Source organism: Callospermophilus lateralis, unplaced genomic scaffold, assembly GCF_048772815.1.
Source record: "Callospermophilus lateralis isolate mCalLat2 unplaced genomic scaffold, mCalLat2.hap1 Scaffold_94, whole genome shotgun sequence".
NCBI lineage: Eukaryota > Metazoa > Chordata > Mammalia > Rodentia > Sciuridae > Callospermophilus > Callospermophilus lateralis.
The window spans coordinates 2,047,525-2,119,613 of NW_027517559.1; positions in this window are offsets into that span (position 1 = coordinate 2,047,525).

The window sequence follows — 72,089 nt, forward strand, 5'->3', positions numbered from 1 at the left end:
CATCCAGGGGCTGGGGTTAGAGTTCAGTGGCGGAGCACTTGTCTAGATTTCCAACATCCCCTTCAGCAATACAGAAGAAGAGGATGCTTCCCACAGATGGAATATACAATTACAAGAAATAACTCTGATTGCTAGGATTATAGCTCAGTGGTAGAGTGCTTGCCTGGCATGTGTGAGGCACTGGGATCCATCCTCAGTACCACATAAAAATAAATAAATAAAATAAAAGTATTTAAAAAATAATGACTCTGATTAACTTTGGATCCCATGTCCCACCTTAGATCAATATATACAGGGAATTATGGATATGGTCAAACAGAGGTTTTATTCCTATGTCCAGGAGTCAGTGCACTGTGATTTTCTGCTCTCTTAGTATCAACTCATTGGGGTGGGAGAGGATCCATCCCTAAAGGAAGGAGTAATAATAATAGCTAGAGAGAGAGGGAGAGAAACATAAGGAGACATACATAATTGCTATGTAAATAAACTCAGTAGATAATCATTAGAAAAAAAAAAGGGCTTAGCTCTGGAGTGGGATAAATCTTTGAAAATTTACAATTCCCCCTGTGGTCATTGGTCTATTCAGGTTTTGCAACTCTGGGTTGATTTTTACAATTTATATTTTTTAAGAAAAGTCCATTCTCTCTAGATTTTCAAATTTATTGGCAAAAGGTTGAACAGATTTTTCATCATAGAGTCCATCAAAATGAAAGCCAATGGGATAATGTTGAGGGAAATCCTGTTTAAAAAGTTCTTAAGGAAGCAAGACAAAAATAACTCAGGTTACAACTCTCTCCCTTGGTCAGCTTAATTCAGGAATAAAACTGAGTGTATCCAGAGAAAGGATGGACTGCATATCTTTCAGGCTAGTTTCCACATATAATATTTTCCACAATTGAGCTTTTGATGGGTTCTAGGTAGCAGATATTTCTAGGTTATAACCTCTGACAAGAAGTTGGAGTACAAATTATTTTACAATGCTCAATTCTGTGTTTCAATGGCCAGTCAAAATGGAGAGAGTTAACAAAAATTTATCAAGAAATTTGAGACACATACATAGGATATATTTCTGAAGAGAAGTTTCTACTGCCTCAAGACCATACAAAGGTACTTCTTGGAATAAGTTCTCATGGACAGGGCCAAACCTTTCCCAGAACAACTAGCTGAACAAACACAAGAGAAGACAGAGTGAGAAATAGCTTTCTATAACAATGCAGAAGAGAGTCAATTTAGCAGGAAGAAAATTAAAATGTCACACAGCTCTCATCCAGAAAGTGATAGTGGAAATGGGCATTATAAGATGAGATTTTTATAAAATTTTGATGGGTAGAAGGTAAGGGAGGGAAAGAGAGAGCTTTATGAGCATGTCTTATGAAACATCTCGTTAGTGTTTAAGGAATGGAGTGGAGGACTAATGCACAGGTTGGAAGAAAAGATGAAACAAGCTCTGTCTGGTCACTGGGATGAAGGAAGCAAGTCCAGGCTAAATGCTGAATGTTTTAGAAATTAACCCTCAGAGACAAAAAGATTTATATATTACAGCCTCAGCTGAGCTTTCAGTTGAATTTGCCACACAAATAACCTCAGATGCGATTATATGAAACAGTAGAAAAACATAGCTTTAACCTGCTGGAACCAACAATGAGAAATAACAGACTGTTGTGGGTTGAAGGTACAACCTTTGGGTGTAGTTTGGGTGTAGCTTGCTCTCTTAGGTACATTCTCAGGTCCAGAAGAGTTGTCCCAGTCATGTGTTACCCTTATTCCAATGTGAATAATGTAGTGCTGAATATTCTGAATCTTAGTCATCCCTCATAAAGGAACCATGAACTTTTTATGTAGGAAGGAAGCACCCAGAGGTGGGGTATTGAAGGAAAAAACTAAATACAAAATCAGTGCTGCAATTATTGTGCCTATTAACATTTACCTTGTGGGAATTTCCTTCAGTTTCTCCACATTATAAAATATTTACGTGTATTATTATTTTAATGATGTTTTTAATTAACATCTGCTTATTCTAAACCCAAGGCTCCACATTTTCCCCAAAGGTGCACATGAAGATGGACATTTGCACGAGCAATGCATTCACGTAGGCTTCCCTCAGGGGCTCCAAAGTACAGTGCACTAACTATACAATCCTCTTGCCTACATGCTTTACTGTTGTCCAGTTGGAAGTGTTGATTTTGCAAATACTTGCAAAATTCTAGACTACAATTTGAAAATACCATGGAAAGTTTGTTGGAATATCTTGCCCTTGCCTCAACCTCCCCAGGCGTGAGGAGCCCCCTGACTCTTTGCTTCAGACATTCCCTTCTACATTAGCTATCTTTCCTACTCTTTCACCTTTACATAATTCAAGTTTCATTGGTTATTCTAGTTCTATATTAAAATGCAGAATCAATTTTTCTTTCAACTGGGTCTCATAGCCTTTTATACACACCTGTATGGTGGGGGATGGCATGCCTGTTAGGAACAGGAGTTCATGGGGGAGGCACAGTTGTTCATCTTTATACTCTTCCAGTTCCAGTGTCAGTATACAGCAAATGGCAAATATTTAGTAACATATGGTAGACTAGAAATTAAATGGGATAGCAAATATATTACCTGTTCAACAAAATGTAAACAAACTGAAATGCATGAAAATGTGCCATGATTAATTTTGGAAAGTCCTTTTAGAAAGAGATGATTTCTGAATATTAGAACTAGTTATGAATTAATTTTAAAAATAACAGTGGAGAATAAAAATCAGATATATCTATATCCATTTGTTTAGATCATCTTTAATTTTCTTCAACAATGTTTGATAATGTTCTATTACATATATTTTGTTAAATTTGTTTTTTAGCATTTTGTTTTATGACATGTAATAATACTTTGGTTTTTAAAATTTGATTTAAATATAGTTAAACTTAAATAAATATTATTTTAAAATTCATTTTCCAAGGACTTATTGATAGTCTTAAAAATTGAATAGAGTGTTATATAGTGAACTTGTATTATACTCTGTGGCCAAATTCACCAATTACTTCTAGCAGCTGTTTTTGCAGATTCACTGGGACTTTTTATACATAATGTCAGAAAACTTTACCTCTTCCTTTCCCATCTACACACGTTATTTCTTTTTCTTGACTGCTACATGGCTAGTGTCTCCACAAAAATGTTGAATCAGAGGGGTGAAAATATACACCCTTGTTTGTTGCTTGCTCCTAGTCGTTACAAGAAGATATTTGGTTCTTCACTATGAAATATGATGTTAGTTGAGGGTTCTTCAGGATTCCCGTTACCAGTTTAAAGTTTTCTATTTCTATATCCCAGGATTTGAAAAAAAAATAATTTATCATTAATGGTGGTTGAATTTTTTTAAATGCTTTATTACAAATATTTGATTACTGATATCCAAAGGTCTTGCAGGTTCGCTCTAGTCTGAGTGGGCCCAGAAGTGTTATTTCTCCAGCTGTAATAGACATAAGTGGTGTCTAGGAATGCCTTGATGGTCTTGACAACTGGTATTTGTGGAAGTAGGGGTACAACTTCACAGTGGAGGGGGGCTACTAGAGTTGCAGGACCCAAGGTCACATAGAAACAAGTGGTTATGGCAGCAGCCAAGAATGTACTTTGGAAAAAGGACAGTCTCTTCAATACATGATGCTGGGGAAACTGGATATGCATATCAGAAGAACAAAACTTGACCCCTTCCTCTCATCATATAAAAACAAACTCAAAATGATCAAAGTCCTAAATTTCAGACCATAAACCATGAATCCATTAGAAGAAAACAAGGGAAACACTTTGAGACGTTGGTATAGGCAAAGATCTTTTGGATAAGATCCCAAAAGTACAGACAACAACAAAAAATAAATAAATGGCAAATGGAATTATATCAAACTAAAAAACTTCTGTATCACAAAGGCAGCAATCAACAAAGTAAAGTGCCGGGTTTCTGTTCTCGTGACTAAAAGGCTCAGGGGTCACTCTAGTTAAACTGGGCTAACTGGGCTGCATGAAATAACCACACAAGAGACACAATACCTTTTTCTTTGGGGTTGCTGTGACGGCTCCTCTGACCTTAAGGGTCCGCAGAAAGAGAGAGAGCGAGAGCACGCGCTGACCCCTTTTATTGAGGAGAAGCTATTCAAATGAGGCAGGGGGTCAGGTTTCAGGGGCTGAGTCTATCTTCATGATGTCCACTGTCAGCAGGTTGACTGACACCTGGGTAGGCCACACCCAAGGGCACAGTAAGAGGAGGGTACACACACAAGGCACTTCCATGGAAGATTCTATCCTAAACAGGGCAAGGGGTTCTATTACAAAGGAACAGGTGAGCATAGCTTCACCCATGGGGCTGTAGCAAGACACACCTATTTCTGTGACTGAGCTCCTCAGCACCCAGCTGGGGAGTGTAACTCAGTCACCCGTAAGGTTGGCCTCCCACAGTAAAGAGACACCTACAGCATGAGATAAAATATTTTCAAACTATTTCTTCAACAACAGATTAATTTCCAGAATGTATAAGGAGCTTATAGGACTCACCTTTATGTCACTCCGACAAAACACCTGAAATAACTAACCTTAAGTAGGAGAGGTTTATTTCTGATCACAGTTTCAGCACTTCCAGTCTCTGGTCAGTTGCTCTGTTGCCTTTTTGGCTCGTGGTGAGGCAGTTCATCATAACTGGGAAAACCATTCGCCTGCTGTGAAGTGGAAGGGAGAGGAAGGTGCTGGGGTACTAATATCCCCTTTGAGGGCACACCCCAAAGACCTAACTTCCTTCCACTACACCCCAACTCCTAGAGCTTCTACCATCTCCTAGTGGCACCACAGGCTATTGTCCAAGACTTGACACATGGACTTTGGGGAGACACTTCCAAACCTAGCAGAATTCAAAACAACTCAACAGTGAGAAAAATGATAATCTGATTGAATAATGAGCAAATTATCTGAAGACATGTTTTTTTTTAAAAAAGTATAAATTGCCAAAAGTATATGGAAAAAATGCCAAAAAAGACATCAAACCACAATGAAATATAACCTCCACCTGGTTAGAATGGCTATTATCAGAAAGACAAAAAAAAAAAAGAAAAGCAAAAAGAAGACAACAAATGTTGGAGAGGATGTGGAGAAAGGAAAATTTTCATTCACCTCTGGTTAAAATGCAAATTAATAGAACCATTATGGGAAGTGGTATAGAGGTTCTTCAAAAACTGAAATTAGAATAGCCATGTGACCTAATACAGAATATATAGCAATAGGAAATTAAATCGTATGGAAGAGATACCTGCATTCTAATGTTTATTGTAGCACTATTCACAATGACTAAGATAAAAATTAACTTTGGTGTTCGTAGATGGATGAATGCATAAAGAAAATGTGGTGTATAATACTCAGTGGACTACTACTCAGCTCAGCTATAAAATATAACAAAATTCTGTTATTTGTAGCAACATGGGACGTAACTGGAGGATGTTATGTGAAGTGAAACAAATCAGGCACAGAAAGACAACTGCGACATATTCTCACTCATTTGTGAAAGCTAAATAATCTGATCTTATAAAAGAAGAGAACAGAATAATGATCACTAGAACTTGAAAGTGTACAGGGAAGGGGAGAGAAAGTTTGGATAACAGCTACCAAAATATAGTTAGATAGGACAAACTATTCTAAAGCACACTGGAGTAACCATCATCTGTAAAAGTTTGTGATATATTTCAAAATAACTAGAAAAAAGGAGATCAGAGTTTCCCAACAGATAGAAATGAAACATGCTACAGGAAATTGAAATGCTAATTATCTTGATTTGATCATTACAAACGTCATACATGTATTAAATTATACCATGCCCCAGATATGTGTGAATATAATGTACCATATGTGCATATGTATGTATTATATGTAATGTATATATGTAATAGATATATAATTTATATGCACCTAAGATAATAATCTGATTTCTCTCCCTATTCTTTTAATATGGTAAATTGCATTAATTGATTATTCAATGTGAAAACTAACCCATGTTAGGATAAACTATCCCATGTTGGGATAAATCCAACATGGTCATGAGTTGTTATTTATATATTGCTAGATTGATTTGGTAATCTTTAGAGAAATTTTCTGTGTAAATTATTGATATTAGTTTTTTCTTTTAATATCTTTAATATCAGGGAAATGTCAACTTGGGAATATTAAAACTACTTTGGAAATGTTCCTTTCTCTTCTGTTTTCTAGAAATGTTTATGTATAACTGGTAACAGTTTTAAAAATTTTTGTATAATTCACTAGCAAGTCCATCTTAGATTAAAGTTTTCTTTGTAAGAAGGTTTTTAATAATAAATTCAGATTATTTAAAAGATACTATTTTTAAGCCAGGTATGGGGGCACATGTCTATAATCCCGGTGACTTGGGAAGCTAAGGCATGAGGATTTCAAGTTTGAGAACAGCCTTAGCAATTTAGCAAGACCCTGTCTCAAAATAAAAAATAAAAAGTCCTGAGTATATGAGGATATGGCTCAGCTGTTAATCATCCTAGAGTTCAATCCCTGCTACAAAAAAATGATACTATTTTAAAAGGATATTAAAATCTGTTCATATTTTCTGTTTCCTTTTTTAGTTAATTTTGATTTTTTGTGACTTTTACTTATTTCCATTTTTGTTTATTTCAATTTTGGTAACATTATTGCCATTTTATGTTGGTTTTATTTGATATACATGGTTAAGTATTTCTTTAGGCTATAAGCTTCATTTTCCCTGGCTATCCTTGGTTTTTGACTCTTTTTTCAAGCTATAACATTCTTCTTGATTTTTAATCTATCTTCCTTATCTAAAATAATTTATTATCATAAATTTCCTTCTAAATACATTTCTCATCCATTCCTCAAGTTCTGATCTTTAGTATTTTTATTATCATTGAATTCCAAGCATATTTAATCTTTATTATGATTCCTTTTTAACTCAGAGTGACACAGAAATATACATTTTTAAACTTTCAAATTATTTGAGATTTTAAAATATTTTGTTATTGATTTTACCCTAACTCACACTGTTAGCAGAAAATAGGAGCCAGACAATACCCACTCTTTTTGAAATTTATTAAAGCTTGCTTTATGGCATAGCATATGATAAATTTTGTCTGTTTTAATGCTCCTTTTCTTCTTGAAAAGAAGAATGTGTGTTGAAATCTTTATTTGAATATTGGATCTACCTACTTCTGTGGTCATATCGATTTTTCTTCTCTTTTTAACATTTTAAAAATTTCTTAGTTGGACACAATACCTTCGTTTCACTTATTTATTTTTATGTGGTGCTGAGGGTCGAACCCAGGATTTTGCACATGCGAGGCAAGCGCTCTACTACTGAGCCCATCATATGGATTTTTCTATACATATTTTGAGTTGTACACATTTTATATTTTCTTTTACCTATTTTCCTGAGTTCTGCAAATTTAGAATTATTAGAGATTTATTTCAAAGTGGATTGTTTATCATTACATTGCAACTTTAACAGTACTTTTTGTCTTAGTCTCTTTTGACCAACATTAATACAGAAATTCCAGCTTCCTTTTGATTTTTTAAATTCTTTTATTTTGAAACATACTTAGAACTCTTGCGTCACCCTAATCATAATCCATAATCATTAAGAAAGAACTCTCCACTTCTTCCTCCCCCTGCTCCTTGTAACTTCTACTTTCTTGTCTATGAATTTGCATCTTCAGATGTTTCCCATAACTAAAATGGTACAATCTTTGTCCATTTGTGTTTCGCTTACTTCACTCGATGTAAAATCTTCAAATTTCATTGCTGCAGCATGTGCCCTTTCTGGTCATGACTTAATAATTCTCCATAGCACATATATGGCACACCTTAGATTTCTGTTCACCTGTTGTTGGGTACTCAGGCTTTTCTTTCTTTATGCTATTCTGAATATTGCTGCAAGGAGCATGGGTGTACAAACATCTGTTGAATTTGGTGCTTTCAGTTCTTTTTAGTCTAAACCAAGAGTGGAATTGTGTTTGTTTTACTTTTTTCCCCCTTTCTATTTGTTGAAGATTACCAACTCCATATCTACTCTTTATTGGTTATCTTCTAAATTATATCTTGCATTACTGATAACAAAATCTAAAGTTAATATTCTAACTCCCTTCAAACAATACATGGAGTTTAGATACTTCACTCTGATAGAATGCAATTTAAAGAATAACAACTAAGGAGTATAAAAAGAATGTGTAACTTACAAAATAGCAGAAGAAAAAATAAAATTCTGATTTTTAAGTGTAAAATTATCTAGATTTTTTTAAAGGTTGGTGTTAGTGAAATAGAAATACAAAATAAAAATTCTCAAAAGAAATATTTTATTACTCTGTGGAAAAACAACACCACCAGTGTGACAAATGTCAGACCAAGAACCCGCAGTTTAAAAATCTATAATGTAACTTCATGTTCCATTAGGTGTATCTCACTCTGGTTTGTTCACCTACTATTATGCTTTAGATATTAAGTGTTCCCCAAAAGCTCATGTGTGAGATAATGCAAAAAAAAAAAAGTTGATACGAATGACTGGGTTATGAGAGCCTTAACCTAATCAGTGCATTGATTCCCAGATAGGGATTTTCTGTGTGGTAACTGTAGGCAGGTAGGGTGTGGCTGGAGGAAGTAGGTGTCATTGGGGTACATGTTTTGTCTCTGGTGAACTGCGCTTAGTTTCTCTCTGCTTCCTGATTGTCATGTTCTGAGCTGTTTTCCTTCATCACATCCTTCTGCCATATGTTCTGCCTCACCTTAGGCCCAGAGCAATTGATTTGGCCATTTGTGGACTGAGACCTCTGAAACCATGAGTGCTAAATAAACTTTTCTTCCTCTGAAATTGTTCTTGTCAGGTCTTTTGGTCACAGTGGTGAAAAAACTGAGTAAACGTTTACACACTGATATAATATGGCATATCATTTACCTTGCATGTACTAAAGTCCACTCAAGTACACTATCCTAAATTCCTTTCTTAAAGTTTAATTGTGGCTCAGCAGGCCAATAAGGTTCCATTGTTCATTTGGTCACAATGCAGACAAGTGCCAGTATATGACAACACAGTTCCAAACAACAAGGACACAACACCAAATACACAGACAAAAAAGAATGACTTCTAGTTCATGTAAAGAGAGAAAGGCAGAAGATTAAAAAAAAAGACATATTATACAAATGGGGGAAGCATTCTAGAGAAAGACAAAATAGAATAGGCAGATGGTGACTCCTGGGGTGGGACTTGGTGGTTACATTGGGCAGGGTAACTATCTATCGTGGGACAGCCAGCACCCCCTGGGATACTTTCCTGCTCACAAGGTTGTGAGCCACCTGAGAAAAAGAGAGTCTGAAATAATTGGTAAAGAAATAAGAGACAGAGCCAGAAATTAGGTTTGAAAGGGAAAGCAGAACTCCCAATAGGTTCTTCAATCCTGGTAGAAACTGGAGCAGAACAACTAGAAAAATGGCTCCGGTTCCTTCTTTAAGGGACAATACATCAAAGGCAGGAATAAGGTTTCAGCAGGAAGAGTCTGGCATCTTGGAAAACCACGCCCATCTCTGAGTGGCTATGTCATCCCATCTCCAGTGCAGTGCTGAACATGACAAAGCTGAGTAGGAAATCACATGTACTGGACAGTCTCAGACCAGCAGTATTGCCACTGGGAGTTCCCAGATACCCAACTTTCTTGCCCAATGGCTTCCATGTCAATTTGGTTTGCACACAGTTCACAGATGGCTCCTAGCATCTTCCCCTTATTTATATTTTAAATGTAAGTGGGAGGCAATTGCTTCGAGTTTCTGGATCCTTTTTCTGAGGGTACAACAACCTATTATTATGATATAAAAAGAATTAGCAACAAACATATCATTCCAATAATATACCATGCAGAATGTTTCAACATGTTTCCAGGATTGAAGCCAATTAATTCATGAAGTATTTGATAAGCTAGAAATGTAGGTCCATGAGATTGGTCCTGCTTTTCTGAATATTCTGGTTGTAATGATGTATCTCCATAAGGTTCAAGCCATGATAATTGTTATGCCAAACATCCATTAGATGATTTCTAAATTTTTTTCTAAATCCCATTGGGAAGAACGATATTTGGCTGCAGTAATACAGACATACTTATAGTGAGCATGGCATTTAAGCCTTTGTTTGAATTTGAGAGCAGAAAGCTCATTACTGATATTCGTAACAATAGCTTTTAAAGTATTTAATTTAGTTTTAATCTTTTCATCAATACTTACCTAATTGTATAGGGCTTTGGAAATATTTTGAGCCAAATTATTAAGAAAATGAACTTAGATTACATTTCTTACACTTTACAGGATATCTATCATCCTTTTTCCTTATTCTTACACTTCTAGTAATTAAAGCATAAGAGGATTGAATATAGGCTCGCAGACCATAGCAGGAATCCTCCTTGTAGTTCCTGCCTATAAAGTTAGATATGAAGCCATCTGTAAGATGGAGAAAATATGAGGCAACAATTAAACACCAGAGATCTTTTTGAATATCATTCTCTCTCAAAGTTAGAATGTTACCAATGGAAATTCCAGGGGTCATAGCATCATGACAGAATGAGTTATGTCCATGGATATAGTGAATATGGAAACAGAAGCCTGAAAGAACACATTAAGATATATATATATATATATATATATATATATATATATATATATATATATATAGATAGATAGATAGATAGGTAGATAGATAGATATAGATAGATATAGATAGATAGATAGGAGCCAAATTATCATCAAATAAGGAATAACTGCTATAAACCCAAATGTTAATTATTGATCTTTCTAGTGTAACATCAATTAGTTGGTTGGGCTCTGATTTGACCTTCATTACATGGATGCAAAGTAATATCCATACAATAAGGAGTAGTCTAAATCACATGGAGTTTCAAAACATTAGAAATTATTGTATATCTAATCTTATTTTTGTATTCTGAAAATAGTTCTAGATATCTCAATTATTTTGCTAGCTTCTTAGTATTTTACTATATTAAGAATTCAAATTAAACATGGTTGCCTGCAAATTATTTTCAAGAAGTAAAGGTGAAATACATTTACTGACAGTGCTGCCACATTAAGCTCTCCTGGCTTTGGACTTTCTGTAGGAAGTGGCATCTTGCTATAACAGTCTTTTATCAATTTTTGAAGATCAATCCAAAACATAACATCACTTTTAGAGATTTTATGTTGCATTGGCAAGACATTTATACATTTTATTCATTTGGGAAAGATGCCAAATTCTATTGCAGAATGATTAGGACAATAAGATATTGGTGGATATTTCATGGAAATGACTGGCTTGTTATGAGAAAGTTCAATGTTACTAACTATCCCATTTTAATAATTGTCTGGACCTATAATCTTAAGTTCCAGGGGCCAGTATGATTGGCTGGTTTAGGTCCTTCCTGTTCTGTCTTTTCCTCAAAAGTTACCTTTAAATATTCAGCAAGTTTATAAGGGGACCAAATACAGGTAGATTCCCACTGTAGCCAATATAATTAAATCCAGCAGCATGAATTAGTCTAATATGGTTATTTGTAAAATCTCACATCATATAAGTATCATTAGCAAATACTGGGATGGATCCCTCAGTCCACATCGCTAGGTGCATGAAAAGTGGACCTGGAATGGATCCAATGAGTCTCTCCATGGATTGTACCTACCTGACAGGTCAACAAAGCCAGCATGGCTATAAACACTGTGGTTGGAGACTTACTATCTTCCTGCTGAGACTTACTATCTTCCTATCTGACAGTCTGAAGTGTCAGTTCTTCAGTTGTCTCCATGATGACAGGTTGGTTTTTCTGAATATCCAAGTATAGCCTCTACCCTACAGGATCTGGCTTATTCTGTGTTGCTCAGCAGCAATGAGAAAACTTTTAATATCACAATTTAAAGAAAGTTTTAAAATTTATTTAGTGAGATTTAGTGGGGTGATGTAGGATTCTGTTTTCCCCTTTTTTTATTATTTAAAATTGTAGAAAAAGTTAATATAAACTGGAGCATTGTTAGCCTTAAATTGTAGACAATGGCCTACATATACAAGTATATACAAGTATTATACAAGTATTTAAAGCATAAGAGATGACTTAATAAATATTTTTATTTGGCTAAGAAAATTAGCAAAAGTTACTTGTTAGGCATGTGAAAATCCTTAAAGTCAATATTATTGAGGTGAAGAGGGCATTACAGTGAAAGAAAGTCTAGTGTTTACCAAATGTATGATTTTATTTTATCTCTAGTAATAGGCTAAGCAACATATAAATAGATACCTTTTTTAAAAAATAAGAAATATATGTGTTCAGTGAGTATAGGAAAAAATTCTTCCATCTGTTAATAATATAAAAAAATGAAATGGAAGAATGAATAGCTTTTTACCTACCAATATAGGAAAAATTTCCATTGTCATCAAATTTAGTATTAATCCAAGTATGGGGAATTAGCACTTTTAAATCTTGCTGGGTAGAAGTGATTTGACAGTATCTTTCAGGATAACGATTTAATAAATTATTCAAAAAACTTAGAATTTTACATGTCATAGAGTTTAGCAATGATATTTTAAGGGATTTATGCTAAAATAGTTTTTATGCATAAAGATACAGCTGCATGAATATTGTTAATGATTCTGTCTTTAAGATAGCAAAAATAATTTAAATGTCCACTTATAGGGTTTTAGATAAATGAACTATATGATTAAAAAATTGGCATTAAAAATAATATTGTAAAAGAACATTTATTATATGTAATTTAAATAATTTTATAAGTTTTTAAAATATTAATATGATTCTATATTTTTAAAATATGTATGTCTATAGGTATATGCATAGAAAACAGTTTAGAAGGCTATATGATAGATGTTAATAGTAGTTATCTATGGATAGTAGAATTTTAAAAGACTTTTATGTATATTTCTTAATTTTTCTAAAATGGGTCTTTTGGCCATTTTAGAAAGTTAGGTAAGGTGCTTTAATTTTGAAACTAATCTTAGTTTCTTAGTTGAATATTATTTTTTAAAATTTTCTTATTTATAATTTTGGATCAACATAAATTAGTTAACTTATATATTATATCTGAAACAAGAAACAGCCAAGTCAAGAGAACTTTTAACACCCCCTTAAGGGAAGGTGTTAAAACATTCTTATATCTCATATTGTTGCCTTTAGAAATATAGTTAAGCTGAAATATACCTGAGAGCATCAGCTTAGTAAAATGTTGTCTTAAATCTTACACTTTAAAGACATATATTTAGGAAGCAGAGATACAATTTATAAATAAAAAAATAATTATTATCATAATTACATTAATGTTTTTATATTAATGAGATTATTTTTTAAAGAAAAATTTGAAATCTGGGATGTAAGCTGGTACTTTAAAATAATAGTTATTGTTTAACCAAAATTGTATGAATCTTAATTTCTTTAAAACTAGTTTTTAAATAATAAAATTCACCAGACATAAGAAATTGCTCTATTGGAATGGGAGTAGATTAACGTTTTAGGAAGTCCCTATCATCTCAATGCATAGATTAAAGTTTGTTTTTTACCAGCACATCAATATTTGATCTTAGGGAAAAGTCTCAAATAGTTTTATTTGAGTGATATATATATATTATATATTGAAGTTACATACAAACTTCTCTGTGTACTCAAAGCTTCTTGTCACTTACTTTAGAACCTCTTGTATATCAAAGACTTTCTTACCTAGAAACACCATTCCTTTTCCTTCTATTAAAGACTTCATCACATAAAGACTTTCTTACCCAGATATATTTCCTTTTTCCTTCTAGAACCCTGTAATTCTTCTTTCCTATCTGTAGAACCTTATATTGTTCATACATACTTTGTAAGTGTATGAATTTAGATAAATTATTCCATCATAATAAGATGAAATATTTTAATTGGAATGTAGTCAAAACTTTTGGACCCCTTTGTATAGAATTATACCTGTTAGAACTTAACTCTTAGTAAACATGTTTTTAGTGATGACATAAAACAATTTTAAATCTTTTTTTACCAGTTTATGAAAACAAAAATAATGTATGTCACCCCATGGAGTTTAAGGAGTTAAGAGTACTTGATGTTATGTTTAACAGTTAGCAACTTAACTTTGCTATTCAATATGTACCTCCTGTAATAAAGATTTATATAATTAATTCCATTTATCTTAAATTTAATTTATTTATATTTAACTGTAGAAGTCGGGGCATCAAGAAATGTAGATCACAGAATTAGTTATGTTTTTCCTGTTGAAGACAATTGTTAGAAGCAAATGGATGTGAAATTTAAAATATTATAGGAATTAGCAACTTTATTAATTATTTAACCAGATGAAAAAATTTGCATTAATAATGTTAAAGACATCTTTATATTCATTTGATTACCCAATTTAAATTGAGTGTTATTAAACCATGTGAATTAAAGTTGTTCAGATCCTTTTTAAAAAATTTTAAATTAGGAGTGCACTCATTAATTTACACCAATTTGAGATATCATGTAATGTAGTCATAATGTAAATATAATCATTGTGTATACACATTTATAAATCAGACAAATAAACAAAAAGAAAAATTTTTATAACTTTTTGTAAGTGGAACTCTAAAGGTTGTAAAAAGTGTTGAATACTTATTATAGCTTTTATTTTATTCAGTTATAAGGCAGGCCTGCTTTAATGGATAAATTAAATCAGACAATTATGAAAAAATTGCAAAATAAAATATTTCTGATTGTCGGCTTCTTAATAATTTTCAGACTTGTCTTTAGTATCAATCCTAAAAAACAATTACAAAAAAATTCCATTAAAAGGTATAATTGGAAGGTCTTTTGTTAACCTTAAAATTCTTTATTTAACTTTTCTGGTTACTCATGGAGAGACTGAGAAAGGATAATTGAGTTCTTTGGTAAGACCTGTTGGTGGAATTGTGAATTACACTTGGTTAACCTAGCTCTTAGGCATGTTAGATTTGAAGTGGAAGCACTTGGTTATCAAGTTCATACACAAGCAGAAGGTTGCTGGTTTGAATTCAGCCTATAAAAATGTTTTTCTTTTAGTGAGTATTTAACTGAGAAAAGAAAGGTTTTAGTTGAATGCTTGCTTTTAAGAGACCCGAGAATGCATATCACCAAAGATATCACCAATTCTCTTTGTTTGGTGGGGGCTATGGCCACAGAGGCAGGGCTAAAGCAAAGCCCATGAATGTGGGGGTCAGAGCTATTCTTTTGTGTGTTCCATGGGACCCTAAGTTCCCTCGTGGCATTGGTGACTTCAATCTACTTATCATTTTCCTTCTCATCTTGTTGGCCTGGCCCAGTTTTTCTGGTAGCCAAGGTTGCTTGCCCAGAGTTAGACTATTGACTGCTCTGGGACTTTCCTGGTCAGGGAGTTGTCATGTCTTCTTTGGGTGGGCAATACTCAGTGAGTTTTTCCAGCAACCAGCTGCAGTTGCTATCCACCTTGTCTGGGGTGAGAAATCCTGCCTTTGTTTTTAAGGTAATATTTATTCCACATAATTGGTTAGTTTCTGCCTGTTCAGAGCAACAGCTTTTCTAATTTTATTCCACAGCAAGTAATCCCCACCTGAAAGGCAGGCTCTGATTAAGGTAAGGCCAATCACAAGGCAGCAAGAGTTAGTTTAGGCTTCACCTTTTACTCAAATTAGGTCACACCCCACATTTCCCACAGCATTACTAGGAGACAAAGACAGGGCAGCAAAAGGTTGGTGCTGGGGATATTCATATTTAAATTACAAAACTTGCCAACCATTACCCCTTTAGAGGTTAGAGATTTGGCCTGAATGTGTGATTAGAGTTCTCCCTCCCAGCATCTTAAACTTCTGTATTTAATTCAGCTAGGTGGTGCTGTCAATCCCAAGTTAGGCTGTGCCATTGCTCTCCCTTGTCGTTCTATAAAGATGTAGTGGGGAGCACCAGCCAGAGCAGTCCATCCTCAAGCAAAGTGGAGGGATAAGGGAATTAAAGGAACCTGCATTTTTAGGAAGCCTGAGGCATATTTGGGAATGAAGCATTTAGAGATCAAGGACATTGCCCAACTAAACTGAAACATGTGCTGCACAATATTCTTGTACAAGAAAAAAGCTGCTATCTCTCCAGGCATCTTTTGGAGGACAAAGGAAGGAACTATTTTTGCAGCCCTGGCATGGGGGCCAGAAGCTGAGGGAGCCAATTCCTGGCAAACTTGAGTTTGGCCCAAAGTACAGACCCAGTAAACGTACACTGTATGATATAGAATGTGCTTAAGTGACAAGGAGAAAATCAAACATGGAGAGAGGGACAACTGGCCATGGAAACACCCTGGCTGTACCCCTCACCCTCCAATACAGCTGTTTGCAGGACTGGCTGGGAGAGATGCACCTTGGTGGGAATTTGAAAAGGCAGGATGGCAGAGATTGACTTTGGAGACTGAAGCCCAGCCCAGGAAACATGGGGTCCTCAGGTGACATAATGGACTAAGAATTGGCTCCTCCACCACACTAGTGGAACCCAGGAAAGATCCCTGGGGTACAATCTTCCAGCATGGAGTGGCAATCACTGGGCACTGGAGGTGCACTGATTTAAAATCTCCAGACCAACTGACATTCAGCAAAGAACCTGGAGCCCACCTAAACCTAAATCCTGCATCCAGTAATTCCACCTATGGCATCACCTCTCTCACTCTAGCAATCCAGAGGGTGGAGCATCACAGTCCAGACAATTCCAGCTAAAACTGCTGAGAAGAGAAGCTGAGAATCTTTGAACTCCAATGGAAAGAATTCTTTTCATAGAGATCATTGTTCCCTTATGTTTTTCTTTTTTCTTTATTCCCTTTTTTTTCTTCTGTTCTCTATTTAATTGTGACCTTGATGGTACATGGACATTTATGCATACTCATATTTTCTTTCCTCTTTGCTAGCATTTTTGAAAAGTTATTTTTCATGGATTAGTTATTTGTGGACTAGGATGTTTGATTAGTATATTTTGGTTTGGTTTTGTATTCTTTTCATTTCTTTTTTAGTAAATTTTTATTTTATCTATATTTTTATCTTACCTGTTTTCCTTAATTCTCCCTCTTCTGTTAATAGCCAATCTCTATTGTTCTCTCTTTCACTCCTCCTTTTTTACTTCTATCATCCCTCCTCCTCCCTCATAGTCATCACATCTTATATCACTTCTATTCTCTCCCTGTCCACCATTTGAAATTGTAAATCCTTTTGTAAACTTGATGTTTTTATTGCAGGCAATACATGATCATATTGTTTCTGTTTATTGTGATAATTAACATTATAGATGTCATAGTAGGAACTATTTGGTTTATGGTTTAATGCTGTATATTGTTTGCATAGGTTGATGTTATTTTTTATTTCCCCCTAAACAGTGAGGTTCTGGAAACCCTCAGGGACACTATGAGTCCACAGGGTAGAAACTTTACTGCCTCAGAAACATACTGTTATAGACACACAAACAAGATGAAAAAGCAAGGGAGCTAGGTGCGGTGACACACACCTATAGTCCCAGCAGCTGGGGAGGCTAAGGCAGGAGGATCGTGAGTTCGATATTAGCCTCAGCAAAAGCAAGTCACTAAGGAACCCCAATGAGAACCTGTCTCTAAATAAAATATAAAATAAGGCTGAGGATTGGCTCAGCTGACGAGTGCTCCAAGTTCAGTCCCTGGTACCAAAAAAAGAAAGAAAGAAAGAAAGGTAACATTGCCCCAAACAAACCAAGAAACTCCAATAATAATCCATCAGCACTACAGTGGAAAAAAAATGTCAGAGAAAGAATTTAGAATGTACATAATTAAACTGATCTGCAAAGGAAAGGATGATATATGGAATGAAATCAGAGAAAATACAGGGAGAAAAAGATCACTTCAATAAAAAGAGATTCTGAGGGGAAAAAAACCCAAGCAGAAATCCTCAAAATGAAGGAATCAGTAAACCATATTTCTAATCAGTAAACCAAAAATTCAATGGAAAGCATCACCAACAGACTAGATCACTAGGAAGACAGAGTTTCAGGCAATGAAGACAAAATATATAATCTTGAAAACAAAGTTGGCCATGGAGAAAAGATGTTAAGAGACTATGAACAGAACTTACAAGAAATATGGAATAAACTGAAAAGAACAAATTTAAGACTTATTGAGATACATGAAGGCACAGAGATACAAACCAAAGGAATGCACAATCTTTTCAATGAAATAATATCAGAAAATTTCCCAAACCTAAAGAATGAAATGGAAAATCAAACACAGGGGGCTTATAGAACCCAAATACACAAAATCACACCAAGGCACATTATCATGAAAATGTCTAACATAAAGGGAAAAATTTTAAAGATTGCCAGAAAAAACAACAGGTAACATTTAGAGGAAAACCAACCTAGATCACAGCTGGTCTACCAACCCAGACCCTCAAAGCTAAGAGGTCTTGGAATAATACATACCAAGCTCTGAAAGAAAATGGATGCCAGGCAAGAATACTATACCCAGCAAAATTAAGCTTCAAAATTGATGATGAAATAAAAACCTTCCATGGTAAACAAAAGTTAAAAGAATTCACAAATAGAAAGACTTCACTACAAAATATACTAAATAAAATATTTTATGAAGAAGAAATGAAAAATATAATGAAAAATAAAAATAAAATAAAAGGAACTACTTTAGTGTAGTTCCTCCAGCAAAGGGAAGAACTACACTAAAGGATCAATGGATAAACTAATTCAAATTAAAGAGCAAAAAAAATCAAAATAACAAGAAATAAAAATCATATCTCAATAATAACATTGAATGTAAATGGCCTAAACTCATCAATCAAAAGACAGACTGATAAATTGGATTAAAAAACAATACCCAACAATATGCTCTCTCCAAGAGACTCACTTCATAGGCAAAGATATCCACAAACTGAAGGTAAAAGGATGGGGGAAAAGTATATCATTCACATCGATCTTGTAAACAAGCAGGGGTTCCCATCCTCATAACAGATAAAGTGGACTTCAAGCCAAAGTTAATCAGAAGGCACAAAGAAGGACATTTCATACTGATTAAGGGAATTGTATGTCAACAAGACCTAATAATCATAAACATTTATGCCCCACACAATGGAGCATCTATGCACATCAAACAAACCCTTCTCAATTTCAAGAACCAAACAGACCACAACACAATAATACTAGGTGACTTTAACATAACTCTCTCACTACTGAATAGATCCTCCAAACAAAAACTAAACAAAGAAGCTATAGAACTAAAAAATATATAAAACTAAAAAATATAACTAATAATATAGATTTAACAAAGATATATAGAACATTTCATCCATCAATGACTGAATACACTTTGTTCTCAGCAGCACATGGATACTTCTCTACAATAGACCATATCTTAGGCCACAAAGCAACTCTTAACAAATTTAAAAAAATAGAGATAAGATTGGAATGAAATTAGAAATCAATGATCGAATAAAAAATAGAAACTACTATAACACCTGGAGACTAAATATGTTGGAAGAGCTGCCCTAGATAAACATGCCTTTAAGTCCTGATGCCCTGGGATACTGAACAATTATTGCCTTCTGCAGTAACTTGGGCATTACCCCAGCTCAGATAACAAAGTGTGGTTCCAGGTGTAGGCATCACCCTGGGGTTTAGTTACACTCACCTCTTCCTTTGGAACCCTACCCCTTTGCCCTTTTGGGATACAATGTTCCATGGAACCTTCCCTGTGTGTCCCCTACATAAGAATAAAGAATTCCAGTGGCTAAAACTCTTTCCACGAACCCTTAAGATCAGAGAGCTTTCAAGGATTTTGAAAAGGTACTATTGTGTGTTTGTGTGCTTTATTTGTCATTTTCTTAAGTTATTGGAATAGTCATATTTTGTGAACCCAGCATTAGGTCACCAGCTAGAATAGATGGCGATATAAATAATATGCTATTAAGTGACAAATGGATAGCAGAAGAAATAAGGGATTAAATTAAAAAAATACTTAGAGGTAAATGAGAATAGCAGTACAACATATCAAAATCTCTGGAACACTGCAGAACACTCTTAGAACTTAAGAGGAAAGTTCATCGCATTGAACTCATTCACTAGAAGAACAGAAAGCCAATGAATAAATGACCTAACATTACATCTCAAAGCCCTAGAAAAGGAACAAATCAACATCAAAAGCAATAGAAGCCAGGAAATAATTAAAATTAGAGCTGAAGTCAATTAAATTGAAACAAAAGAAACAATCCAAAAAAAACTGAGAAAACAAGAAGTTGGTTCTTTAAAGAAAATTAATGAAATTGATAAACCCTTAGCCAACCTAACAAAGAGAAAGAGAGAGAAAACTCAAATTGGTAACATTTATGATGAAAAAGAAACTATTGTGATGAACATTACTGATATACAGAAGATCATCAGAACCCATTTTGAAAGCTTATAATCCAATAAAATAGAAAATAATGAAGACAATGAAAAATTTCTAGAGACATATGACCTACCCAAACCGAATCAGGAGGACATACATGATTTAAACAAATAAATTTCAAAAGTGAAATTGAAGATGCCATCAAAAGTCTACCAAGGAGGCTGGGGTTGTGACTCAGTGGTAGATCTCTCATCTTGCGTGTGTAAGGCGCTGGGTTTGATCCTCAGCACCACATAAAGATAAATAAATAAAATAAAGGTATGTGTCCATCTACAACTAGAAAAAACATTCTTAAAAAAAAAAAAGTCTTCCAAGGAACAAAAGCCCAGGACCTGAAGGATTCTCAACTGACTTCTACCAGACCTTCAAAGAAGAATTAACACCAAAACTCCTCAAATTATTCCATGAAATACAAAAGGAGGGAACCCTTCCAAACTCATTCTATGAAGCTAGTATCACCCTGATACCAAAACCAGACAAAGGAAAGAAAACTTCAGACCAATAGTCCTGATGAACATAGATGCAAAAATCCTTATATAAAATACTGGTGAATCACATACACAAACATAGAAAAATATAGTGTACCACAATCAAGTGGGGGTTCATCCCAGGGATGAAAGGTTGGTTCAATATACTGAAATCAATAAACGTGATTCATCACATCAATAGACTTACAGATAACAATCATATAATCAGCTCAATAGATGCATAAAAAACATCTGACAAAATACAGCATCCATTCATGTTCAAAACACTAGAAAAACTATGGATAATAGGAACATACCTCAACATTGTAAAAGCCATGTATGCTAAGCCCAAGGCCAACATCATTCCAGAAAAATTGAAAGCATTTCCTCTAAACACGGGAACCAGACAGAGATGCCCTCTTTCACTACATCTATTCAACATAGTCCTGGAAATTCTAGCCAGAGCAATTAGACAGATGAAAGAAATTAAAGGGATACAAACAGAAAAAGAATTCAAACTATCCCTATTTGTTGACGACATGCGTCTTTATTTAGAAGACCCCAAAAATTCCACCAGAAATTTCTAGAACTCATAAATTCATTCAGCAAAGTAGCAAGATACAAAATTAACAACCATAACTCAATTGTGCTCCTATATACATCAGTGATGAGTCAACTGAATGAGAAATGAGGAAAACTATCCCAATCACAAAAGCCTCAAAGAAAATAAAATATTTTGGAATCAATTTAACAAAAGAGGTGAAAGATCTCTACAATGAAAACCTTAGGAGATGGAAAGACCTCCCATGTTCTTGGATAGAAATATTGTCAAATGGCCATACTACCAAAAGTGCTATACAGATTTCATGCAATTCCTATTAAGGTTCTGATTACATCTTCATAGAAATAGAAAAAGAAGTCATGAAATTCATTTGGAAAAATAAAAGACCCAGACTAGCCAAAGCAATCTTAGCAAGAAAAGTGAAGCAATACCATATTCTAAATAATACTACAGAGACATAAAAACAAAAATGGCATGGTATTGGCACTGAAATAGACATGAAGACCAAAGGTACAGAATAGAAAACACACAGAAAAACCCACTTAAATATAGTTATCTCATACTAGACAAAGGCACAATAAACATACATCAGAGAAAAGATAGCTTCTTCAACAAATGGTGCTGGGAAAACAGGAAATCCATATGTAATAAAATGAAATTGGACTCCTCTCTCTCTTTCTCTCTCTCTCCTTGTACAAAACTCAACTCAAAGTGGATCAAGAGCCTAGACATTATACCAGAGACTCTGCCTTCTGGAAGAAAAAGTAGGCCCAAATCTCCATCATGCTGGCTTAGGAACCAAATTTCTCAACGAGACTCCTAAAGTGCAAGAAATAAAATCAGGAAGCAACAAATTGGATTGTATCAAACTAAAAAGCTTCTTCATAGTAAAGGAAACAATCAAGAATGTGAAGAGAGAGCTTACAGAACAAGAGAAAATCTTTGCCACCTGCACCTCAGATACAGCATTAATCTCCAGGATATACAAAGAACTCAAAAAACTTAACACAAAAAAAATAAATAACCCAATCAATAAATGGGCTAAGAAACTGAACAGACACTTCCCAGAGGAAGAAATACATTTGATCAAAAAATATATGAAACAATGTTCAACATCTCTAGCAATTAGACTACAAATTAAAACTACACTGAGATTTCACCTCGATCCAGTCAGAATGGAAATTATCAAGAAAACAAGTAACAATAAATGTTGGTGAGGATGTGGGAAAACAATTACACTCATATATTACTGATGGGATTAAAATTGGTGCAACCACTCTGGAAAGCAGTATGGAGATTCCTCAGAAAACTTGGAATGGAACCACCATTTGACCTAGTCATCTCACTCCTTGGCATATACCCAAAGGACTTAAAATCAGTATACTATAGTAACAAGTCCACATCAATATTCATAGCAGCTCAATTCATAGTAGCTAAACTATAGAACCAAACTAGATGCCCTTCAACAGATGAATGGATAAAGAAAATGTAATACAAATATACACAATGGAATATTACTCATCCGTAAAGAAGAATGAAATTATGGCATTTGCCAGTAAATGAATGGAACTGGAGACTGTCGTGCTAAGTGAAATATGCCAGTCCCAAAAAACCAAAACAAATTTTCTCTCTGATATGGGATGCTGACTCACAATAGGTAGAGGGCTGGGAGGGATGGGAATGGGAAAGACAGTAGAATGAATCAGATATAACTTTCCTAGTTCATATATGAATACAAGACCAGTATAACTCCACATTATATACAACCACAAGAATGGGAAGTTTTACTCCATGTATATATGATATGTCAAATTACATTCTACTGCAATGTATAACTAAAAAGAACAAGTAATTTGAAAAAAAAAATCTGTGCTTCTGAACGCAGCTGTTGGTACTTTTCAGGAAGCAAGTGAAACCTGGTTGGTTATTTTTTTTTTGAAGATACCAACCTGTTTGCTATCCATGCCAAATACCTAACAATTATGCCAAAAGACATCCAGCTAGCATACCACATATGTGACAACTCAAGATCTGCCATGATGGGAAACATTTCATTTAAAAAAAAAATCTCTTCTTCCTGTTACAGCAGTTCTGAATATTTTAATATGTACAGTGGATTCTTTTCCCCCATGGGGTCAAAAGATACCAAAGTGTATGATTAAAAATAAAAAAACAGAGGACAGAAATCAGGTATTGACACTTTTTCCATTTTCACTTGTATGTGAATTTGTAATTTAAATGCAGACATTTAAAAACACTAATGCAAGTCAAAACATTTCAGGGAACAAGTTTCAGCAGTTTGACTTTACAACATTCATAAATACACCTGTTAAAATTCTTTGTAAAATATCAGCATTGGGATGGTTTTAAAAAAACTCCATTTAAACCATTTCCACTTCCTGTTTGATGAAAACTAAATGATGCTTGTGGATTTTTATTCTACACTAGATTCCCTCCATTCACTATAGTTTTCTGAGTTGTCCTACATGCAAGTACCTGTTTTTGAAGTTGTCTGTCTTCTGTGTTGTTCCTGTAGTTTTGTTATTAAAATTATTAAAGTATAAAATTAAAATATCTATTAATTTTTAAATTAAATTTAAAATTTTAGTTAATTCTAAACTATAAAAATTAAAGCAGAGACTCACATTAAGAAATAGGAAACTGGGCTGGGGTTGTGGCTCAAGTGGTAGCGCGCCGGCCTGGCGTGCGTGCCGCCCGAGTTCGATCCTCAGCACCACATACAGACAAAGATGTTGTGTCCGCTAAATACTAAAAAATAAATATCAAAATTCTCTCTCTCCCTCCCTCTTTCTCACTCTCTCTCACTCTTTCTTTAAAAAAAAGAAAAAGAAATAGGAAACTATACCTGTGAACACTTGCAAGACTGAACAAGCGAGCCTTGTAACATTAGAGCAAGTGACATGAAAGATTCAAAACACCAGGGATGCTACAGTGGTCCCCAAGGGCGATCACATCAAAATGCCATAGACTGGGTGGTTCAAACAGCAGAAACGTGGTGTCTTCTCACAGTTGTATATGCTAAAAGTCCAAGATCAAGGTGTCAGCATGATGGGTTCCAATAAGAGATCTCTGTCCTTGGTTTGCAAATGGTCACCTTCTGTGTCTTCACATGGCGTTCTCTCTGTGCAATTGCACTAATGGTAACTCTTTCTTTCTCTGAAGGTCACCAGTCTTTTTGGATAAAAGCTTCACCCTTGTGACCTCACTTATTTTGAGACAGGGTCTCACTAAGTTGCCTAGGCTGGCCTTGAATTTATGATCCTCCTGCCTCAGCCTCCTGAGTCGCTGGAATTAACAGGTGTGCATCACTGTGCCTAGTTGGGATCTCATTTAATCTTTACTATTTCCGTAAGGTCCTGTCTCCAAATACAATTTCATTAGGGGCTAGGACTTCAGCATAAGAATATGGGGGAATATAATTTAGGTCATAAGAGATATTAAATGAATGATCCTCTAAATTGAACAAGGATTACAAGGAAGGCAGGTGTTCAGGAAAAGAATTGGCTGGCTTATGAGCAGAAATGAAAGATAAAATGAATCTAAAAATCAAGGGGAATTTTCAAGATTGGAAAGCTGACGGATTGTAGACACAGAAATAGGAGATAAAACTATCTAAAATGTTTTGAGGGGTTGGGGTTATGGTTCAATGGTTAATATGATTGAGGAACTGAGTTCTACCCTCATCATCACATATATGTAAAATAAAGATATTGTGTTCATTTAAAAATAAAAAATAAATATTAAAAAAAGATGTAAAATTAGGACTGGGTTGTGTCTCAGCAATAGAGCTCTTGCCCTAGCACGTTCGAGGCCCTGGGTTCTATCCTCAGCACCGTATAAAGAGTAAGTAAACAAAATAAAGGTATTGTGTACAATTAAAAAATAAATATTTTTTAAAAGATGTAAAATTTAAAACACTAAAAATAAAATGTTTTGAGCAAAAACACACATGAGGTTGTTTTGATTAAGCAGAGGTTCAATCCTATTGTCTCAAGGGGCTCCAAGTTGGCCACATTAAATTAAGAAAGAAGCACAGGGATAAGAAAGTATAAGAAAGAAATAGAGCAGACTTAAGAATTATTTCTAGGAAAGAACTTTGAATATGGTTGCCAGCATATAGGACTGACCAGGAATTAATGAAATAATGTTTCCAAAGAAATCATAAAAGTAGTGAGCTGGGCCTTAAAAATCCTATAATTGTAAAACATCCTCTCAGGACTGCAAATATGCAGTAGCAGGAAGCAGGCTGTGAAAACCACACAGTACTGAGGTCATAGTCATGGATGCTAATCTCAGATATTGTCTGGGAAGAATAATGGACAAAAAAGAAAATCTCAGAAAAGAGAATCCAGGACCTGGGAGGGCAAGGGACAAGGAACTTCCTTCCCTAAAGTCTAATGAGGAATGTCCTCCGCCTGGAGAGCCTGCCCCATTGGATTTTCTCATTACTACAGATCAGTTAGTGCTATGGATCTCCCAACCCTCCCCTTTCCAAATGAGAGTTTTTATTATAGTTATGTTCTTGGTCCATATTTCTTATATGAGGTGTAGAGGGCTAAAGAGGTAAGCAAACTTGTCTTTTAATTCAGAAATCTGTGGACCATTAGCCAGAGTTCCCAGACTTTGTCATAAGTGGGGCACCTGGGTTGAACTTTGGGGTTGTCTTCTTTAGGCAAGACATCACAGAGGTGTTCAATGAACAGAGGGCAGTCTGTGGCAGAAATGGCTAGCTGCGCAGAGTCTTTGCCCTCCATCCACAGTGTTAGTTTCTTGTGGCAGAGCAGAGCCAGTCACCATGATCACCATTCCCCTTGAATCCAGTGTGGCTGTGAGACTGGTTGTTCTCTCAAGAGTGTGAGGAAAGTGATACTTGCTTTGTTCACTGTCTTTTTCCCCTGCACAGGAGCTGGAAACAGAGGACTTGAAGATCTGCCTGGGGACATGCAGAAGAGCACCAAGACGGAAGGAGCCTGGGTCCTGGTCACCACATACAGGAAAGCCACCCAGAGTGACCACATACAGGAAAGCCACCTGCCATCCAAGAAAATGTTCTCAGAGTACGACGTGAGTGAGAGATGAACTTCTGCTTTGTTAAGTCACTTCGTTTTCAAAGTTTCCTTGGTATAGAAATTCGTATGCTCCCGAAAGAAGTGAAGCAGAGAGCTATGTACGAGGTTCTGAGGAAGACGAGAGTTCACAGAAGACTAGCAGGGTGACCAAGGATTAGCAAGGAGCCAAGTGTGGCTAAAGTGAAGCAAACAAGGAGAATGGCCGAAGGTGATAAGATTAGAGAAGCAGAGGGAAGCCAGGGCTGGGGATATAGCTGAGTTGGTAGAGAGCTTGCCTCGCAGGCAAAAGGCCCTGGGTTCAATCCCCAGCATCAATCAATCAATCAATAAATCAGACATTGTAGGCCATTACATAGCTTTTACCTTGAATGAGCTGGAGTGTCAGTGGAGTATTTGGAGCAGAAGGAAGACACAAGCTAACATTTTAATTGGATGCCTTACAGATGTTGTTTAGGATGAAGTCACAGAGGGACAACAAGAAGGAAGATCAGTTTTGAGACTATTAAAACAATCCAGGGAGAGATATGAAGCTGGCTTGGAATCAGATGGTCGCGGTGAAAGTGGTAAATAGGACTTGGATCCTGGACATACCTTTATGGTAGTGCCAAAGGCTTCTTGTCAAAAATCCAAGCACGAATGATATTTATGCTTCTGGCTGACTCAGGTCTGAGAGCTATCTATGCACTGTGAGCAGAAACTGGCTCCCAGTAGCTCATAAAGTACCATTGAGAGGTGGAGTATGCGTTTTCTTCCCTTGAATATGGTGGCCTTCTGATGACTTCATCCAAAATAATATTATAGGTTGATTCTATCTCAGGTTTTAGGCTATGTTATAAAAGGCTATCCACTTTTCCAGGAAGGGACACTTGTTTTGAATCCTTGAAGCCACCATGTAAGAGATACAGCTACCCTGAACTACCATGATATTGGAAAAATTGGGCTAGGTGGAGAAGCCACATGTAGGGACAATCTTAGCCTAATTTTTAGTCAACATAGCCATTAGCTGAATAATTGAGAGATTGACAGATTACCTATGAAATCTGAGACTTAAAATCATCAATTTAATAAATGTATTGAAATAATGTCTCTGAATTTGTCCATCAACCAGTTTTCCAGTTTTCCTCCAAATCAGTGAAAGTTCAGGTGCCTGAAGATACATACTAACTGCGTTCTTGATTTGATTAGATGTTTGAATTGAAATAGAAAAGGTATTTTTATTCTGAAAATGCCAGGAAAAGGTAACATAAAACTGCCTAACTTCAAAGAAACAAACACAGTAATATGAAATATCTGAGAAATGAATGGACTTTAATAATGTGAAGGGATGAATGGTAGCCCACCAAAAAGCATATCCACATCATGTACTCTAGAACCCATGATTATTTTCCTTATTTTACAAAAGGATTTTTGCAGATATAATTAAATTAATGTGTTAGCTTTTCATCACTGTGACCAAAATACCTGACACAAACAACAGAGGAATAAAGATTTAGTTTGGCTCATGGTTTCAGAGATTTCAATTTATGGTCAGCAAATTCCTTTGCTCTGGCCTAAGGTAAGGTAGAATATCATGGTACCCAGCATGGTGGAGAAAAGTTACTTAGTTCATGGCAGCCAGAAAGCAGAGAAAAAGTGTGAGGAAAGAGCCAGGGACAAGATATAGACTCCAAGGGCATACCTGGTTATACCCCCCATTTACTTCCTCCTACCGTGCCCCACCTGCTTATAGTTTCCACCAGTTCCCAGTAGTCCATTCAGCTTTTAATGGAGTAATCTGCTGATGAGGTCAGAGTCCTCATGACCCAAATACTTTCCAAAAGCTCTACCTCTGAATATTCCTAAATTGAGGACCAGCCTTCAGCACATGAGGGTTTGGGGGACACTTCATATCCAAACTATAACAATTAGGAATCGTGAGATGAGAACATCCTGGAATACCCAATGACAAGTGTCTTTATGTGAGACCAAGGGTAGATTTAATGAACAAAAGAGGAGGCAATGTAACTATGGAGGCAGATTGGAGCAGGCAGCTACAAGTCAATGACTGGTAACAGCCACCAGAAAGTGGAAGAGAATCTAGATTTTCCTCTGGATCCAGAGGAAGTGAGGTCCTGACAACACCTTGAATTCTTTCAGACCTCTGGCCTCCAAAAATGAAAGAATAAATTTCTATTCTTTTTAGCCAGCCAGTTTGTGGTCATTTATTAGAATATCATGGCACACAACAGGAAATTCATAGTTAGGAAGGAAAGGTTTCTTCATCTAAATTCTCTACTTCATAAGGATGTAACTGAATAAATTGCAATTTACTTTTTACTCTTCTCTATGCTTCCTATAAGAAATATTTCAGTTCAAAATGTTACTTCTATTATAAAAAGTATCTTTATATTTCATGTTTTGCATGCTTTTATTTATTTATTTTTTTAACATATGGCCTGGTGGTGATTTTTACTAGCAATCTAAATAGCATAAAAAGTAAAGGACTTGACTAGTGTTGTGAATTCTGCTGTGGGTCCCTCACATACATTTGAGGACAGAGGGATGAAGAGTGGAGCCCTGAAGGGATAATGAAAATGCTGGCCTTGTAACGAAGTATATAGTTTGTAAGGGAAGGTCCATAGTCAGGCTTTAAAAACAAACAAACAAACAAACAAACAAACAAAAAAAAACACTTCAAAATCTAGCTGAAGAATTCCCTATAGAATATCTCACCAGTACTCTTGGAAACTGTGGAAGTCATCAAAAATGAAGAAACTGACAGCCAAGAAACCTAAGGAGACATGAAAACTAAAAGTAATGTTGTATCCAGGAACAGGAAAAAAAAAAAAGTCATTAGGTAAAAATTAAGGAAATATGACTAAAATAGTGACTTTTAAGAATAATATACAAATTGGCTGGTATATTATTGGTTCATTAATTTTAACAAATGTCTTATAGTGTTAAAAGTGATTGAAACTGGGCACTGGATCTGTGGGAACTCTACGAAATAACTTTTTTCAATAAAACTGTTCTGAACAAAGAGATCTCTAGGGGTAAGGGGAGACTGTTTCTACTAACATTCTTATTTTAGTATTGAATCTTAACATTCAAAGGAGGAAGTGAAACATTTAATACAAATTAGCAATGTTGAGGAAATTTCCTGCACTCTTCAGAAAAGGCGACACCAAGAAACATCACTAGACTTGGGGCGGGGTGGCGGGAGGGGGGGGGTGTTAAGAAACATTTGGTTGGGCTTCCAGGCCAGTTTCCAGGGCTAACCGGCGTGCCATCTGCTCGAACCCTACAGTGGTAACCATGGTTCACGTGTCACTCCAGCCTTTGGGTGTCAGGAAGTTTGCCCCAGCAAGTCTGGACAACTTCGCGACCTCACAGGTTGCTGGGGGAAGGGGCGGCGGCGGTAGCATCCAGGGTGTGTGTGTATCGTTTTTCCAAACTCCATCTGCTTTCCCCACCCCTGGTGCCGGGCGCCGCCAGCCGCGGTGACGTGAGCGGGTCTTTTATGCATAACAAAAGCGCCTTCCTTGTCCTCCTCCCGCTGCCCCGCGCCACCGCCCTCGCTGCTTCCTGCGGCCCCCGCGTCCACTGCCCGCATTGGCTTCTGGGACGAGGTTTCCAGGTACCCGGAAGGAGGGGGGTGAAGCGGACACAATTGGGCGGGTGAGGGCGAAACGCGCGGCTTGGAGCGCCAAGACTGAGAGGGGCGGCCAGCCCGGGCCCTGCCGCCGCGTGATTGGCCGAGGTCGCCCCGCCAGCCGCCTCTGATTTGGCGGATGCTCAAATTCAGTATCAAGGCGCCAGTGGAGGTGTTTTAGTGGGGACCGCGGTACAGACTGGAGTCGCGCTCGCCGCGTAGGAACGCTGGCGCTTCCCGGACGCCGCGGGGTCCCCGCCAGCACCGGGCACTCGGAGCGGGGCTCTGCATGCCTCGCCTTGCCCTGCCGATGTCGCCACCCGGCTGCTGATGTCTGCACCCTCGTCCCGCACTGGTGTTGGGCCACGCAGGTCCCTGTAGAGGCAGAAAGCCTCCTTCACAAAGCGGGAGTAAGTACGCGTGCGGCCCCAGAGCTGGTGGGGAGGCGGGAATTGGGGAGAAGTGGACCCTCCCGCCCGGCTGCCAGGCTGCCACCCTTCTCCTTCCCAGGCTGGCGGAGGATTGAGGTGCTCTACCGCGGGACCCGGCGCGTGGGGCTCTGTCGCCTCCAGCTCTCTCCGTGAAATGGACTGGCCCTTCCCCATGATTTGGGGTTTATCTTTGGGGTCCGCTTGGAGGCCTGGGAAAGAGCTGCGGAGGTAGCTGAGTGGGTTTGTTCTAGCGATCAGGTTTCTTTCACCCTGATTCAAACCCCCTCAAAGCCTAATTCCTCCCAGTTCTTTGCGCCAAAATTAACTGACTTGCAAAGACCCTGTACTTTCTGACAGATTTACCCAACACCCTTCAGACTTGGGAACTTTATTTTGCCCTCTTGCTTTTCATAAAGAATTCATATTATACTTTTTTCCTTCCCAGAATTTCGTAATTACTAACCATTGTAAGTGTCCATGTGAGTTTTAGAGAGGGTGGTTGGAGGGTGGCTGCATTCCTGGAAATACCCAGGAGTTGTTTAGGGAAGGGGAAGTTCATGTTCAGGAATGAGTAATAAATATTTTTTGGAGGGGAAAATATCTAATGATAAAATGGTTTTCTAAAGTAATTATGCATTTCAGATGGAGGTGAATTGTTTAACACTAAAAGACCTGATCAATCCCAGGCAGGCCAGATTAGATTTTACAATTGAAGATGGGGAAAATGCACAAAAGGTAAGTACACTTAAATACCTTAATGTCTAACATATTAAGAAAAGTGATGTCTAATCCAATTTAGTGTTCCAGAGTACAACTTTTATTTTATGTATAAGCATTTTAATAATTTTTGATGAACCTAATAGAAGTATACTTTTTTTAAAAAATGGAGCCACCTAAAGCACTATTTTTTCAAATCTACTCCCACTCTTTGTGCAGTGGAAAGAGAGGTCAGGTTAGATGTAGTATTGGAGCCAACTTATATAAATCAAAGATATGTAGACATAGCAATCAGAAATTTGTAATACTTGCAGTTGTTAAGGGTGGTTTAGCTAATCTTTATAGAAATGTTAGCCTCACTTCCCAAGAAGATAGGCCATTGTACTTACACTCACTAAAATGTTCTTTTGGAAGGTCTTCATTACTGTGGTAAAGGCTGTGAGAATAGGAGGGTTTTCTTGGGTTACAGAAAAAATTTTAAATGTATTTTACTAGTTTTCATAATTTATTCTGCATTAAGCATAAAAATGTTTTTTTCAACTTTTTAGTTAATACAAACTTAAAGTTTTGAGTAATCTGTAAGATATTAAAAACCATTATTCAATACTGCTTCTCCACATATTTGTTTACTTGATAATAAATAAAACTATAATTTTAATATTTTATTTTCCTAGAGTAGAAATAAAAAATTTATAATATTTTAGCACCTAAAAGTAGAATGAGGGTTAGGATTTCTTTATTTCTTTCGGATATCTGTTTAGTATTTAATAATGAGCAAGGTATTTTCAGAGACATTAAATGGTCATCCCAAGGCCAAAAAACTAGAAATAATTAATGAGAAAGTAGGTTTCCTAATTCTGTCTTGGCTTATTTCTTTTGCTTTATAATTGAAAAAGTAAAATTTTGAGATTTTAAATATTTAATATTGATGAACTCACTTTTCCCCGAATTGAAATACATTGTACATGTTAAAAAATGTAAGCATATAAAGGAGTAAATGTGAAAAAGTGATGAGGTAGTATCAGAGAGTAAGTACTGGTCAGTAATGTTGGTTATATTTTTCTTATACTTCTTTAAAACATATTGAGATATTCAGTCTGAGTCACATGGTACTTTGACTTACTGCTTCAGAGGTTCAGTCCATGGTTGGCTGCTGATTCCATAGTTCAGGGCCTGAGGTAAGGCAGAACATCATGGAAGAGGGCATGGTAGAGGAAAGATGCTCAGTTCATAAAGCCAGGAAGGAGAGAGAGAGAAAGAGAGAGAGAGAGAGAGAGAGAGAGAGAGAGAGAGAGACAGAGACAGAGACAGAGAGAGAATAGGTGGTAGGAGTGGTAGCAGATTGTTTTATGGTTTTACCTTTTCTTATTTTTAAAATGAAAGCAATTCTTTTTGGCTATTCTTATAGAATATGCCATTAGTTGGGAATTTACATTTGAAAAGCTGGAAAATCATAATACTTTAGTATTACTTACATAAATGCTGGATTATTAAAATCCTGACATATATCTTCATACCAACAAACCAGTTGTAGAGACTGTCCCATTTGCCCTGTGAGAGCATGATCTGTGCCTACCATATGTGGCGACAAAGTGACCAACATACTCTTTGAATATTTTACAACACTATTGCTAGTTTTGTGCTGAGCCATTCATTCCCCCCCCCTTTTTTTTTGCATCCCTTGGAATTGGTGATACTGTATCAGCAAGAAACATTATCAAGTAAATTGGTCATAACAGTATCTAAAATGTCACCTTACCCACATCAGCACAGTTGCACAAAGCAGCAAATGATCTTACCAAAAAGGTGTAATAGCTTGGTAACAATGAACCTCTGAGCACTTTTAGGCAGAAGGGGTTGTTCTCCTGCTGGTCCCTGCATTATTTTCTGTGGCTTCCCAACCCTCCTACACCTTTGCAATCTGTCCCATTGGAAATTTGCTCTTCTTGAATTTTGTCCTAATTTGAGCATGCCATCTGCTTCCTGTTCGTGGAGACCCTAACAGATACTTTAGAGATTACTGACTACTCCCAGGTTCCCTCAGGAGAATAGCTCCAAACATGTTTTGGAGCCAAGTGGCTTAAAATGGGTATGGATGGAAAATTTTGAGGGCTGAGTTGCAGAGACACAAAGTCAGTCTAATGGCCTCTTTTCACATTGCTTCCTATTACACCAGAATGAACAACAGCCTTATAACAATAGGATAGAAGCACTGAACTTCACTGAAGACTATTTAAAGATATTCCTTAGATATACACTTTTTTCCATGTTCAAGTGACCCCAATATTCAAACATTTCTAATGTCAAAGTTGATCCATTCATCTCTATCTAAAGTCACCTTGAGGATGCTCTCGGTTTCTAACTTGTGTTTTAAGCCTTCATTCCCCACCAGAGAGATTGTTTCTTTTAAATTCTGTGTAAAATTTCACTTCAGAATTGCTAACCTCATGCTTACAAGAGTTTGTTATTACATAGCCTCTTTTGTCTTATCCTTAGTATTCCTAAACTTGGGTGTTCAGTTTCAGAATGACTTCCCGGATAAACTCAGGCTCTTCAAAACCTACCAAAAAGCCAGACTGGAGAAGAACATTTGAAATATTGTCCTCTCAGCACCAGCAGCATGGATCTGGGTGCAGTGCTGATCAAAGAGGATGAACACAGGATCAAGGAAACCATTAGCTCTGACAAGGAGGTCTCTTAACCCTAAAGAGAATTACTTTCTTAACTGCCTCTTCCTTTTCAAGACTGTCTACCCCAGTCTTTCATGGAATTAGCCTTTCACTTTATTATGCAAAATATTTAAATTACTCTGTTCACTGGAATTAGCCTTTCTCATTATTATGAAAAATGGTTTAAATCACTTATTTTCTTCCTTTCCCACACTCACCCCTATCCCTTTCTATCTAGAGATGATCTCTTGTCCTAACAGCATTAAGGACCCTGATCCTTACAGTGATACACATTTTAATGGCTACTTCCTTAGCTACACTTAAAATTCAGAATCAGCCAAAGCTTGAACTTCAAAGCATGGAATTTTAAAGACCTACAGTACTTCTAGCCTTATAATGAAACACCGCAGTACCTGCCCCATTCCTTGTCATTTCTTATTTCCATTCCATGAAGTGTCTCTTTTCTTTTTTTTTCAGCTGTTTTAACATACATATTTCCCTAATACTAAAAAAAAAAAATTATACTTAGTCTAAAATCTATGGATTCTGTGTCTTTTTTATATATCACTGACTGTGGGCACTGTGGGGAGCTGCACTTTGAGGAGTGAAGGACTCATCCCATTAACCACTCTGAGTGCTGCTGTCAGGAAATCTTCAATCGCCAGATGTCCTCGGGAACTGCATCTGCTGAAGAGAACTGCCTCTGCCCAGGGAGGCCTACACTCAATTAATTATATACACAGGAGTATAAATGACCAATGTCCTTGTCCCAACTTGTGACCCACTACTTTGAAGAATTAGCTTGTATCAGAGCACCTTATAGGGTTGGCTGAGGCCGTCCGTTCGAATTCATTTTATGGACTTCTATAACAAAATACCTAAGACTGAGTACTTTGTAAGGAAAAATAAGTGTTTGGGGAAGAACACAGAGGCTGAAAAAGTTCAGATGACTACCAGTGATGAGGGCCTCATGCGAATGAGGTGGATGCCACCACACAGTGAAGTACATTAGACGGGGCAATGGGCCAGCAGAACGTACATAAGAGACCAGAAATGTGGGGTGGCCTCACTTTATAACAGGCATTCCTGAGAACTAAACCAGTCTCTCAATACCTAACCCACCTTTGTGAGACAGGAATTAATCTCTTTCAAGGATGGGGCCCTGTGATTTAATAACCTCCCAGGAGGCTCCACCTCTTAACACTCCACCATTTCTCAAAACTGTTCCATTGGAGCCCAATCTGCCAGATGTGAACCCCCCCACACACCGGGGTTCAACCATGTTTAAACCTTAGCATCTTCTTTGAGCAGTCCAACTTCTCTTTCTGCTTAATCCTGTTTCCTTCCCTTTCCTTACAAAGAGAATTCCCTAGTAAATTTCCAGCATGCTGATCTTCTTCTCAAGACGTGTCATCTGGAGAAATCAATCTGGGGCATTACCTGCTGACTTTCTGCTATTATGTATCAGAATTTTTCTCTTGTACAGCACTCCTCTTTCTCTGTTCCTACCACAACTCATCCCCCTCATTTCACCTTTCTTAAGCAGTGGTAATATCATTTTTAGATAAATCAACATGCAATATGATAATGTAATCATTATTCACAGCTGAGTCACATAGTTTAATATGACTATATCTTGTTTCATGTACTTTTCCTTTTTCCTGATATTAAAGTTGCCTCATTTTTTCACTTCTTGGTGCATGTACCAATTTTCTCTTCATTCTAACCATGACATTAATTTGTCTCTGAACATGGTCACAAATATTATTCTTTCATCAGTTGTATATTATTCTTAGCGCCATTGTTCTTAGAAGGCTCTGTCCTGCTCTAATTTAATTGTTTCCAGTGTCTGGTATTTCTGTTCTTGGTATTTCTGTTCTCCATCATTCTGAATACTTTTTACTTTTTCTCTGTATTGTACCCATTTTTTCCTGGATTCCATATCTCCTTTTCTGGTTTCATTGGGCACATGTTCTAGTAGCTTTCTGAAAAGGGGAGCATGGGAGGTAAACTTTTAAGACCTTGCATTTCTGAAAATTTCTTTTTTTTTTTTAATACTTGGCTGATTCTTGGCTGCTGCTTGGTTGAGTATAGAATTTTAAATTAAAAATAATCATTTTCTTCAAATTTTGAAGGCATTTTTCTATTTGCTTTCCATTTTCAGGTAAGATGTTAGGAAGATTTTGTCTCTTTTATGTGGTATTGTTTGTTTGCTTATCTTTTTTTCTTTAAATATTTTTTAAAGTTGTTAACAGACCTTTATTTTATTTATTTATATGCAATGCTAAGAATTGAACCCAGGGCCTCACATGTGCTAGGCAAGCACTCTACCACTGAGCCACAACCCCAGCTCTGTTTGCTAATCCTTTTAAGCTTCAAATTACCCCTGGTGGTTTTTTGTTTTGTTTTGTTTTGTTTGTTTGTCTTGATAATGTGACTTGAATCTCTATTCATTGATCAGGCCATGGGTCTTTTCCGCCTGGAACCTCATGCCCATTCATTCTAGGAAACTTCCTGATTATTGCTGTGACAATATCTTTTCTCCATATTTTCATTTTGTTTCAGATGTTGCACCTTTTGGCTTGATAGTTTCATTTTCTTGTCTGTTCTCTTTCTCTTTGTCTTTTGACTTATTGATGCCAGTTAGGGATATTTTTCTCATACCCTTTTTATTGTGCTGATTACTTTTACTTTTTTTCCCTATTATTTGTTTCCAAGAGCTCTTTCTTATTTTCTGAATTTTTAAAAGTATCTTTTTGTATTTTTATTTCAGAGATTTGATAACTTGATAATATATCATAAGTAATTGGAGATTTTTCCCTTTGTATTCTTATTTCTTCTTTTCCTCTGTTTTTGACTTCTGTTAGAGAAGTTTTCAGATATTTGGGTGATCCTTTGTTTGTTTGTTGTTGTTAAGAGTGAGATATTAGGGCTGGGGTTGTAGCTCAGTGGTGGAGAACTTACCTAGCATGTGTGAGGCCCTGGGTTCATCCCCTGCACTACATAAAACTAAATCTAAAAAAAGGCATATGTGTGTGTGTGTGTGTGTGTGTGTGTGTGTGTGTGTATATATATATATATATATATATATATATATATATATATATATATATATATATTATGAGTCATTAACATTAACAATCTGATCAATATGCTCAGATGGAGTTTGTCCTCCTGAGTTTGAGCACTTTATCATCAGGCCATTCTGAGGGACTCGTAAGAGTAGTTCTTTTCCTTGGGCTTGCCATGTTTTCCTGGAGAAGAATCTTTATTTATTTATTTATTTCTACTTAGAGATTAGATACCCTGGCTGCTAATGTTTTAGGGAAAGTGATCCAGAGGTTGCAGCATTCAGATTGTCAACTTTTATTCTCCTTTTCAGTATAGGGTGTCTCTCCTTATCCACTCTCCTTCCTACCCTATCAGTTATGTCTCATGTACCTGAGCCCCGATGGTTTGACTGCTCCAGAAAGTCAATTTATCTTCAGCAACAAGTCGTGTTTGTCTTCTTTCATGGAGTGGGGAAGGAAAGAGTTAAAATCTCAATTACTTTAAAAGATTTTTCTTTTCTTTTTAGTTTCACCCATAACACTCTCTTCAGAATATACAGTGCCTGTAATTCTTTACAATTTCCACAAATAAGTGGCGGAAATTGGTTTGCATTTTGGATGGAGATATAAATGCCTTAAATTCAACTTTCTTTGGACTACTCAGTCATTTCCTTTTTCTGTTTCCAAGATGTCTTCTTTTGGATGCTGGCATAAATTTTCTTAATCCTGTTGTGTATCCATTTTTCCTTTTGCAATCATTTTAGCAGGGGTTGGGGAGGGAGTGGAGATATGAGTTTTTTTGGTAATATTTAAATGACAGTCTTCATTTCTTCCATTGTAAATGACAATTTGAAGAAAAATATGAGTTGGTATCTCATTCTTTCAGCTACATGCAACAAGGACTTAATAAAGACTACATTTCATTTAAAAACTACAAACATTGAGAGTTAGTGACCAACCTGGTGATGTCGTATGATTCAGTTCTAGTGAAGACCCAAAGGTGAGTAAATATAGGACAGATTGGAGAAGTGTATGATATTTGATATTCTCCCAAAGAATATCAAATTAAATATATGGGGAATAAAGATACAAAAATAAGAAGGGCATGTCTTGGACGTCACCTGATCTGTGGGCATGAAGAAACAGGACATGGAAAAGCATGGCAACAGAAGACTTTCTCTCTTTTCATTGTTTTTCCTCAAAGCCTACCTTTATGCTGGCTGAAACAGAGAATGAAGTTAAATAAGCAAATGTCATCTTGCTTCTATTTTTTAGTACATTTTTGTTTTTAATTTATGACTTATAAACCTGCTTACTTCAAACAATATGAGGTAGTTAGATATATTAAATTATACTAAGTGGACAATGGGTTGAATATCTTCCTTTCAACCCTACAGATCACTTCTCCACCCTGTTTCATTCTGCTGTCTGGAATCAGACCTAGACAGGCTTTTGTACCATCTGTTGCTGTTTTCCAGGATCTAGCCCAAGGACGTCTGCAACAACAGGTCTGAGGAAAGGGAATGAATGCAGGGTTTTTTCTTTGATTCCCTCCTTGCATTTCTCTTCCAGTTTCCTCCCTCACCAAAGGTGACTGTCCACTGGCTCTCTTCTGCCTGCTCCCTTAATCCCTTCAGATCTGCTACTAGGATCCCCTCTTGCTCTGTAATTTTGATGAGAAAAGTAGCCATGACCATATTTGAATTTTCAAGCAGGACATGTGCTGAAACTCTGAGGAGTCTGTAAACAACCCAACAGTCTTTGGGATAGATGTGCTTACAGGTTGGTGAGGGGACTGACTGGTTATGTTTCTTGAGCTTTCTGTTGCCTCTGGGCACTTGACTGAGGGATCCAAGTTGCCAACATATGACTTTAATGAGTATGTTTTAATAATTCTTATTTCATACCCCATATCTATCAACTAAACTGAATAGATATGCTTCTAATTTGCTGGTTTTGGCAAGTACTAATTATTTTGCACTGTCTTATACTGATTAATGTGACAGTACTCAAAGAAGAATGAGAAAACTTTTTTCTTGAGAATGTGTAGGATTATGATGAAGAATTTCATCAAATTATTTCTATATACATCACCTTGTAGGGGTTTAGAAGAGGAGTCGAATCTTCATTGCTTCATATACATTACATTGTGTACTATGAGACTCTATCATGATGAAAATGAAATAAATGTATCTGTGAATTAGTCTCTAGGCAAAGGCTTGGTAGGGATGTAAGACTATAATACAGATTAACAGAATGCTAAGATCCAAGGCAGCTTAAGTGAAATCAATGGTTCAAATGCCTCAATTTTTATGAACTCGCAAATTACTTAAATCCATTTCCAAATTTAGCTTGGACATCTACAATAATTTCATATTTCTTTTCTAAATTATTCAGTACCATAGCTAAATTTCCAAAGAATTAAATTGACAAAAAATTCCATGAAAACATTTCATAATTATTAAACACTAATAATAAATCATTTAGGAGAAAAAAGTTAGCATTAAAATTGCTGACTTTCAATCTGAAAATGGTGAGTTTAGACACTGAATTGTTTTTTATGGATAGTATTTTAAAGAAACACTTCTAGGAATATACCAAATATCTCATATATTTGTTTTTTTGCACAGTTAGCTTTCACACTGATGAAGTAGGAGACTGTCAATTTGTGTATATGAAACTCCAAGGACTAGTTAAATTAAGGCTGTTCAGTAGAATAATACATTCAACAAGGGTTTCAAATGTAGATACCAAGTACTACAGGTAACAGGTGTGCTTGAAATGTATGAATTGATGGGCCTGCTAGTGCAAATGCATGGTGAAAGATCATGATTACTGGACCCTTTGTTTTGTGCTGCAGGGGGAATGTAGGCTTAAATACAACTGCAACGGGAAGGAAAGATCCAGCACCGTGAAATACTGCAGAAAAAGTAACTAAGAAATACATTATTAGTAACAGAATGGTAGGCTTTTCATGCCTAAGGAACAAAGCACGAACTATGTCAAGACAAAAACCAATTGATGCTGGTCATGTTGGTCCAAGTTCTGCAGTGGAATGTGTCTGTTCACTAAAATCTTAAACATCAGAGCCTAGCTGGTCTATCCATCAACTCACAATCATGCATGAGAACCATGTGGGAGGAGCTGCTGCAAAGTTCAGAAGACCATGTGACAGGAGACTAAATTTCATTAACAACACCCTGAGAGGAGCTAGTCAGCCAAAGGGAACAGCAGGGGGAATCCCCACCACTTAACACAGAAAATGCTCAGAGCAGCTCCACCTCTGCATTTGCCACATCTGCTGCAAAATAATTAATCAGGCTGCAAAACCGTAGGTGTGACTGAGGGGTGGCACCAAGATGAGCTATAATTGTGAGAGGCATATAGCTCTACGGAAATATAGAAAACTTATTTTCCAAAATATATCAGCAAATAACACACTTGTGCAATATAGTCAGCATGATCCTTAATACCTGGAGACTAGGGAAAAACAAGATTTAAAAATATTGGTTGAATAAATGAATGAATGAAATGGTAAATAAATTTGGTAAGATTTTGGTAAGAAGAGCCTGGAAGATATGAATTCCTCTAGATAAGTTTTTAATCTGATTATTTCAGGGAAAATTTCTACACTTTATTGATTAGTCCATATTACTTATTGAGAGGAGCTCTTCTTCCCTTTTTCAAATTATTAAAATATATTAAGCCTCAAATTCCAAGCCTTTTTGATTTTATGGATTTCAACCTTTTTTTACAGAAAAATTCTTATCAGTTATTATCATGTTACTTATATTTTCCATTTCATCTCAGTTTTTCCATCCCTTTAAGCATAGCTTATGTATTGAGTTGGATGTCTTTTCAAAGTCTTACATTAACTAAGTTTTACAGATGAACCCATCCTGAAAATACTAAAATCCAGAATCTTAAGAGTTGCAGAATAACAATAACAGTTGATCTTCTTTCTTTGCCTGGTAGTCATCTCGTATTATTATATTAATTATTATATTAATCAAGCAGTATATACTGAATGCCAAATGGTTGCCAATTTACATTAGGTATTACAAAAAGGACACACACACACACACACACACACACACATACACACACACACACACACACACACACACACAGTAGAAATCATAGTTCTTGCCCTTTAAGTGTTTATATTAGAAGTACTTAAAGTATCATATGTTTACACATAAAGCAAAGAACAGTAAAATAACAAACAGCTAGAAATTGACTAAAAAATTATGGGAACACAAAGGAGAGATAGATTACTATGTACCAAATCCAGTTGCCAGGAGTGTTTTGTAGAATCAGCAAGGCATGGCTGGAACTTGAAAGACAAGTAGGAGGAAGAAGACAAGCCACTCAAATGGGGAGGATCAGCAGGAACACAGGCATGGAAACTGGAAGAAAAATGATGCTTACACTTTTTTACATCCCATTTAGAAGCCAAAGAAAGGCATGACTTTCAGAGCAAGTAATAGACTGTAAGAACGGGTTATTATTACCTGAGGAGAAATGTTGCCTTGGGACATTAACAGGTGGCATTATTGTTTGGGAATTAATTTGAGTCTTGGTGTTTTATACCTGCAACAGGTGTCCTGAAGATACTTTAATTGAGTGATTAAATAAGCTGATGGAGAACAACCGAGCTGCTGATGCTCTGTTTAGAAAATGCTAAGAAACGCTGAATGCTGATTACGTTTCCGGAGTTTGCGGAATTTGTTTTCTTTTTCTTTACCATGTTAATTTTTGCTACAAATTAACTTGCATATTTAGTCCATGCTACTCATAGTAAAATAGTAATTCAGAAAGATTTGGGTTTGCTCCTCATTTGTGTAACTTTGAAAAATCATCTAAGCCCAATATGTAAGAAGGAAAGGAAAGCATGGTCTCCTTCAATGATTGTGAGAATGAAATGAAGCTATTTAGTTTATTTATTTACTTTTGCTTTGCTGAGGATCAAAAAGGGTCTTACCATGCTAGACAAGTACTCTACCACTAAGGAGCTGCATCATTAATCCATGAAATAAAAACATAAGCAGAACATCTAGTTAATTTTTTGGCACGTGGTTGTCTTAAATACTTTTCCTCTTTCCTGCTTTCCCTTTCTCTGTTCGAGTAATGGACAATGATACCCCCAAAGACTACATAATATATTAAACCAACTTGTGACACTTTTTGGAGTAAAAGGGAATAGTACTAAAAATTACAGTGGGGCACAGAAGAAAATTGAGACTGACCCTTACTATGTTTCTTATGAAAAGAGAAAGAAAAAGAAACCAAAAAAGATTTTTTTTCATAAATCTATATACCATTGAATAAAAAGTTGCCATCACAAAAGGTATTCTGTGAATTTCATCACACGTATTTTGACGTAAAAAATCTCATTGCAACATGATGTATAGCTACCACTTAAAATAGCAATGAATACAATAGTAAATGCAAACTGCCACTCCTATATATCTTTCTCAATAAGCTTCTTTCATTTTTTTCTCCTTTTTAAATATTGATAAGAATTGATGTATTTAGGTTGCGCAATGTGATATACTGATAAACATAAGATGATTACCACAATCAAGCTAAATAACATATCTAGCACCTCATACATAGATACCTTTTGATCAGCATGACCCTGTTCTCCTAGAAACCCTGACAACCACTTAATCTCTGCTTCCACAAATGCATGAAATTATGTAGTATTTATCTTTTTGTGCCTGACTTTTTTCACTTAGCATAATGTCCTAAAATTTTGTCCCAAATGGTGAGATATACTTCTTTTTAAGACAGAAATTTTTTTCCCTCTCTCTCTCTGATATTTTCTGTATTAGCATTTATTCACCGATGGACTTTATGATTCATTCTTGGTAGGGATGGTCCTTTGAAATTCTGTGATGTCACTTGTAATATCTCTTCTTTCACTTACATATCTTTTCCCTCTTTTTAAAGATAGTCTAGTTAAAGTTTGTTCATTTTTTTTTGTTTCAGAAATCCAACTCTTGTTTCATAAATGTTTTCTGTTCTCTATTTATTTATGCTCTGGTTTTTATTATTTCCTTTCTTCTGCTAACTTTGGGCTTAGTTTTTTTCTGTTTCTTGTTCCCTGCAGTATAATGTTAGGTTGTTTATTTTAGATCTTTCTTTTTTCATAATGTAGGCCCTTATAACTATAAAATTTCCCCAAACAATTGCTTTTGCTGAATTTCTTAAGCTCTATTAAAATTTCTTTCTATTTTGTATTGCAAGATACCTTTTTATTTCTTTTTGATATCTGATGTTTCAGGAGTGTGCTGTTTAACTTTTACACATTTGTAAATTTTCCAATTTTCCTACAGTTACTGATTTCTAGTTTTATACCATTATGGCTGGAAAAGATACTTGATATGATTTTAACCAAATCTTAAATTTGCTAAGACTTAATTTATAATATAACATATAATCTATCCTAGAGAATATGTGGGGAAGAACATCTTCCGCTGCTGTTGGAGACAATGTTCTCCATTTATCTAGTAGGTCCACTTAGTCTATAGTGTTTTTCAAGTCTGCTGAATGTCTTTTAAAAAAATATTTATTTATTTATTCTAATTAGGTATATATGACAACAGAATGCATTTTGATTCATTGTACACAATTGCAGTCCAACTTTTCTTTTCTCTGGTTGTACATGATGTAGCATTGCTACCATATGTGCAGTCATACATGTACCTAGGGTAATGACATCCATCTCATTCCACCATATTTCTTGCCCCCATGATCCTTCCCCTCCCTTTCTCCCTTTTCCCAATCACAGTTTTCCCCATCCCCACCACTCCCGCAAACATGGATTAGCATCCACTTATCAGAGAAAACATTTGCCCTTTGGTTTTTTGGGATTGGCCTACTTTGCTTAACATGATCTCCACCTCCATCCATTTACCTGCAAATGCCATAATTTTATCTTTTAATGGTGTTTATATACCTTGAAGTTTATATACCACAGTTTCTTTTTCCATTCATCTATTGAAGGACATCTAGGTTGGTTCCATAGTTTACATATTGTAAATTGAGCTGCTATAAACATTGATGTAGCTGCATTACTATAGTACGCTGATTTTAGGTCTTTTGGGTAAAGACCGAGGAGTGGGATAGCTAGGTCAAATGGTGATTCCATCCCAAGTTTTCTAAGAAATCTCCACACTGCTTTCCAGATTGTTTGCACCAATGTGCAGTGCCTTTTCCTCCACATCCTTGCTTCAAGTCTGCTGAATTTCTGTCTAAAAGATCTACAGTTGAAAGTGGGGCTTTGAAGTCCCCAAGTACCATTGTATTGAACTCTATTTCTCCCTTCACTTATGCTAATATTTACTTTGTATACATAGGTGCTTTGAAGTTGTGCATATATATTTATAATTATTCTATCTTCTTGATAGAATAATTATAAATATATTATTATTATTATATAACAATCTTATTTTCCCCATTATAGTTTGTTTTTACTTGAAGTCAATATTACTTTGTTAGTATAGTCACTGATGTACTCTTTTGATTGATGTTATTATGGAATATCTCTTTTATCCCATAACTTTCAGTCTACATCCTTAAAGGTAATGTAAGTCTTCTATAAGTAGAACATGGTTAGATCCAGTTATTTTTTATTCATTCAGTCATTCTATGTCTTTTGATTGGAGAATTTAATCCATGTATAATTAAAGTAAATGTTTTGAGCTGCTCATTGTTTCCTGATTCCTTTTGCTGCTTTCCTTTGTAATTTGGTATTTTTCTAAGTGGTATGCTTTTCTTTTTCTCTTTTGAATGTCAATTGCAGTATTTTCTTTGTGGTTACCATGAAGCTTACATAAAAATTCTTTTTTTTTAAAGAGAGAGAGAATTTTTTAATATTTATTTTTCAGTTTTTGGTGGACACAACATCTTTATTTTATTTTATGTGGTGCTGAGGATTCAACCCAGTGCCCCGTGTGTGCCAGGCGAGTGCATTGCCCCTTAAGCCACATCCCCAGCCCCATAAAAATTCTTATAGTCATGAAAATATGTTTGAAGCTGATAGTAACAACTTCTATTGCACACACAAAAACTACACTTCTAAAAATAGCCAATAAATACCTGAAAAAAGACTCAACATCAGTAATCACTGTGGAAATACAATTTAAACCACAATGGGATATCCCCTCACACCTGTTGTCAAAAAGAAGGCAAAAAAGTTGGTGAGGATACAGAGAAAAGGGAGAAATGGGAATCCTTGTGCACTGTTGATAGGAATTTACAGTGGCGGGCATTTTGGAAAACAGCATAACTTCCTCAAAACTTAAAAAAAAAAAACTTATGTCATCCAATAATCCAACCACAAGGTATATCCAAAGGAAATTAAATCAATATTTTGAAGAGGTATCTATATTCCCATGTTCAGGGCAGCATTATTAACATATTCTATGATATGGAGTCAATACGAACTTAACACCACAAAAATACATAATCCAATTAAGTATGCAAAAGAACTAAATAGACATTTCTCAAAAGAAGAAACACAAATGATCAACAAATATGTGAAAAAAAATGTTAAACATCTCTAGCAATCCGGAATATGGAGTCAACCTGATGCTGGAGCAGTCATGGTACATGGGTCTGTAGGGGCTGGTCTGGAGTTTGGAGTCATGTATACTAGCCTTATATCATATAGCCACAGCTCTGGTCGAAAGCCTGGGGCCATGGGAGCAGACCAGGTAGGCCTAAAGCCTGTGTTTGTGGTTGTTGGCCTGGTACTTGAGGCCAGGGCTGCTGACCTGCACTAGAGTAGAACTGATGCCCAGGGCTATATGTCCTAGCTCTGGGCTGGTCTGGAATCTGGGGCAGAGACCTGGAGCTTGTATCCACATAGGCTGGACATAGTATGGGGATGGTACAGAACCTATGGCAATGAGAGCTGGCCAGATGGAGATTCAGTGCATGGGAGCTGGCTTGGCACAGGTGTTAGCCTGGAGCTGGATCTTAGGGCATGGGGGCTGGCCTGTTTTTGCGGCTATCCTGGAATCTAAGATAGGAGGGGCTTGCTTGGTGCTGGGGTAGGTATGGAGCCTGGGTTCACAGGTGCCAGACTAATGACTGGGTCCTCTGTGCTGGTCTGGCACCAGGTTCACTGGGACAGTTCTGGTCCTGGAGTATGCAGAAAAGGTGGGTGCTCAGTTCACTCTCCTATCCCCACACTAAAGGTATTTCTCTCCACAATGTTCTCTGCAGATTCAGGGGAGGAGGTAACATGAGTAATGTTGAAATTGTCCTTTCTTCTCTCTTGAATGGGTCTTTTCTTATTTCTGTGTTTCACCCACATGCCATCATCTCCCACTTTAGTCCTGTGAAGGTATTGTGTGTGCATGTGTGTGCATGCACGCACCCTTGAATATGCACTCATGGATTGTTGTTCAAGTTAATATTACTCTGAAGGGATGAGACTTCATCCCTTCAGAGTGGAAATTCCTATTCTGCCATTTTGCTGACACTGTGCTATTACATTCTTCACAAATTTTCTGACTGATGCAGTCCAGCTGCTCTGGGAGATTTAGAGAGATCAGTAATGGGGACCAAGTTTCTGTATATGGATGGTCCCTGCCTTATGATAGTTTAACTTATGATTTTTTTGACTTTATGATTGTGTGAAGACAATATACATTCAGTAGAAACTATTTGCCAGGTTTTGAATTTTGATATTTTCCTGGGTTAACAATATGTGATTCTCTCCCAGTGCTGGGTAGTGGCAGTGAGTCACAGCTCCCATTCAACCATAGGGTCATCAGGCTAAGCAACGAATACCCTAGAGTGTACCATGTATCCAAGCTAGGATGTAAGTAAATAACTAAGTAAGATATATTAAATGCATTTCCAATTTATAATATTTTCTGTTTACAATGAGTTGATCAGAATGTAACCCTATTGTAAATCAAGAAGCATCTGTATTTAGATTCCAGAGTTATTAAGTCTGAGGGCTATAACTGAAGTTAACTCATGAGAAGCCTTGGCTGAGAGGGGTTTCAAGGGGTACTCTAGCATAGTGAGGTGGGGTAATGGCTGGGAAGAGTTTAACTTGTCATCAGAGATTTTTTGACATACTTTTAAGTACTTGATTTTTGTGTGTGTGTGTTTTGAGTTTCTTCACTAAAAGGAAGAAACAGAGATACAGTGAAGTTGCCATTGAAATATTGCCCTTGTTTGGAAGTTCAGATTCATCTATGTGTGCTTTAGTATTTGGTAACATTAATATTGTGTTTATAAACTTAACAACTTGAACTTGATTCTGTAATCATCAAACTGAACAGAAGCTCTCAGCCCAGGAAGCTTCTGTCCCACTGCGTTAATTAGCACATGCCTGAGTCTGACTGGACAGTCTAGGGCCTAAGGCATAGTGAGTCAGCAAAGGCTGTGCTCTAACTTTTATGGGCTTTTTTAGCCATTTTTATTCTTTGTTTTGAGTTGCTGAGTCTGGCCTCAAATTTACAGTCCTCCGGCCTTAGCTTTCTGAATCACTGGGATCACAGGTCTGTGCCCAGGCAGTTATTCCCAACCTCCATTATGAGTAAAAAGACCTCGACTGTGGAGACAGCTTATTTTCATTGGCCTTTGCCCCAACTCTAGGTCCCACTCTCTATAACCAAAGAAAGCCCTCTAATGCATATGTAATGTTAGTGTGCTAAAAACTATACATGGAATCATACCACAACTATATAATAAAATGAATATAACTAACAAAGAATCATAAGGCTTATTTTCAGTTTTCAAGAATGTTCATAGAGAATTATACCTTAGTTTTGCCTTTTCATCTTTAAGAACCAGTAAATCCAGTTTATAGACAAAACTTTTCCCTAAAAGGCAGTTTTTTTTATTGACTAATTACGGTAAGACAGTTTCCTTCAGCTTTAGCTTTCATTACCTGTAATATGATGAAGTAATAACAAGTACTAACCAACTAATATTTCTTTTTGTTTCTTTTATAAGAGCTTGTTTTACTACAATTTGCAGAGAACACTTAAAGGAGGCATGACTACACGAGTATTCAGTGCTGCTTGTTATCTGTACTTAAAATATCAGTGAGGGAGATGTCATATGATAATAAATGCTACTGATTTGGAATATACTCACTTGAACTTTGCTTACTTTTGTTGTGAAAGAGAAAGCGAGAGACAGAGAGAAGGCAGATATACATGTGCTTTATAAAGAAAACGGCTTTTAAAAATGGCTCAGCAGTATTATGTGGGCTGACTTCTATTTCCTGGTGCCTCTGGCAAACATGGGAAAGTAGTTCTTCCATACAGACATTGTTGGAAATAAAATGTCTCTAGAGAGTGAGCTTCCTGCTTTATCATTTTAACCCAATAATCTGTACCTCACAGGACTATTGAGAGACTCGGCTAATAAAAAATGATCATAAAGCACTTGGCAAAATCACAACTATAAAAAAGGATAAATGCAAATGTGGTAAGGCTTGTCTTTCTGGTATGTACATAAAGCCTTTGTGCATGAAATGATACAGTGACTCAAATGTCAAGGAAAATATTTTTTTTTCTTTTTTCTCTTTCACAAACTGGGAGTAGTTTTACCAGCTGGTTTGCTAGACTGAATTGTTTCTAACTCAATAATAGGGTACTAGGTTTAAAACCTTCCTTCTAATGCTGATATTAGGCCTCTCCATAAACTCATGAATATATTGCTTAAGAATTTATACCTGCTTATTTAAAGAAGTGCAACACATTTGTATTAAAAATCATAGGGGTAAATAAATGGGTCATGTAGCAATTGAAGGCTTTATTTACATCACAAAATAGGAATTAGCAGCACCTATTTGGTAGTTTTCTTGAGTTACCACAGTGAGAACAGGATAATTACCGGGCACAGTATACATATTATGCTGTATGTTCCTGATTTACAACTCCATCCAAGAGGAAAGGGAAGGGAAGACGTAAGATGCAGCTGTGTAGCAGGCAGAAAAGGCAGTCCGTCCACATTGATGCAGGAATTCTGCTCAGTCACATGCATACTATTGGGTGGATTCATGGGTCTAAAAGCTTCTCATTCCAGCCAAGCCCAGCTTCCCTGGTGTCTCAAGAAGATGACAAGACATTGTTGTAATTGTGCACAGAGAATGAAGAAAGGTGGGTGAGACAGTCCCCCCCACAGTGGAAGCAAGTAAGTTCCCACCAAACTAAGAAAACAATCAGTTTCTCCTTTCTTCCCAGAGAAGATGATAGTAGAAATTGTCTTACCAGGTAAGTCCTATGTCTTGGATTTATAATATCAACAGAGAGATAAGTTGATGTCCATACTTACGAATCCCAGGAATACTATATATATGTATTTTTTTACTTTGATCTTGTCTTATAACTGTAAATATTTTAGAGATGTGATCTCTATTTATTATTCAAAGGAAGTTCTGCTGTGGAATTTTACCTTTCCTCTGGCATTTTAGTAAGTTCTATATTTGCCAGCATGTTATATTCCTCTACCCCAGAATTAATCACATTTAAGCATACCTAATGTTTTCCTAGTTTTATTTATATGTTAGAAAAGTAGAGTTTGGCACAAAGGGATTTGTTTTGATTATGTCTCTATTCACATTAAGTTTAGGGTTGCTTATACGGGTTGCTGATTTTGTTGGACTATCTATATCACATTAGATGCTCTTCTATGTTTCCTTCCAGTAAATTCTAATGACACTGCTCTTTGGATGTGATTACTCATTCTTTTGAGAGTATTAAAAGGGTGTGAGCAAAGCTGTCACACAATGATGATGTTTTTATTTATGTAAAATATCTGGTGGCTGGAGTAGGAAACTCCTACACAGTGCCACCAGGTTACACAAACACTGCTCTGTTTCTTGAAGCCCAAGTAAGATTTCTTGGAGTCCCTGAAGAAAATTTGACTCCTCTTATTACAATCTATTGGACATACTCTGCTTCATATATTCTTTGCTGTTAACTCCAAGAACTTTTAAGTTTTCCAATGTCTGACAGACTAAGGAAAGAAGATAAGGGTGAAGTAGCAGAAGCTGGTCAGAGGTAGGAGAATTTACTCTACAACTCTGGGAAAATTACCTGAACAAGGGGGAAGGGAAATATGTTTTGCTGTATTATTTTTGAGAATTTTACTATCTTTCTACTTATGTTTATAAATAAATACATATCAAAATTTCCACTTGAATTTTAAAATTATTTGGGTATATTCAGATTTGGTAATAAAGATATCAAAATTTATATAAGCCCTTTGGCTCCAAAATGTAATACAATATTTTAATGAAGATGACTTTTAAATCAACACAGGATGCTAACTTTATAAGCTGTGAGGTATGAAAGCAAGTCAGAAAGGTGTACTTTCAGGCCTAAGTCCTTTCTTTTTTTTTTTTTTAAAGAGAGGGAGAGAGGAATTTAAATCTGAATTAAAAAAGCTTCCTGGAGGATGCATAGCTACAAGCCAGATCTCATATGGGTGGTCTAAAAATTTTCAAGCTGAGAATTTAGTATGAAATGGTCCTGAACTGCTGGTGCCTCCAGGCATCTATCAGCAGTTTTCTCCAGAGAACTTATCATTTCAAAACTCACTAAATTTCCATGCATAAAGCTCTAAGGATCAGAGAAAGAGAGAAAGAGAGAGAGAGAGAGAGAGAGAGAGAGAGAGAGAGAGAGAGAGAGAGAAATTTCAATATTTATTTTTTTAGTTTTCGGTGGACACAACATCTTTGTTTGTATGTGGTGTTGAGGATTGAACCCGGGCCGCATGCATGCCGGGCGAGCGCGCTACCACTTGAGCCACATCCCCAGCCCTAAATCCTTTCTTTTACCTTCTCTCTTATGTGCTGCTGAAGGAGATTTTAACTTCAGATTTAAATTCACAGTATTGCTGCTGAGGGTAAGAAACAAAACAATAGAAGAGTGTTTTCCTTAACAACATTGTCTCAGTTGATATTAAAAAAGTCAGGTGTTGATAAAATGTTTTAAAGATAATTTTCTTCAAGAAATTTGGCTTGTTAAAACCCTATATAAAGATTTTTCTTTATTAATTAATAAAGATGATGATAGTATTAATAAGTTAAACCAAAGAACAATAATAAGAAGCTGTGCAGAGTTAGATTCTACAAATGCCTGACTTGCGTACATACTGACTACAGTTAATGGGAGGGATATATCTAAAATCTTATTTTTAAATTAATTATTTGAAACTCAAAAGTTTAATATAAATTGGTGAGGTTCACAGCCCACTTGAGTCCAGTTAAGTTATATTGAATCTAAAGCATTATTAATGAAATTATTTTTAAAATGGTAATTCTAGAGTTTACAACTGTGTTTTTCTTTTCACACTCCAATGGGAAAGAATGTCCTCTCCTGGTACTTCTGGGTATCAGTAACTCATCATTTTAATTTAAGGCACATTTATATATGGATAAGTAACAGGAGGTTGGGGGGCCAGGGCTTACCCATGTGGTTATCACAACACATCAGGAAACAGGGCAGTTGGCTCACTGAAGTCCCTGAACTGGATTTTTCCACACCATTAATATATAAGGATGTAAAAGTAAAGGACCATTTGGGTATGGCTTAAGGAAGGTGGAAATATTAGGTCACTAAAAAGTTGGTATTAATTTATTTTATATGACACTATAGACAAAACTATGCCATTACAATAATTTAGTCAAGACTTCCATTAATATCAACTAAAAATCAAGAATTTAATTTTTTTAAAAAAATTATTTAAAAGTTTTTTATTTACCTTTCTTTCTTTCTCTCTTTCTCTCTCTCTTTCTTTCTTTCTTTCTTTCTTTCTTTCTTTCTTTCTTTCTTTCTTTCTTTCTTTCTTTCTTTCTTGCTTCCTTGCTTTCTTTCTGGAATTGAACACAGGGCTTTATACATGTTAAGCACATGCTCTTCCAGTGAGCTAGACTACCAGCCCTAAAAAATATTTTAGATGTATTCAAGAGCAGGCAGTCAGGTAAGGAAAGAGTTGGGGGTGGGGGAGTGAAAGTCAGAACTGGATGAATTTTAGCATCTGTTGTCATGGCCACATGAGGCTTGAGGCTTTTCCTAATATGGGAATCCAATAGGATACTCCTCATAAAGCAGACACCCCAGAGGGATTTAAGGAAAATCAATTATTTCAAACACCAAAACAGAGTAAAGGAGAAAAAATCTTCCTGGAGGATGCATAGCTACAAGCCAGATCTCATATGGGTGGTCTAAAAATTTTCAAGCTGAGAATTTAGTATGAAATGGTCCTGAACTGCTGGTGCCTCCAGGCATCTATCAGCAGTTTTCTCCGAGAACTTATCATTTCAAAACTCACTAAATTTCCATGCATAAAGCTCTAAGGATCAGATAACTTAAAAAATCACCACATACATAAGAAAATAATGGACCATAAGTAAGAACCAGGATGAACAAAAATCGAAGAATCAGATCCATGATTCAGATATTAGAGTATTCGGAAACAGAATTTAAGTGTATATATGAAATGTAATTTAAGAAATTTAGAAGAGGCTTTAAGATATGTGTTCAGAGAAAGAAAATTTAAAAAATAAACTAACATAACTTTAGAAATAAAAGTAATATACATTAGAAACTAAAAAGATGATGTCAGCAGAAGATGAGACAAAACTGAAGAATCAATGAATAGGAAGACATTTGTGAAATTATCCAGAATGCAGCCCAGAGAGATAAAGAGAAAGATACTATGAAAGAGATATGGAGTGTAGAATGAGAATATATGTGCTATCAGCAGCCTAGAAAGAAAGAAGAGAAAAAGTGGGGTTCAGAATGTTTGAGAACTGATGAAGTCACCAACTCTAGAGTCAAAAAATCCAAGGATAGCAAGAAAGATGGATTCAAAAAAATCTGTACCTAGATTTACTCTTATTGAGTAAAACTATTGTAAACTAACGACAAGGAGAAAATTCTAAATGTAGCTAGAGAGAAAAGATGGATTACATTTCAAGATTATTTTTCAAAATTCAAATTGTAACTAAAGAAGCTAGAAGATAGTGTGATTTTTTTTTAAAAGAATAAGGATAAAATACGTTCCCAAACAAAAAATGAGGAGATATACCAGCACTTACATCATATAATTTAGGTAAATGTAAAGTGATTCTAGATGGGAGATCTAAGGGAAAATAGGAAAAAAGAACAAAATGAGTGGTAAAATTCTGGATTAATCTGAACAAACATTGACTGTATAAAACAACATTCACTGGGCCTAGTGGCACATGTCTGTGATCCCAGTTATTTGGGAGGCTGAGGCAGGAAGATTGCAAGTTCAAGGTCCTGTCTCAAAATTAAAGACATTATAAATACTTAATTACATACTGTAGTTTTGGATGGGCTTTTAAAGATTCTTGTGTTGTTTTGGAGAAATTGGGTCTATCAGTGAACTCTGAATTTAATCAGTTAGAATCTGCCTGTTAGATGTTATAAACTGTCAGCTAAATGCATAGAAAGTACAAAGCTTTCAAACTTGAAGGTTGATGTGTGAGTGTTGAAGCATAAAAAACCACAATCAATCCTAAAGAAGATGAAGGAGGAAAACAAATCAGGAGACACTGACAGGAAGCACAACATTAAAAGGCAGAAATAAGCTCATATTTATCAGAAATTATAATAGGTGCAAATGATTTAAAAGCTGGATCTAATTAGACTAGTTAGAAAGTAAAATTTATTAGACAAATTTAAAACACAATGATTAAAAAGTTCAAATGTAAAAGAAAGAAAAGAGATATACTTATACCAGACAAATACTACTCATAAGAAAACTGCTTAGCATTTAAGGCTCAAGAAATTTACCACATAATGAGGAAAGGTTTCATTTACCTGGTAGATATAATAATTATAAACTGGCATGTATAACTGCAAACTATATGAAACAAACAAATAGAAATATTTGCCAGGTCTATAAGGTGAAATAGATGAATCCACCAATGTATTAGGATATCTTAACTCACCCTTCCCATTAATTGAACCAGTCAAGCACATGGAAATTCAGTAATAGAAAATGTCAAAACACACTCACTATCCTTGATACATATTGTTAGAATACTGTACCCAAGGGCTGCAGAATATATATTCTTTAGATTTTTTAATTTTTCTTGAGGGGCCAAGGATGGCACTTAGGACCTTTCATATGCTAAGCAAGCATTCTACCATTGAGCTACAATTCCAATCCCAGAATATACTTTATAAACCTACACAAAACATTTAAAATAACTCTAAAAACATTTAAAAACATTAATATTTCCTAGTTACATACTCACTTTTCCACTTCAACTTAAAAAAAAATATATACAGAACAATAGCTAGATAAAATCTTAATCTCAAAGCAAAATATTTGCAATAGGTCAGTACTGCCTTCTCAACTTCAACCATCTTAGCCCAACATTAAACTTAGTAAGTAAAATCTTTATCAAATGTGTTGGTGCAACTAATTCTACAGAAATAATTGGTACTATAAAATTTTCATTTATATTTAGTTTTTTTTTTGTCTTTCCCATTTTGTTAGAAAAAAAAGAATTTATAGTTTAGCAATATAGGTGACATTTTGAAAGCTCTTCTTATAAATACATCTTTTGGAAGGACTTCAATTGATTACTACTATAAATCACTTAATCATACCACCTGTCTGTGTTTCTCTCTCTATGTTTTTTTTTTTATTGGTTGTTCAAAACATTACAAAGCTCTTGACATATCATATTTCATACAGTAGATTCAAGTGGGTTATGAACTCCCTTTTTTTAGTTAAGTGAATATCATCCCTTATTTTCACAGGGCTCATTTCATAGATATACAAGGTTTACTTAGCAGAAAGTTAATAGATGTGATTAAATAGACATAAACTTTCTAAGTCTGTAAATACACCAGAAAATTCAACAAATATTTTAGTGCCATTATGCAAATAATACTCTGCCAAAGACACCACTGTCAGATTCAAATAATGGGAAAAGGCATAGATGTAGGGGAGGTTCTACATAGTAAATTACACACACATTTTACAACAAAGGGCTAGCACAGGGACAGGCAAAACAAGGGTGGTTAGGATTCAGCTGGTAGGAAAAAATAATTGCAGACTACATTTTACCTAGAATTTTATTTTCAACACTGTCACAAAATTTGTTTAGGCTGTAAGAAACAGTTGGTTGAGCTACAAAGAGGTCAGGTGCTTTTACCAGCCAGGAAACAGGAAATTAGACATTTCCAAGTACCAGCAGTCAAGCATTTTGGTTTTTTTTCTGCATCTTTAAATTATTTTTTTCTGCATTTAACATTTTTTAAATGTCTCTGCCAGGTTTGTCATATTTTCATTCTAAGACATAGATGTAGCATTCAAATATTGAAGTTTTCTTTTAGCTTTAGAACAGTTTTTGGGTTTCTCTTTTTGCTAAAAACATGCCACTAAAACCTTTTGTTGTTCTATACTTAGTACTAATATAGAGAAGTGCTTACCAATCTTAGATTCTGGAGCAACAGTGCTATGCCCAGTACTTTGTGATCATCTAAGGTAACACAAATTCTCAAAAGCACACCATTCCTTTCCAATAGATTGTTGAAATCAGTTTTGAAGTATATTCTGCAATGAACCCTTTTGGAGTAGTTGTAAACTGTGATCTTAATTTTAGCCTCACCCAGTTAAAGGTCAGGTACCAATGAATTTCCAAAAATTGAACCCTAATCACAGTACCAGAGTGGTTGAAACAAACTTATGATGCAAACTCTTATTAGGGAGGTGGTGGTAACAGCAGAAGCCCTCCAAGTGAATCCTCAGGAAGACGTTAACCCCTAAAAAAAAAAAAAAAATTAATATTGTGCAGACTGTGGTCTTTGAAAATGTTAACATCAAATGTCAATAAGGAAATTCTGCTGAAATATGATTTTTGGAAGGTCTAATACCAATTTGAAAGTCTGCCCTTTGTACACTTCTCTATCAGTCATAGGGGAAGTTCTACATGAAGTGTCACTAAGATTATACCACCAGTTTCAATAATCATATTACCAAGATAAGTGAGTATTAAATTCTTCTCCAGTAGGGCATAGAATCAGTATTCGAACTAAGGCAGGAATAGTTTTGAGCAAAGTAAGAACTAGAAACTAAGAGAATCAGTACTAGGTATAAATAAGCACATGAGAAATTATCACACAGGATGTAACAATAGTTGTTGTGGTTGAAACATAAAGCCAATGGGGAAAGAAGGGACATAAAAAAATAAGCAAATACCAGGTTTCCATGAACCTTTAATATCTGCTAGTCACCATAACTTGGGATACTGACAAGTCATTGAAGGTTTTAAGATTATTCCCCTAAACAGAATTTCATTATTTAGAAGATATAATGATCCAAATCCATTTAATATAGTGAACTCTACATAAACTTTGGATTGTGAGTGATAATGATATGTCAATACAGATACATTGATCACTACAAATGTGCCACACTGGTGGGGAATTTTGAAGCCCTGGGGAAAGCTATGCAAGTGTGAGGTTAAGGGTTTATTGATAATCTCTGCACCTTCTGCTCCAGACTTCTGTGAATATATAACTGCTCTAAAAATAGTCTCTTCTTTTAAAAAGGGAGAAAACCTGAAGATTTTTTTTACTGAGAACTTGCTATTTAGTATAGATTTGCCACATTTTCTCTTTTCTACATACACTTTGAAGACTCATAATATTTTCTAAATACCAAGACTAAAATGATTTTATTTGTCATATATCTGTTCTCTTTCACTTTTCTGTGGTTTTAATCTTCTAATTTTATTGACAATTGCATACATATTTTATCATTTAATGATAGCTATAAATCTAGAATGACATTTATGTGCTATGCCAAATATTTTAAATTTATCATTTCACTTAACTCCTTAAAAAACCCCATAAAGGTAAGCAATATTTTAGTTAGTTTATGGACTAGGAAAATAAGTATAAAATAAGTTGACATAGTTAAATGAACATGAGCAAAGTCAAACTCATCTATTTTTATTTTACAGAACTAGTAATATATGCTATTTATTTGAGTAAGCTTGGAACCTATTAAATCTCCAAGACATAACTTAAGAAAATCTTCACTAACCTGAGTCAAATATAAATTAGCTGATAGTAATATTTCCCTGGCTGCACAATTTAGACAGTACAAGCATGAGTGAAAAGTACTTCATTTTAGGAAACCTGTTGGCTCTGACATCCATATTGGGCAGCACTGTCATATACAGGACTACTGGATGGGAAAGTAGATATGAAATAAGAAAAAAAAAACACGAGAATAATTTCATCAACACAGGGTAAAGATGATGGTACTTTGACTATGGATTGCAATAATGGGGTTAAAGGTAATCTAATTCTGGGTTAATTTTAAAGCAATGTCACAAAAATGTGTTTTCTTGATTGATTGTACAGTCTTTGTAAAATGATCTCAATATACCTCCAATATTTTTTTATTGAGGAAGGGGATTCTAGAATTTCTCTTTTGTGAAACCATGAAGACTGAGGAAAAAACTGTTGAGATGGGTCAGTTTTGTATATACTGGATAAAGACATTCAGTTAAGGAATTCAGAGAAGGCAAGCCTGGAAATATACATCCAGCTTTCAAGTAACATGTTTAAATCCTTGAGAATGAATAAAGTCATGTGGAGGATATATGACAATATAAGGGTTGAAGTTTTTATTCCTGGAGGAGAAACCAGTCAAGGAAATGGAAAAGGTAGAAGGAAAAACAAAATAATCTCAGGGAAGCCATGGGACAGGGCTATTTTAAAGTAAAAGTAGTCAATATGTATGAAAAAGGCTACCCATGAATCAAATAAGAGGAAGGATAAATTAGACTTTTGAATTTGACCATGTGAGTGTTATAGATGATCCTGCATTATTTTGGTGCAGGAAAAAGTCAACTAATATGGTTTTGTGAAAGAAGATGGTAAATATAGATGGTTCACTCATGGAGACAATATATAGACGATTTCTTAAGGAATTTTGTAAAGAAATGTATAGTGGTTGGAGGGGGATATGTATAGTAACATAATACATACAGGTTGTAACACAAATGATGATACAGAGCACTATTGATATCAAGAATACATACCAGGAACTACATAATTCATGTCCCTTATATTTCAATAATGAGTCCGAAATCTTAAGTTTGATTTTATTGTTATCACCTTCAACTTCATTTCATTAGAAATTTTACATTTCCTTCTCCAGCAAAATGTAGGCTCCTAATCTGTCTTTCATTTATATTTTAATACCATTCTGTGTACATATACATCATGTATATATATGCATATACATCTTTATATATATATATATATATATATATATATATATATATATATATATATATATATACACACACACACACAGACCCACATGTGGATAAACAGAAGCACAAGATATATGTACACATACACACAAACACACACATATAAGTAGATATAGTCACTATTATAAGACCAAATGAACAGGTGAACCAAATTATCTTTTAGCCACCAAACTGTCTCTGAGACAATAAAATCTTTCTTAAAGCCTGCCTGCAGATTTGCTATATTTATTGGAAGCATGTGTTTGGGTCACTATTGCTTATTTTCAAGTCACTATCCTTGAAGCTGACCTATTTATGACCCATTATTCTTAATTGAAAAAATATGTTTAATGTACCATTTCAAATTATTTATGGAGTAAACAGGTGAAGCTATAAACCTATTACAAAATTGTGCTCATTGTTTCATTTTCCCTCTAACAATTACTGTTTTATTTCTATTAAATTTTAGTAATCCATACCACACTTACAGAATTTAGAGTAGTTATGTTTGTTACTTTATGATGAAAAGAATTTTACATTATTATTTATTATTATTATTATTTATTTTATGTTTAAATACATCTGATAAATGGACAAGTCAGTCTCACTGAGTGTGTACTAAATACAAGATATTGTTATCAGAATTTTAAAATATGATTTGGATCACCATTCTAGGTCTGTCTACACCAGCAGTGCTTAAACTACTAGAGCAGCCACATTTACCAACATTGCTTTAGATTTAAGGCAGATGGACTTTCAAAAGTCCTTGAATTAATAAACACAAACAGGTTTGAACTGGTGGCCTATTTTCAAACAAGTCAATAAAGCAAGTATTTATTTTTAAGGCTTGACTTTGAATATTTAGTTCTTCAACAAACTTTATAAATTATTAACACTTAAAATCAGCTTATTAGGGCTTATGGGAGATAAAAATATAATCATATTTTGAGATATGATTATGACTCTCAAAGGATTTATAATTTAATGCTAGGGAGAATAGAATAACAACATGAATCCCCTTAAAACAATATTTATAATACAATGTAAATGTGATAAAAGCTATTAATCAAGTATATTGATCATTGTAAAATTTTCCTATTAAAAGTGTCCTAAACTTTAGAAGTACCACATTTTCATTAAGTAGATCTATAGATAATAGCATTTTAACATAGTTTTTACACACATGCAAAGATAACTCCCATTTTTGTGTGTACTTGTTGTTTCAGAATAAAAATATCAGGGTATTTCCTATTGTCTTTCTTAGACCTTTATTTAAAAATTAACTGCATTCATTAGTTGTGAATTCATGTCTCTGTTGTCAAAATTTTTTGCGTTTTTCATGTTTATAAATTTATTTCTAGGCAATTACATCTTTAAAATATCCTAACTGTGCATCATAAATACATTATTTATACTTGTAATTATTGTATGCACCCACTATTCATAGAATGGCAATCATTCCTTTTTATTTAACAGACTTCAATGTTTTGGTGATTCGCTCTATTTTCAAAAGTATAAAAAAATCTGAATTCAGGTCTTGAGATTAGTCTTAAGAGAAAATAAAATACTTTCAAACTCATTTTGCTAAATCCCTGACTTTATCTCCAGAGTCTATCCAAGCTTATCAAATGATCAACATGTGAATATTTATTACTTCTAAAATTTCACTTAAAAATCAAAAAACATTACTATAAATTTCCTTGAATCTGAAGTATACAGAAAAGAGAACTATGGAAATTACCTACTGTCATTTAAATAATATACAAGAACTTGAAATTTTTGAGAAAGATTTTATAATTTATAATTGAACATCATGCTCTCATAATGAATTCTTAACAGCTTAACATTCTTTTCTAAAAGTTTGCATAAAACAAACACCTTATGTTTTTGATTAGCTAACTTTGCATGCTTTAAAATCATTACATTTAATACATATTTTTGAGAAGCCAAAAGTTTTTACTGATATTTAAAAAAACCCAAAAACCTTAAAGGTTAAGTTCAAGTTAAAATGTGGACTTTTTAATGTACTCAAATCTGGGGCCTAAAAACGACAAACTGGCATAGAAAATGAATCTTTCTACTTAGAAATACATGCTATACATGTATATTCTGTTTTCCTCGAAACTTTTTCAACCTGGCTCCTATGGAGCTGCAGCATGTACATCCAGAGGAGAAGTAACATCGGGGTCTGATGAGGCGGTCTCTTCAGTGCCTTCTTGAATTTCCCCCCCTTTCATAGGAAAGCTATATCAAATTTTCCTTAGGAGGTTTTTTCCATACTGTTTTATCAATTTTGCATGGTGAAGGTGCTATATGGTATGACATTAAATATTCATTTTCACTAATGAGTCCTCCCATGTCAAATTAACAATATCCTCAAAATAAAGAAAATTACATTATATTAATTCAAATTAGGATATATTTGAAAATATGCATGTGTGAATTAAATAAAGGCATCCTTATAACTACACATACATATATACAGTTTCTAGGGAAAGCTGAACTATTTAGGATGGTATTTTAATACAAAATGAAATATGATGATTAAGGATAATCTTTGACTTTTTTAGGCTCTTTTTATAATCTGGACTTATTAAATATTATATGCTCTTAAACAAAAATATGAGATGAATTGTCTAATAAGAAGTATTCCCATGTGTACTACATAGATTATTTTAATATATATACACATATAAAGCTCATATATGTGTGTGTGTGCTAATCCCAAATTAAAATATATCTAATTATATTTTGACCTTGATTAATAAAAGGTATCATAGAATCGTATATGATCAATAATTTCTTCAAGTAAATATTAAAATTATTTATAACATAAAAATGTTTTTATTTTTCTCCAATATTGATGTGACAAGTAGGTAAACAATTGATGATTCAATATATTCACAATATTTTTACTAAAATATACAAAAATGCTATTCATATGAGTACCATCTTTAGCTTTATTTAAAAATAACATGATAATACATATTTAAGGAAGAGAGTTTGCCGAAATAGTAACCATTAATCTAAATGCTCTCAGTGTTGTTGGATCATTACTACTTGCACAAGGCTTGAGTAAACATTGAAGAAATAACACTATTTGAATCCTTATATTATGAATGCAGTGCACACAAATTGTAAATGATATCACTCCCTTATTTCTTTGGGGGGCTAGAATAATAAAAACAAGTAATAACAGTTTAAATTTTACAAAGCTACAAAGAAAGATAACAATTTAAATCTATCATAGTTGAAGGACTTTTTACTGACCTATATTTTCATATTTAAGATTTACAATCCTTTACAAAAGGGACATCTGAAGTATGTGATTATTTTGTGTTACTGTTAAAAATCACATGAAGAACATGAATTTTTACAAATATTTCTAAATCTACTTACACATGACTGACTACAGCATAGTCATATATAGAAAAAAATATAGCTACTCAATGTCTTTTATTTAATAAAATACAAATCTATCAGAGCTGATTATTTTTCCTGATACATTTTTTCTGATTATTCTAAAAGTCTGTATTTGACTATTTCAAAGTCATGGTTAATAAAATAATAAGGTATGTTAAAAAATTAGTTTTTAAAAACAAATTATCACTTGTATAAGTGGTAATTTACAACTAAAATTAGGAATTACAAATGTGTTAATATAATTTCTTTAATAGTTTGTCAGAATAAAATTAAATCAAGATAGTCATTAAAAATGAAATCTAAAAGCAGAAATGAGAATTATAATTGCAACCAAGGAAAATCTGACAGAAATTCATACTATCCTTCTGACTAATGAAGTTAGATACTAAACAAAGTGAAGTTTCTACTTAAAAACAGCTTTCTTTCTTGCTGAAATATGTGCAAATTTATTTCTCTTTGTAAATAAAACCCACTGAAACAGGAAAATGTATTGCACATTTTGAAAGAGAAACATTATCGATGGCGTATTTTAGCATGAATAATACAATATTATTGAGAATAACGGTGATTTAATAACAAAAAAATTCTACAGTGAGGATGTCCACAAACATGATACTGCAGATATTTAGAAAAAATAATTTAACACTAAACAATCAGAAAAAAACCTGCTGAACTGAAAATGTGGTCAAAGATAGGCAGCTGTGACAAAAACCCTTCAAACTAAGGTCAGATGTCATAGAGAGTAGTTGTAACATAATCAAATGAAAGCTTTCCAATTCATTTATAAAATGAATTCTGTGATAAAGACATCTTTTAAATCTGAAGCAGTCACAGTTCAAACAAAGAAAAACAGAAAGATTAGTTTGATTTGAAAAAGAGCTCTCATCAATTTCTGCCAATCATGTTGTCATTTTTCTTCAGGAAAGCAAAATTCAAAAGATTAAAAGGAGCATGCTATGAAAGAAAACCAACAAAAAGAACCAGGGAAAATTTTGTCACTGAAAAAAGAACAGTCCCTGAGAAAACTTTTCAGTTATAAGATATATAAACTAAGCACATTTTAGAGCTGATACTAATGATCACTTCATTTTACTTGACTTAAATACTGAATATATGTTCAACAAACATCAGGTACTTCAGTCCCCCAAAATAATATGTTGAAATGCAATGACCAATGTCGTGATATTTGGAGATGGAACCTTTAGGAGGTAATTAGGTCATAAGGATTGACTCCCCCACCCCTCTGCCACCATACACACCACCATGAATGGAATCAGTCCCCTTAAAAAAAAAACACTCCTCAAACACTCTTGGCCTTTCCACAATGTGAGGGCACAGTAAAATAAAGAGCAATCTATGCATGAGGAACACACCCTCTCCAGTCACCAAATCTTCCTCTGCCTTAAATTTGAAGTTTCCAGGTCTTTAGAATTATTAAAAATAAACTTCTGTTTTTATGAGCCACCCAACCTATGATAATTTGCTATAGCATTCTGAACAGACTAAGTAAGGTGCTATAACAGGAGGAAAACGACATATTAGCACATACATGGTTTTAGTATAATTATCTCAAATTAATAGACAGAACACACGCGTACTGATATCAGCAAATATTTAAAGACCACACATAAAATTGTTGCAGGCAATTTAAAGCAGCATTTTTTAAAAGAGTAGAAACTGCAGTTCAAAGGAAGGTGGAGTTTTCTAATCATACTGTTTCTTCAAATACAAAGATGAATAGACAAATGAAGCAAGAGAATGATAGCAAGCTCTTGAACATTAAGTGTTCCTATGGTATAAAATAAAGACTAACACAATTATCTGGCATTAAAGTGTTTTAAATTTACCAATGATGCTGGAAGGCAATGTGTGTCTTCTACTACTATCCAAGCTCATATATGAAATTCTAACTGCATATATGGTGTTATTAGGAAGTAAAGCCCTTTTCTGGTAAATTAGATCATGAGGGTAGAGCCTTCACAAATGGGATTGGTGCCCTTATTATTGGAAATCAGAAAACTCTGTTAGAAAACTCAGAAGATGGCCCTCACCAAAACAGACCAAGCTCACCAGAATCTGATAATACACCCTGATATCAGGCTTCAGCCTCCAAAAATATAAATAACCATCATTTAACAGTCATCAGGACTGTGTGCTTTTTATTAGAATCTAAGTCAAATACCTACTGGGGTGATGTGCTACAATGCCCTAATGCCCCCATTTTTTTGCAAAATATATCATGAAACATCTCTCTACAGTGAATATTTTGGATAATATTGATCTGGAGCTAAAAATAGTGTATGACAATGGACAATGCTAGTGGTAGAAAAATAGCAAAATTTTCTGTCAAGTAGCTTATTTTCTTAGTTGGTTTGGTCTGCAATACCAAGTACCATAAACAGGTAGTTTAAGTAAAAAATGTTTTTATTTCAATGTTATGAAAGATGAGAATTCCAAGAACAAGCTACTGGTAAACCCAGTCTCTGGTGAGGGCACTCTTGTTTGCTTACAGATGACTGTTTCCTCATAACAACCAAGAACAGAGTGATAAAGTAAACTCTCTTCTTATAGTTATAAAACCCAGTCATGGGGACCCCATCCTGATGACTTAATTACCCCCCAAGGCCTCATCTTCTGATACCATCACACTGAAGATTAGGCTTCAGCACATGAATTGGGGGGAATAACATTCCACCCATGGGTCCTTTAAAATTGATGTCCTTTTTGCATGTGAAGTACATTTGTTCCATTCTAATAGCCCCACAAATTTTATCTTGTTCCAGTATCAACTCTAAAGTCCAGCATCTCATCTAGATATTATCTAAATCAGATGCAGATAAAATTGGGTATTTTTCCTGAGGCAAATTTCTAGCTGTCAACTTGTGAAACAAAAGTTATATGTCTCCAAAATATATAATAGACATTCCCATTCACAAAGGGAGAAATAGGAAAGGAGCAGGAGGTGACATCCCAATCAAGTAAAAAACATAGTAAGCTCTGTGAGGTCCAAAGTCTTGAGAATAACCCTCTTTGGCTTCATGTTAAAACTTCTGGGGACTCAATAGGATGGCAATGCCACCATTATGGCTCAGAAAATTCTGCCTACATGGTAGCTCTCTGTGATAGCCCTATCCATGTCTTAGGTCTCTGCTAGGCAAGGGTCATGCCCTCATATCTCCACGTAGCTTCTTTTAAGGCCATTTGTCCTACTGTGACCTAAATTATGGCCCTGATGATCTCTGAATTGCCTTTTGGGTTTTTCCTTTCCTTTTTCTTGAACAACAGAACATATTCTCAGCCTTCCTCTATTCTATCCCACATTAGGCCCTAATGACAATCTTTCCATTGGTACAATTCCATCTCTATTCCTGGCTTCTGGTGAGAAGCTGATTAAATCTGTTGTTCATACCCATACCAATTTCCTTACCCAATGGTCTCTCTGCCACATCTTTGGCATCCTCTTCCGATCATGCTGTCTTATTGTTTACATTATGGGCAGGCTGATAATTTTCCAAATCTTTTAAGTTCCAGTTACATTTGCCTAACAATTCCAACTTCAATTCATTTCTTTCCATTCACATGTTCCTGTAAACAGTCATAAGGAACCTTCAATAATTTACTTTGAAATCCACTCAGGAAAAGAAATAATAATAACTTGCACAATCTACCTTCCGCAATTAAAAAAAATAGAAACAATTCATGTAAGTTACTTGCCACTTAATAATAAGGATTTTCTTTTTGCCACTGACCAATAACATAGTTCTCATTTGTCTGAGACCTCATCAGAATAGCTTTATAGTCTATATTTCTACCAGCATTCTGTACATGATTATTTATGTATGCAACAAGGAAATAGGAGCTTTCTCTGTAGCAATTTTTTTTCTTTTTGAAACTTCACCAAAATCAGTTTTAAAAATCCTTTTGTACAAATATTGGATTTTTCTAGTATGTTGTCATAAAACTTTTCTAGCCTCCACCCCATTACCTAGTTTCAAAGTCATTTCCAAATTCTTAGGTATTTGTCACAGGATCATCCCATTTCTCAGTACCAATTTGTCTTCTTTCATGCAGTTATAATGGAATATTGGAGACCAGGTGGCTTAAAAAACAAACATATTTCTCATAATTCTGAAGGCTTAATGTCCAGGATCAAGAAAGATATACTGTCAGGTGAAGGTATTCCTCTTGTTTTTAGATGGCCAGCTTCTCCTTGTATTCTCACATGGCAAACAGGAAAAACGGGAGAAGGAAATTCTCTCATGTGTCTTCATATAAGAACACTAGATTCATTCATGACAACTCAGGACCCCAAAAAGGCCCTACTTCCAAATATCGTCCTATTGTGAATTAGGCCTCAACCTGTGAATTTGGGGGGAGGGGCACAATCCTTCAGTCTATAGCAGTTGCCACTACAAATTACCTGTATCTCTCAGGTAACCTAGAAATCCAAATCAGTGTACCTATTTTTGGCTTAATAGGCACAGCTAAAGCCAACTGGTATTGAGATGATTTCAGAAGGTATAAACAAAGCTCAGTTCTTGAACCTGGGAAGGAATGGACACTAATCCACCCAACAACTACTCAACTGATCACTGGGAGTCATCTGATGAGAGTGCAGGATTCCCCTGAACCATGGGAATTTCCCACTCTAGGTACTATATCCTAGAGTCACAACCAAAAAAAAAAAAAAACAAAAACAAAACAAAAAATAATAAAAATTAAAGTTCTTTTGACAGTGTGGAATGATAGTAAAGATATTTGGAACTAGGTAGGAAGGACAAAGTTAGAATAATGCAACAATAAAAATATCTCCATTTAATATTGGCAGAAGGTGAATGTAACGTAAAACGATGATAAGATGGCAACTGGTGGGCAGAGCACCTCAAATACAGACTCAAGAGTAAATTTTAAAGAATACATAAATTTTGTGCCTCTATAGTTTTAAATGCTATTATTAGATACTAGGTTTTCTTAAAGGATTGCTTAAAAATAAACTATACAGATGTTTTCAGCTTCTGATTATGGTAGATTCACTTATATTAGGCTAATGGTGAAAATTAACTCTGGGGATGGGGTAGAATGAGAGTATTTGAGAGAGACTTTAAGGAAGCAGAAATTAAAGGAGGTGATACCCTTGATGGATGAGATTTATGAATATTTGATAGGTTGGATTTCCTACTCTGCCCAATAAGCAATGAGGGTAAGCAGGTCTACAATGAAACATAGACTCAAGCTGAAAGGTACAGCTTCAATAATCCTATATTGAGGAATCAGAGGTTGAATATTCTGGCTGTTAGAGCACTTGGAAAATAGGTTGGAGGGTAGGACTGTGAAATAGATGAATCCAAAAGCTGCATATCAGATCCACAATTCTCACCTGACTCAAGCTGTTGTGCTGAAGAGACTGAAAGCAGCACAGGGAAAGCAGCTGACAGCCTGAAAGAGCTCAACAGATTTCAGCACCCCACTCTAAGGGAAATAAGAATTTGTAGTTTAAGCCCAATGAATTCAAAACGCTTTGTAAACTCTCCATCTTTCCACTGAAATGGCAATCTTTAGATTAAAGGATTGTCTCTACAACCAAGAACAAACCAAAATAGAATGAAAATGCCCTAACACAGTCTAAAGCCAAGCCTTCAAAGTACTATGTGAGCAAATTAATGCCCAGCTGAAAGAAAACACAAAAGATTTTGGAGGAAAGTAACATTCAGTCTGTCTAAAATATTCCTATTTCCAGTATGAAATAAAGAGTAACAAACAGGAAAATGTGACTCAGAATAAATAAAAAAAAAATCTATCAACTAAAACAAAGAGACAAACTAAATGTTGAAGTTAGTGAAAAGGACTTAAAGTAATCAGGATAAATCTGTTAAGGAATTTATTAGAAAAGATGGCCACAGTGAATGAAGATAAGGAGAATTCAGTAAAAATATGAAAATGGCAAAATAAAACAAAACCAAGAACTAAAAATAAATTCTGGAACAGAATAATGCATTAACTGAAAAATAAAATCTATTAGTTGAGATGAAAAATATACTGGCAAAAAGAATTAATTAACCTCAAATACAGGCTAACAGAAACCATCCATATAGAAGTAGGAAAAGAAAAAAAGAAAAAATTGGAAAAAATAAAAAGAACCTCAGTGACCTGAGGCCAGAATGAAGATGACTTGCATACAGATATATGAAATTTCAGTAAGAGAGGAAAGAGAAATTATGATGTATATATTATTTAAAAAAATAATTACCAAAATTTTTCTAAGTTTCATCAGAGAGAAATCCACAGATTTAGGAAGCTCAGCAAATTTAAAGCAGGATTTAAAAAAATACCATTGCTTCTATTTAAAAGTACAGATTGGAGATTTTAATTACAGACATCACTTGCTTGTTCTAAAACCAAATTGAAAACTAGTATTAGTCATTTTTGAATGGTAAAAAAATGTATTAAAGTTATTGGAAGAGAAAATAGTTGCTAAATAATTAAGAGAATTGAACACTGGAAAATATTTCAGAATTGAAATCGAGTCTAAAGAACTAAAATCATCATCATCATCATCTTAGACTACTTCAGGAAGTATTGATATTATAATGGGCCAAATGAATTCCACGACGTGTCTTCATTTCTCTTTTCTTCCCTGTAAACTTATAAATACAATTTTGAAGCATCATTGTTTGCATATGACATTCCTCTTTCAGGACTGCTGGTAGATACTACTCTGTTTTTGTTTTTGTTTTTTCCTTTCTGTGGAAAAGTGAAATGAAGATACAGAACCTGTCTCACAGGATGAAATGTTTCGCTAATGATGATTAAAATTATACTGTAGCAAGAAGTTCAGAGACAAACACGAGAAATAACTAAAAAGAAAGTGTCATTCAGAAATTCTGAGAACTACTAAAAGGTATGATCAATTTATCAAAAGGAAATATCAATGATCAATTATCAAGCAAATTATTAGACAAAGTAGATCAATCCACATTTAGTTTCTTAAATTCAATAATAAAAAAAATATAAATCTTATATGATTGGTTGCAAAGAACTAAGTATTTTAATTACGTGGGTAAATCATCAGCAAATTTATTAACTGACCAAGGACAGTTCATTGCATAAAATGAAAATCACTCTCTAAAAGTCTAATACACATATTCTTACAATTTAAAACAATTTTACTGTCAAATTTTACATTATTAAAGAAAAAATACTAGTGAAAACTCTTACATGGAAGTATAGTTATTAATCTCTCAGAAAAACTACGACTTGTGAGTTTTTTTAGCATTTACTTTGAGCAATGATATTAATCAAAAGTATTACAATTTGAAGATTATTTGGATTTAAATACAATACACTTGTAGGGCTTATTGAGGAAATTATTTTAAATTATTATTGGTGTTTATAGAGTTCTTGTGGATTGCTGCAGATATTTTGCAAAAGTTCTTTCTTTTAAAGTTATGTACATGAATTCAGCTGTTTCCAGAAAACCAAACTGTCAAGAAAAGATTGTGTATGCATGTATGCACATGTGTGTGTGTGTGTGTGTGTGTGTGTGTGTGTGTGTGTGTTTCAAAGCTGGATGCATGGGAAAGGAGAATGCCATAGTTTTGTTGATATTTGCCAAAATGTCAGTAAATAATACAATTTTTGATGGAATAAATCTTCAATTTATGTTTTTTTTCTACATTAAATTACTATACCACCTAAATTACTGCAATCTTTTCACCAATTGTAATAAAATTTTGTCACTGATACACTATAGTAACAAAGGAATTTCTAATAAATGAAAACTGTTATCTGGTCATTTCATGTTATTTAAAATATCATCACACTGTCATTTATTATATGCCAAACATATTAAATACCCACATGTTTTGTCTGACTCCTGAATCTAACAGTAGTTATGTTTCACATATTTAGCTTTCCTCCAATTTCAATTTAAAATTCACAGTCACAAAATTACTCTGAATCAATGTAATTTCATAACTGATAGTTTCTGTTTCAAGAAACTTTTATATGTCCTAAACTACCTCATGCTTTAATGATGATTCACATCTTGGTTCTGAATCTTTCCTACTTTTCCACTTCTGGGAGAAGATGTTAATGAAATAGTACAAGAGTTTTATCATAACATAACTCATTTCATTTGTAAAACTTAGGAAATCAGAGGTGATTTATAAAAATTTTAAAAGCTAAACTATTTGCTATCTAGATATTTTTCCATGGCAAAATATTATAAAAGTAAAATGTTTAAATTTTAATAAACATATTTAGCCTAAATATTTAATAGATATTGAATAATTAAGGTCTATAACTTTTGAAACTTAGAAATGAAATAATTAAATATATTATTAGTATAAAGATGTATTAAGGCAATTTAATTCCTTTTAAAATCTGCAGATTATTTTTATTGAATATTAATTTTTTTACTATCTCCATTTTGTGTATTTAAGCAATGTAAACACAGTAAATACTAAGAAGATGTTCTCTCTCACTTGGCTTTTGTTAAATTAATAAAATGCAAATAGTAGGCTGAATAATTGAGGGGTACTCTATGATATAATGATTTTTTAACATTTTATTTTGAAAATTTTTGACCAAAATAGTATATAGAAAGATATAAAGTTAAAGAAATTTAATTGCTTAGATTCAGTAATTACAAATGCCATATTTTTTTTACCATTTGAAGCATTTCAAAGTAAATTTTAGATATCTTAACATTCAATTGTAAATATTGTAGTCAGATTTTTTTAAAAGAACCCTCCTACATAACCACATAACTATGTAACCACAATACTGTTTTCATAAGTAATGAAACTGACACTGATTCTTTAATTTTATCTAAATATACACTCTATTTTCAAATTCACTTGCATATCTATTCAAGGTGGACATTTTACATTTAATTGTCTCTACCAAATTTAAATCATTCCTTTCTGTGGATATTTCACCTAATGATTTTACCAATCTTTGTTAAATTAATTATTTCACTAGGTATTGAAAAATGGCAACATCTATTTTTATCATTCCCTCTGTTTTTAATTAGAAGTTTGTTTGTTTTTCTCTATGATGAAAATCTGTCCATCATGAACTAGAACCACCTGGCTCCTCAGAAATAAGAGTTCCTACAGGAAAATGAGAATAAATTATTCTTATCTTTAACTACAAATTTTCAGAGTAAAGATTTATACAATAGACAACTTCAAAACTTAGGCCTTCTCCTGCCTCTCCACCCTACATCCCACCCCACCCCATGTGTAACATCAAACCAGATTCATGCATTTTAAAACACTTAACAAGTTACAATCAACTTTAGTCAATATTCTTTATGATGTTTAAATCTATAAATCTTGGCCAATAGAAGCCCCATCAAGCTACTTCTGCCTTATTACAAATACACATTCAGGGCAGTAAAACTTTAACTCTTAGTTGATTTCAAGATCATCAATTAAAATTAACTTATCATTTTTCAATTATTCTAGTTGAAGGGCTTCATGAAGTTGCTGAGATATTAGTCTTTGCCAATTCATAACAATCAAATATCTTAACATATGCAGACGAAAAGCAATGATTATTACAATGTACTACCTATTATTTTCTGAAAATTTTAGAATTTGAAAAATATTTAATCAAACATATGTATTAAAAATGTCATAATAAATATAAACAAAAACATGTTTTGTAGTTAACTATTCTGCTCCTCAGTAATTATTTTTTTACAATCTGAAAAAGAATAATATTGCCGATTTTCAATTATCATGTTTTTATTCACATTTAGAAACTAATGTTGTACTGATCAGGAAGGCAAAAAATAAAAAGAAATAACAAGGGTTGGGGTTTTTGCTCAGTAGTAAAGCACTTGCCTAGCAGTTCTGAGGCCCTGGGCTCTATTCTAAGCACCACATACAAATAAAATAAAGGTATTATGTAAGAAAAATAAAAATTAATAAAAAGATATAACCACAACTGAGTTTTTGTTATATATATTCTCCTATATATTTCTCTTTATAAAGTTATATGCAACATCCTTAGTCCTAAAGTATAACATAAGAGGCCTAACAAAACAAAAGGCACTATTATGAGATGAATCCATTAGAGATTGTAATTGACTTCCTTTACTTATTTCTTATAATTAATTGCCTTAAAGAGTAATGAACCAGATCCACCCACACCAGCCTGCACAGGACCCAGGTTCACAGTAGGCTGGTTTTCAACCCTCCACCAGCAGACACCACCAGACCCAGCCTCCAGCACAGGACCACCCCTTCCAACCAGTAGACTACCAAGAGTGGTCAGGCATGGCCCAGATCCACCC